Source organism: Zea mays, chromosome 1 (genome assembly GCF_902167145.1).
Source record: "Zea mays cultivar B73 chromosome 1, Zm-B73-REFERENCE-NAM-5.0, whole genome shotgun sequence".
NCBI lineage: Eukaryota > Viridiplantae > Streptophyta > Magnoliopsida > Poales > Poaceae > Zea > Zea mays.
The window spans coordinates 17,680,223-17,750,654 of NC_050096.1; the positions used below are offsets into that span (position 1 = coordinate 17,680,223).

The window sequence follows — 70,432 nt, forward strand, 5'->3', positions numbered from 1 at the left end:
TCTTCTCCCTACACGCCACAACAAAATGGTGTAGTGGAGAGGAAGAATAGAACTCTATTGGACATGGCAAGGACCATGCTTGATGAGTACAAGACTTCGGATCGGTTTTGGGCCGAGGCGGTCAACACCGCTTGCTACGCCATCAACCGGTTATATCTTCACCGAATCCTCAAGAAGACATCTTATGAACTCCTAACCGGTAAAAAGCCAAATGTTTCATATTTTAGAGTCTTTGGTAGCAAATGCTTTATTCTTGTTAAAAGAGGTAGAAAATCTAAATTTGCTCCTAAGGCTGTAGAAGGCTTTTTACTAGGATATGATTCAAACACAAGGACATATAGAGTCTTTAACAAGTCCTCTGGACTAGTTGAAGTTTCTTGTGACATTGTGTTTGATGAGACTAACAGCTCTCAAGTAGAGTAAGTTGATCTTGATGAATTAGATGATGAAGAGGCTCCGTGCGTCGCACTAAGAAACATGTCCATTGGGGATGTGTGTCCAAAGGAATCCGAAGAGCCCATTCAAGCACAAGATCAACCATCTTCCTCCATGCAAGCATCTCCACCAACTCAAGAAGAGGATGAGGCTCAAGATGTTGAAGGAGAAGATCAAGAAGATGAGCCACCTCAAGAAGACGGCAATGATCAAGGGGGAGATACAAATGATCAAGACAAGGAAGATGAGCAAAATCAAAGACCGCCACACCCAAGAGTCCACCAAGCAATTCAACGAGATCACCCTGTGAACACCATCCTCGGCGATATTCAAAAAGGGGGTAACTACTCGATCTCGGCTTGCTCATTTTTGTGAACATTACTCTTTTGTTTCCTCTATTGAGCCACACAAGCTAGAGGAAGCACTTCAATATTCGGATTGGGTGATGGCAATGCAAGAGGAGCTCAACAACTTCACGAGGAATGAGGTATGGCATTTAGTTCCACGTCCTAACCAAAATGTTGTAGGAACCAAGTGGGTCTTCCGCAACAAACAAGATGAGCATGGCGTGGTGACAAGGAACAAAGCCCGACTTGTGGCCAAGGGATATTCACAAGTCGAAGGTTTGGATTTCGGTGAAACCTATGCACCCATAGCTAGACTAGAATCAATTCGCATTTTACTTGCCTATGCTACTTACCATGGCTTCAAGCTTTATCAAATGGACGTGAAGAGTGCCTTCCTCAATGGACCAATCAAGGAAGAGGTCTATGTTGAGCAACCTCCCGGCTTTGAAGATAGTGAGTATCCTAACTATGTTTATAGACTCTCTAAGGCGCTTTATGGGCTCAAGCAAGCCCCAAGAGCATGGTATGAATGCCTAAGAGATTTTCTTATCACTAATGGCTTCAAAGTCGGAAAGGCCGATCCTACTCTATTTACTAAAACACTTGCAAATGATTTGTTTGTATGTCAAATTTATGTTGATGATATTATATTTGGGTCTACTATCGAATCTACATGTGAGGAATTTAGTAGGATCATGACACAAAAATTCGAGATGTCTATGATGGGGGAGTTGAAGTACTTCTTGGGATTTCAAGTGAAGCAACTCCAAGAGGGCACCTTCATTAGCCAAACGAAGTACATTCAAGATATACTCAACAAGTTTGGGATGAAGGATGCCAAGCCCATCAAGACACCCATGGGAACCAATGGGCATCTCGACCTCGACACGGGAGGTAAATCCGTAGATCAAAAGGTATACCGGTCGATGATAGGTTCTCTACTCTATTTATGTGCTTCACGACCGGATATTATGCTTTCCGTATGCATGTGTGCAAGATTCCAAGCCGATCCTAAGGAAACTCACCTTAGGGCCGTAGAACAAATCTTGAGATATTTAGTTTATACTCCTAAGTTTGGCCTTTGGTACCCCAGGGGATCCACATTTGATTTAATTGGTTATTCCGATGCCGATTGGGCAGGGTGTAAAATTAATAGAAAGAGCACATCAGGGACTTGCCAGTTCTTGGGAAGGTCTCTGGTGTCTTGGGCTTCAAAGAAGCAAAATTCTGTGGCTCTTTCTACTGCCGAAGCCGAGTATATTGCCGCAGGCCATTGTTGCGCGCAATTGTTTTGGATGAGGCAAACCCTTAGGGACTATGGTTACAAATTAACCAAAGTTCCTCTTCTATGTGATAATGAGAGTGCAATCCGCATGGCGGATAATCCCGTTGAGCATAGCCGCACTAAACACATAGTCATTCGGTATCACTTTTTAAGGGATCACCAACAAAAGGGGATATCGAGATTGCATATGTTAATACCAAAGAACAATTAGTCGATATCTTTACCAAGCCATTAGATGAGCAAACATTTACCAAACTTAGGCATGAGCTAAATATTCTTGATTCTAGAAATTTCTATTGATGTATTGCACACATAGCTCATTGTTATACCTTTGATCATATCTCTTTCATGTGCTATGACTAATGTGTTTTCAAGTGCATTTCATACTAAGTCATAGATTGAAAGGGAATTGGAGTCTTCGGCGAAGACAAAGGCTTCCACTCCACTCCATCGACTTACTCATTCTTCGCCGTCGCTCCGCATTGCTCTCCAACTTTGGTATAATCTTCACTCATATGTTATTTACCATAGGGGGAGAAAGTAGTTAAAAGGGCTATAATGACTCCGTTTTTGGCGATTCATGCCAAAGGGGAGAGAGTATTAGCCCAAAGCAAAAGGACCGCACCACCACCAATTTCAAAAAATTTTAGTCTTTCAATTGTTTTAAAAAAAGTGTTTTTCAAATTGGTATCTTACTTGTGATATAATTTCAAATTGGTATACACTCTTCAAAATCTATATCTAAAACCCTCATTAAGGGGGAGTTTTGTAGTCAAAGGAAAAGCATTTGAAACAGGGGAGAAAAATTCAAATCTTGAAAAATGCTTCTTTCGATCCTATTACCTTTGACTATTTACAAAAGGACTTTGAAAAGAATTTACAAAAGAGTTTGCAAAAACAAAACAAGTGGTGCAAGCGTGGTCCAAAATGTAAATTAGAAGAAAGCCATCCATGCATATCTAGTAGAATGATTACTGGTTTCTTTCCAAGCAACCTTTGCACTTACATTATGCAAACTAGTTCAATTCTGCACTTCTATATTTGCTTTGGTTTGTGTTGGCATCAATCACCAAAAAGGGGTAGATTGAAAGGGAAATAGGCTTACACCTTTTCCTAATTGATTTTGGTGGTTGAATTGCCCAACACAAATAATTGAACTAACTAGTTTGCTCTAGACTATGAGTTCTACAGGTGCCAAAGGTTCACAACAAACCAATAAAAAGACCAAGAAAGGATTCAAATATAGTGAGCTAAAGTCAGCCGAAGTGTGCCCTGGTCTGGTGCACCGGACTGTCCGGTGCACCAGGGACTCCAGCTCTGAACTGCTTACCTTCGGGAATTCTGGGAGCCACTCCGCTATAATTCACTGGACTGTCCGGTGCAGCACCGGACTGTCCGGTGTGCCAGCGGAGCAACGGCTACTACAGCGCCAACGGTCGCCTGCAACAGCAATTAATGCGCTACAGTGCGCGTAGAAGTCAGAGCACGCGCAGGAGGCGCATCGGACAGTCCACAGGACCTGTCCGGTGCACCACTGGACTGTCCGGAGGCCCAGAAGACAGAAGCTCCAACGGTCAGAATCCAACGGCTGGGTGACGTGGCAGGCGCACCGGACAGTGTCCGGTGGCGCACCGGACTGTCTGGTGCGCCATGCGACAGCAGCCCTCACCAAACGGCTAGTTTGGTGGTTGGGGCTATAAATACCCCCAACCACCCACCATTCATTGCATCCAAGTTTTCAGACTTTCTACACCTTACAAGAGCTATAGCATTCAATACAAGACACACCAAAGAGATCAAATCCTCTCCCAAGTCCAAAGATCATTCCCAATCAAATAGTGGCTAGTGAGAGAGTGACTTGTGTTCATTTGAGCTCTTGCGCTTGGATTGCTTCTTTTCTTTCTCATTCTTTCTTGTGATCAACTCAGTTGTAAGCAAGACAAGAGACACCAATTGTGTGGTGGTCCTTGTAGGGACTTAGTGTCCCGTTTGATTGAGAAGAGAAGCTCACTCAGTCTAAGTGACCGTTTGAGAGAGGGAAAGGGTTGAAAGAGACCCGGTCTTTGTGACCACCTCAACGGGGAGTATGTTTGCAAGAACCGAACCTCGGTAAAACAAATCATCGTGTCTCACTTCTTATTTGCTCACGATTTGTTTTTCGCCATCTCTCTCGGACTCGTTCATACTTCTAACGCTAACCCGGCTTGTAGTTGTGCTTAAGTTTATAAATTTTAGATTCGCCCTATTCACCCCCCCTCTAGGCGACTTTCAGTAACAAAGGCTTAATGTATGCAACTTTGTTATAAACTATCTAACTTGAGCAAATGACACAGATAACAAGCATGGTCATAATCAACAACACATCTGGCGAGAAAATTACTAAAGAGAGGTTGAACACCATGATTTACATGGGAAGTGAGACAGATTGTGGAGAAAAACGGCATGCATGAAATCTATTATCAAGATGATATATATATAGAATGTATCTCAAAAAGATCGAGAAGACTTAAATCCACATAAATTGCAATATTAAATTGGTGGTAAAGTAGGTTGTGATGAATCTAAGCCAGAAACATTGTTAGGTCGTTAGAGTCAACTTTATTATGTGATTTATTTTTTTTAGTTTAGAAAATACGTTTCTAAAGGATTTACATATTTCGCTAGACTTAACGAATCTCAATGCGAATATGAAGTTGATATGTGTCCTTATAGTTCGAGTTTATCATGAGTGATTATCAGCGATGTAGTATATTGGGGTTGAGTCGGATGGACCAAACGAGACATGAGTATGTGCAACGTGTCTCTCGACTTGTGGTGCGCAAGTGTGAAGTCTAAAGGCAGTGGTTAATGACGAAGGTGAAGGCCATGCAGCTTCGTGCCAATTGACCGAGAGCGGTGAAAGACAAGCGATGGGACTTGACCGTGTGGATTATGTAACTGACGTGGTTGGGGACTAGTGGCACACATGTTAAGAACGTACGGGACAAATATAGGGTATACTACCTATTGTGGTTTGGTGGTTGAGCCTCAAAACCCCCCAACGACAATTTCACAAGTTTGTCTTAAAACCCGAGGTGTGGTTCTGACAGGTTTCAGATATGGTACGTGAAGCCATCATAGATGTTGCGTCAAGATGAAGCAAATCTATAAAGGGAGTGGCTTTTAGATCTACGGTTTGGGACTTAGACCATTATGCTCCAGACTAAGTGGTTTAGCTCTAAAATATATAAGGGTATGTTGAGAATGTGTAATAATAGCCTCTAAATAAGAGGAGGGCTACCCCTAACCAACCATCTTTCTAACATATATTAAGTGGTTTAGTTTTCACGCTTTCTCTCTCTTGTAGGTCTCTTCCTCTATACTACTACTGAGATCCTCATATGTTTTAGCAGACAAAATACTCATATGTATAACTTGAGATCTAGGAAGTGTGGCTATTACCACAGTGTTTCATGTTGAAGTGAAATCCATTGTCATACTTCCTTGAGTTCTTGATGTTTTCATTTTGGATTTTACCTTCCTGAACTTATCTTTTAAATTGTTGGATCTTTTAAGTATGAGTTCTCAGGACTTTTGGATTGGATAGAAACATGCAAGGACCTCCAAGGATGGTTCTAACCAAGTGGTTTAGGCAGATTCAACTCGAGCACAAAAATCCAACATCTTGACCGATTTTAAGAAAACCCCCGAGTTAATAGAATATTTCCAATATGCAATTCAAACTATAATATTTTGAATCTTAAATTTTGGGGACACCTTTGAACACATCGATGTGATGATGTGAAGGTTTTTGGGTTGTTTTCCTTTTGGATATTTTGTTGGGGCTGCTAGTAGCAGGTAGCACGTGATAGTCGCCTAGAGGGGGGTGAATAGGGCGAAACTGAAATTTACAAATATAAACACAACTACAAGCCGGGTTAGCGTTAGAAATATAAAAGAGTCCGCGAGAGAGGGCGTAAAACAAATCGCAAGCGAATAATGAAGTGAGACACGAGGATTTGTTTTACCGAGGTTCGGTTCTCTCAAACCTACTCCCCGTTGAGGAGGCCACAAAGGCCGGGTCTCTTTCAACCCTTCCCTCTCTCAAACGATCCCGCGGATCGAGTGAGCTTTCTCTTCTCAAATCAAAGCCGGGAACAAAACTTCCCCGCAAGGGCCACCACACAATTGGTGCCTCTTGCCTTGATTACAATTGAGTGTTGATCACAAGAGCAAGTGAGAAAGAAAGAAAGCGATCCAAGCGCAAGAGCTCAAATGAACACGGCAAATCACTCTCACTAGTCACTTAGGGTTTGTGTGGAATTGGAGAGGATTTGATCTCTTTGGGTGTGTCTAGAATTGAATGCCTAGCTCTTGTAAGTGGTTGAGAAGTGGAAGACTTGGATGCAATGAATGGTGGGGTGGTTGGGGTATTTATAGCCCCAACCACCAAACTTGACCGTTGGCTGGAGGCGTCTGCTCGATGGCGCACCGGACAGTCCGGTGCACACCGGACAGTCCGGTGCCCCTGCCACGTCATCAATGCCGTTGGATTCTGACCGTTGGAGCTTCTGACTTCTGGGCCCTCCTGGGTGTCCGGTGCACACCGGACATGTACTGTTTGATGTCCGGTGCACCGGTATGGGCAAGCCTGACGTCTGCGCGCGCTGCGAGCGCATTAAATGCACCGCAGGGAGCCGTTGGCGCCGAAAAGAGCCGTTGCTCCGCTATTACACCGGACAGTCCGGTGCACACCGGACAGTCCGGTGAATTTTAGCGGAGCGGCTGCCGCGCGAACTCGAGGCTGGCGAGTTCAGTAGGCCGCGCTTCCTTGGAGCACCGGACATGTCCGGTGCACACCGGACAGTCCGGTGAATTATAGCGCGCCGGCTTCCGAGAATTCCCGAGAGCGAAGAGTTGGAGTTGTAGTCCTCTGGGCGCACCGGACACTGTCCGGTGCACACCGGACAGTCCGGTGCCTTCAGCCAGAGGTGCCTTCGGTTGCCTCGTTGCTCCTTTGTTGAATCCAAAACTTGGTCATTTTATTGGCTGAGTGTGAACCTTTTACACCTGTATAATCTATACACTTGGGCAAACTAGTTAGTCCAAAGATTTGTGTTGGTTAATTCAACCACCAAAATTATTTAGGAACTAGGTATAGGCCTAATTCCCTTTCAATCTCCCCCTTTTTGGTGATTGATGCCAACACAAACCAAAGCAAATTTAAAAGTGCATAATTGAACTAGTTTGCAAGATGTAAGTGCAAAGGTTGCTTGGAATTGAGCCAATATTAATACTTACAAGATATGTATGGATTGTTTCTTTCTTATATAACATTTTGGACCACGCTTGCACCACATGTTTTGTTTTTGCAAAATTCTTTTGTAAATAGACAAAGGTAAATGAATAAGAGTTGCAAAGCATTTTCAAGATTTGAAGTTTTCTCCCCCTGTTTCAAATGCTTTTCCTTTGACTAAACAAAACTCCCCCTCAAATAAATTCTCCTCTTAGTGTTCAAGAGGGTTTTAAGATATCAAGTTTTAAAATACTACTTGCTCCCCCTTTAGAACACAAAGAGATACCAAAATTTTTTAAATTTTCACTTAATTGAAAATCATATGTTAAAATTGAAAATTAGGGTGGTGGTGCGGGTGGTGGTGCGGTCCTTTTGCTTTGGGCTCATATTTTCTCCCCCTTTGGCATGAATCGCCAAAAACGGAATCATTTGAGCCCTCTTGATGACTATTTTCTCCCCTTTGGCAAATAAAACATAGGAGTGAGGATTATACCAAAGACGGAGAGTGGAAGCGGAGTGACGGCGAAGGATGAGTAGTAGAGTGGAGTGGAAGCCTTTGTATTCGCCGAAGACTCCAATTCCCTTTCAATATACCTATGACTTGGTTTGAAGTACACTTGAAAACACATTAGTCATAGCATATATAAAGAGAACATGATCAAAGGTACATTTATGAGCAATGTGTGCAAGTTTAGCAAAAGAAATTTCTAGAATCAAGAATATTAAGCTCATGCCTAAGTCTGGTAAAAGATTGTTCATCAAGTGGCTTGGTAAAGATATCGGCTAATTGATCTTTAGTGTTAATGTATGAAATCTCGATATCCCCCTTTTGTTGGTGATCCCTAAGAAAATGATACCGAATGGCTATGTGTTTAGTGCGGCTATGCTCGACGGGATTGTCGGCCATTTTGATTGCACTCTCATTATCACATAGCAAAGGGACTTTGGTTAATTTGTAACCGTAGTCCCGCAGGGTTTGCCTCATCCAAAGCAGTTGCGCGCAACAATGGCCTGCGGCAATATACTCGGCTTCGGCGGTAGAAAGAGCGACTGAATTTTGCTTCTTTGAAGCCCAAGACACCAAGGATCTTCCCAAGAACTGGCAAGTCCCCGATGTGCTCTTCCTATTAATCTTACACCCCGCCCAATCGGCATCAGAATGACCAATCAAATCAAATGTGGATCCCCGAGGGTACCAAAGCCCAAACTTAGGAGTATAAGCCAAATATCTCAAGATTCGTTTTACGGCCGTAAGGTGTGATTCCTTAGGGTCGGCTTGGAATCTTGCACACATGCAAACGGAAAGCATTATGTCCGGTCGAGATGCACATAAATAAAGCAATGAACCAATCATCGACCGGTATACCTTTTGATCCACGGACTTACCTCCCGTGTTGAGGTCGAGATGCCCATTTGTTCCCATGGGTGTCTTGATGGGCTTGGCATCCTTCATCCCAAACTTGCTTAGGATGTCTTGAGTGTACTTCGTTTGGCTGATGAAGGTGCCTTCTTGGAGTTGCTTCACTTGAAATCCTAAGAAATACTTCAACTCCCCCATCATAGACATCTCGAATTTCTGTGTCATGATCCTACTAAACTCTTCACATGTAGACTTGTTAGTAGATCCAAATATAATATCATCAACATAAATTTGGCATACAAACAAGTCATTTTCAAGAGTTTTAGTAAAGAGTGTAGGATCGGCTTTGCCGACTTTGAAGCCATTTGCAATGAGGAAATCTCTAAGGCATTCATACCATGCTCTTGGGGCTTGCTTGAGCCCATAAAGCGCCTTAGAGAGCCTATAAACATGATTAGGATACTCACTGTCTTCAAAGCCGGGAGGTTGCTCAACATAGACCTCTTCCTTGATTGGTCCGTTGAGGAAGGCACTTTTCACGTCCATTTGATAAAGCTTGAAGCCATGGTAAGTAGCATAGGCTAATAATATGCGAATTGACTCAAGCCTAGCTACGGGTGCATAGGTTTCACCAAAATCCAAACCTTCGACTTGTGAATACCCCTTGGCCACGAGTCGAGCTTTGTTCCTTGTCACCACACCATGCTCGTCTTGCTTGTTGCGGAAGACCCACTTGGTTCCTACAACATTTTGATTAGGACGTGGAACTAAATGCCATACCTCATTCCTCGTGAAATTGTTGAGCTCCTCTTGCATCGCCATCACCCAATCCGCATCTTGGAGTGCTTCCTCTACCCTGTGTGGCTCAATAGAGGAAACAAAGGAGTAATGTTCACAAAAATGTGCAACCCGAGATCGAGTAGTTACCCCCTTATGAATGTCGCCGAGGATGGTGTCGACGGGGTGATCTCGTTGGATTGCTTGGTGGACTCTTGGGTGTGGCGGCCTTGGTTCTTCATCCTCCTTGTCTTCATCAATTGCATCTCCCCCTTGATTGTTGCCGTCGTTTTGAGGTGGCTCATCTTCTTGATCTTCTTGTTCATCATCTTGAGCCTCGTCCTCAATTTGAGTTGGTGGAGATGCTTGCATGGAAGAGGATGGTTGATCTTGTGCATGTGGAGGCTCTTTGGATTCCTTAGGACACACATCCCCAATGGACATGTTCCTTAGCACTATGCATGGAGCCTGTTCTTCACCTGTCTCATCAAGATCAACTTGCTCTACTTGAGAGCCGTTAGTCTCATCAAACACAACGTCACAAGAAACTTCAACAAGTCCTGAGGATTTGTTAAAGACTCTATATGCCCTTGTGTTTGAGTCATATCCTAGTAAAAAGCCTTCTACAGTTTTAGGTGCAAATTTAGATTTTCTACCTCTCTTAACAAGAATAAAGCATTTGCTACCAAAAACTCTAAAATATGAAACATTGGGCTTTTTACCGGTTAGGAGTTCATAGGATGTCTTCTTGAGGATTCGGTGAAGATATAACCGGTTGATGGCGTAGCAGGCGGTGTTGACCGCCTCGGCCCAAAACCGGTCCGGAGTCTTGTATTCATCAAGCATGGTTCTTGCCATGTCCAATAGAGTTCGATTCTTCCTCTCCACTACACCATTTTGTTGTGGAGTGTAGGGAGAAGAGAACTCATGCTTGATGCCCTCCTCCTCAAGGAAGCCTTCAATTTGAGAGTTCTTGAACTCCGTCCCATTGTCGCTTCTAATTTTCTTGATCCTTAAGTCGAACTCATTTTGAGCCCGTCTCAAGAATCCCTTTAAGGTCTCTTGGGTTTGAGATTTGTCCTGCAAAAAGAACACCCAAGTGAAGCGAGAATAATCATCCACAATAACTAGACAGTACTTACTCCCGCCGATGCTTATGTAAGCGATCGGGCCGAATAGATCCATGTGGAGGAGCTCCAGTGGCCTGTCACTTGTCATAATGTTCTTGTGTGGATGATGAGTGCCAACTTGCTTCCCAGCTTGGCATGCGCTACAAATCCTGTCTTTCTCAAAATGAACATTGGTTAGTCCCAAAATGTGTTCTCCCTTTAGAAGCCTGTGAAGATTCTTCATTCCAACATGGGCTAGTCGGCGGTGCCAGAGCCAACCCAAGTTAGTCTTAGCAACTAAGCAAGTGTCGAGTTCAGCTCTATCAAAATCTACCAAGTATAGCTGACCCTCTAACACTCCCTTAAATGCTATTGAATCATCACTTCTTCTAAAGACAGTAACACCTACATCAGTAAATAGACAGTTGTAGCCCATTTGACACAATTGGGATACGGAAAGCAAATTGTAATCTAATGAATCAACAAGAAAAACATTTGAAATGGAATGGTCAGGAGATATAGCAATTTTACCCAAACCTTTGACCAAACCTTGATTTCCATCCCCGAATGTGATCGCTCGTTGGGGATCTTGGTTTTTCTCATATGAGGAGAACATCCTTTTCTCCCCGGTCATATGGTTTGTGCACCCGTTGTCGAGTATCCAACTTGAGCCCCCGGATGCATAAACCTACAAAACAGATTTAGTTCTTGACTTTAGGTACCCAAACAGTTTTGGGTCCTTTGGCATTAGATACAAGAACTTTGGGTACCCAAACACAAGTCTTGGAGCCCTTGTGTTTGCCCCCAATAATCTTGGCAACTACCTTGCCGGATTTGTTAGTTAAAACATAAGATGCATCAAAAGTTTTAAATGAAATGCTATGATCATTTGATGCATTAGTAGTTTTCTTCTTAGGCAACTTAGCACGGGTTGGTTGCCTAGAACTAGATGTCTCACCCTTATACATAAAAGCATAGTTAGGGCCAGAGTGAGACTTCCTAGAATGAATTTTCTTAATTTTGCTTTCAGGATAGCCGGCAGGGTATAAAATGTAACCCTCGTTATCCTGAGGCATGGGAGCCTTGCCCTTAACAAAGTTAGATAAGTTCTTTGGAGGGGCATTAAGTTTGACATTGTCTCCCCTTTGGAAGCCAATGCCATCCTTGATGTCAGGGCGTCTCCCATTATAGAGCATGCTTCTAGCCAATTTAAATTTTTCATTTTCTAAGTCATGCTCTCTAATCTTAGCATTTAGTTGAGCTATGTGATCATTTTGTTTTTTAATTAAGGCTAGGTGATCATGGATAGCATCAACATTAATATCTCTACATCTAGTACAAATGGAAATATGCTCAACATTAGATGTAGAGGGTTTGCAAGATTTTAGTTCAACAACCTTAGCATGCAACATATCATTTTTAGCTCTAAGGTCGGAAATAGTAGCTTTGCAAACATCAAAATCCTTAGCCTTAGCAATTAGTTTCTCATTCTCATTTCTAAGGCGAGCAATGGAAACATTTAACTCATCAATCCTAGCAAGTAAATCAACAGTATCATTTCTAGGATCAATGCAAACATGAGAATCAACCTTAGCAATTAATTTAGCATTTTCATTTCTAAGGTTGGCAATAGTGTCATGGCACATGCTTAGCTCACTAGATAATTTGTTACATTTTTCTACTTCTAGAGCATAAGCATTTTTAACCTTAACATGTTTCTTGTTTTCCTTGATTAGGAAGTCCTCTTGGGAATCCAAGAGATCATCCTTTTCATGGATAGCACTAATTAGTTCATTTAATTTTTCCTTTTGTTCCATGTTAAGGTTAGCAAAAAGAATATGCAAGTTATCCTCCTCATTTTTATCATCATCCTCATCACTAGATGTTTCATATTTAGTGGAGGACCTTGATTTTACCTTCTTTTTGTCGTCCTTGGCCATGAGACACTTGTGGCCGACGTTGGGGAAGAGAAGTCCCTTGGTGACGGCGATGTTGGCGGCGTCCTCGTCGTTGGAGGAGTCGCTTGAGCTTTCGTCGGAGTCCCACTCCTGACAAATATGGGCATCGCCGCCCTTCTTCTTGTAATACTTCTTCCTTTCTCTCCTCTTTCCCTTCTTGTCGTCGCCCCTGTCACTGTCACTAGACATAGGACATTTTGCAATAAAATGACCGGGCTTACCACATTTGTAGCAAACCTTCTTGGAACGGGATTTGTAGTCCTTCCCCTTCCGTTGCTTGAGGATTTGCCGAAAGCTTTTGATGATTAGGGTCATCTCCTCATTGTCGAGCTTGGAGGCGTCAATTGGTTGTCTACTTGGTGTAGACTCCTCTTTCTTCTCCTCCGTTGCCTTGAATGCCACCGGTTGCGCCTCGGATGTGGAAGGCTCGTCAAGCTCGTTAATCTTCTTGGAGCCCTTAATCATGCATTCAAAGCTTACAAAATTCCCGATAACTTCCTCGGGAGTCATTAGCGGATATCTAGGATTACCACGAATTAATTGAACTTGTGTGGGGTTAAGGAAAATAAGGGCTCTTAGAATAACCTTAACCACTTCGTGGTCATCCCATTTTGCGCTCCCGAGGTTGCGCACTTGGTTCACCAAGGTCTTGAGCCGGTTGTACATATCTTGTGGCTCCTCCCCTGGGCGAAGACGAAAACGACCGAGCTCCCCCTCGATCGTTTCGCGCTTGGTGATTTTGGTGAGTTCATCACCCTCGTGCGCCGTCTTGAGTAGGTCCCAAATCTCCTTTGCGTTCTTCAACCCTTGCACTTTGTTGTATTCCTCCTTGCTTAGAGAGGCAAGGAGAATGGTTGCGGCTTGGGAGTTGAAGTGCTCGATTTGGGCTACCTCGTCCGTGTCATAGTCCTCATCCCCTACGGATGGTACCTGCACACCATACTCAACAACATCCCATATACCCTTGTGGAGAGAGGTTAGATGAAATCGCATTAAATTGCTCCACATAGCATAATCTTCACCATTAAAAGTTGGTGGTTTGCCTAATGGGACGGAAAGTAAAGGTGTATGTTTAGGAATGCGAGGGTAGCGTAGGGGAATCTTACTATACTTCTTACGCTCTTGGCGTTTAGAAGTAACGGATGCCGCGTCGGAGCCGAAGGTAGATGTTGATGAAGTGTCGGTCTCGTAGTAGACCACCTTCCTCATCCTCTTGTGCTTGTCCCCACTCCGATGCGGCTTGTGAGAAGAGGATTTTTCTTTCTTTTCCTTGTGATGTGAAGAAGATTTCTCCTTCCCTTTGGAGGAGTCCTTCTTCTTTTCTTCACGGTGCGAAGAAAGTCTTTTCTCCTTCCCTTTGGAGGAGACCTTCCTCTTCTCCTTCCTCTTGGTGTGGGACTCTTCCGACGAAGTGCTCCCTTGGCTTGTAGTGGGCTTGTCGCCGGTCTCCATCTCCTTCTTGGCGTGATCTCCCGACATCACTTCGAGCGGTTAGGCTCTAATGAAGCACCGTGCTCCGATACCAATTGATAGTCGCCTAGAGGGGGGTGAATAGGGCGAAACTGAAATTTACAAATATAAACACAACTACAAGCCGGGTTAGCGTTAGAAATATAAAAGAGTCCGCGAGAGAGGGCGTAAAACAAATCGCAAGCGAATAATGAAGTGAGACACGAGGATTTGTTTTACCGAGGTTCGGTTCTCTCAAACCTACTCCCCGTTGAGGAGGCCACAAAGGCCGGGTCTCTTTCAACCCTTCCCTCTCTCAAACGATCCCGCGGATCGAGTGAGCTTTCTCTTCTCAAATCAAAGCCGGGAACAAAACTTCCCCGCAAGGGCCACCACACAATTGGTGCCTCTTGCCTTGATTACAATTGAGTGTTGATCACAAGAGCAAGTGAGAAAGAAAGAAAGCGATCCAAGCGCAAGAGCTCAAATGAACACGGCAAATCACTCTCACTAGTCACTTAGGGTTTGTGTGGAATTGGAGAGGATTTGATCTCTTTGGGTGTGTCTAGAATTGAATGCCTAGCTCTTGTAAGTGGTTGAGAAGTGGAAGACTTGGATGCAATGAATGGTGGGGTGGTTGGGGTATTTATAGCCCCAACCACCAAACTTGACCGTTGGCTGGAGGCGTCTGCTCGATGGCGCACCGGACAGTCCGGTGCACACCGGACAGTCCGGTGCCCCTGCCACATCATCAATGCCGTTGGATTCTGACCGTTGGAGCTTCTGACTTCTGGGCCCTCCTGGGTGTCCGGTGCACACCGGACATGTACTGTTTGATGTCCGGTGCACCGGTATGGGCAAGCCTGACGTCTGCGCGCGCTGCGAGCGCATTAAATGCACCGCAGGGAGCCGTTGGCGCCGAAAAGAGCCGTTGCTCCGCTATTACACCGGACAGTCCGGTGCACACCGGACAGTCCGGTGAATTTTAGCGGAGCGGCTGCCGCGCGAACCCGAGGCTGGCGAGTTCAGTAGGCCGCGCTTCCTTGGAGCACCGGACATGTCCGGTGCACACCGGACAGTCCGGTGAATTATAGCGCGCCGGCTTCCGAGAATTCCCGAGAGCGAAGAGTTGGAGTTGTAGTCCTCTGGGCGCACCGGACACTGTTCGGTGCACACCGGACAGTCCGGTGCCTTCAGCCAGAGGTGCCTTCGGTTGCCTCATTGCTCCTTTGTTGAATCCAAAACTTGGTCATTTTATTGGCTGAGTGTGAACCTTTTACACCTGTATAATCTATACACTTGGGCAAACTAGTTAGTCCAAAGATTTGTGTTGGTTAATTCAACCACCAAAATTATTTAGGAACTAGGTATAGGCCTAATTCCCTTTCAGCACGTCCTAGTGTGTGTGGAGTAGTAGTGTCACGACCCAGTAGTAGCAAGCTTCACCCAGCAGTATCGACCATGAGCGCACCAGTGCCATGCTCTCTTGGACAACTTACTATTTTTGAGTGCTTTCGGTATTCCTGGTGTCTATTTTTGCGCCATTTTTTGGGTTCTTATATACCCAAGGAACTTCTTTAAAGCATCCAACCACTAATTGGTTGTGGTGTCTTTGGTTTGGATTCTTTCTCCTTTGCTATTAGAGTAGAGACATCATTTTTTGGATTTTGGGAAGTTTAACTTGTGCACATGGTTTTTGGTTGATTCAAGTGCTTCGTTGTGTTTGTCGATATCACTGGGAACATCTAACCACTTATTGGCTCAAGTGCATCTCGGTCGTAGCAAAGACACCAAGGCACCAAAGGTACCTGTAGAAGGATTACTAGTGAATCAAGGAGTGAGTTCTGGCACCATAAGACATGTATATAAGTTCATGTCATCATGAGCCGAATAAAAAAGGATTTTTATAGAGGTTTGTATCCTAGTGTGTGTAATACCCTACGTTACCATGAGAATGAAGAAAGTTTGGGATTTAGAAGTTATTCCTAAAGGAGCCAAAACAATATATTGTAGGTGGGTCTATTAAACCAAGCGTGACTCCAAAGGGAATATAGAAAGATACAAGGCTAGACTTTGTGGCCAAAACAATAGATTACAATAAAACCTTCTCACCTGTCTCAATGAAAGATTCATTCAGTATCATTATGGCATTAGTGGCCCATTATGATCTGGAACTTTATTAGATGAATGTAGAGACAACATTCCTAAATGGAGAGTTAATAGGAAATATGTTCATGGCACAACTAAAGGGTTTTGTCGTGCACAGAAAAGAACATATAGGATGTCACTTGAGGATGCCCATTTATATATTAAAAGAAGGTTTCAAACAATGGTATCTCAAGTTTGATGAGACTATTAGAAAGTTTGGTTTCGAGGAAAACAAGGAGACAAATGCATTTATGCAAAGTTTAAGAATGAAATGTATATCTTCCTTGTTTTGTATGTTGATGACATACTTGAAACTAGTAGTGATAAGAATTTGTTAGCGGAAACAAAGAAGTTTCTATCCTTGAACTTTGATATGAAAGACATGGGATAAACCTCCTATGTTCTTGGAATAGAAGTTCATAGAGATAGACATAAGAGGGTATTAGAACTCTCACAGAAGACATACATATAAAACATACTAAAGAGGTATGGTGTGCACCAGTTTAAGGCCTTATCTACGAAAATAGTCAAGGGTGATAAGTTTGTGGATTATCAGTGACTCTAGAATCAATATGAAAAGAATAAGATGAAGTCAATATCATATGCTTCAGCTATCGGAAACGTTATGTATGCTCCAAATTGTACTCAGCCTACCTTAGCACTTATCACTTGGATGCTTGGAAAATATCAGAAAAATCCAGGCATAGAACAGTGGAAAGCACTTAAAAAGGCTCTAAGGTAATTACAAGGTACTAAAGGTCTCATGTTTGCATACAGAAGATCTAATTCTCTACAGATAGTTGGCTATGCAGATGCTGACTGAGGAGGTTGTAGAGATACCCGAAGTCCACTTCAAGGTGTGTATTTACACTGTCTAAGGGAGCTATTTCTTAGAAAAGTTGCAAACATACAGCGAAAGCATCGTCGATAATGCATGCTGAGTTTATACCTACGTATGAGGCAACTAGACAGGCGATATGGATGAAGAAATTTGTACCCAAATTAAGAGTGGTTGATAGCATAGAAAGACCACTGAGAATTTACTATGATAACGAGCCATCAATTTTTTTCTCCTATAACAATAAGTAAAGTGATACTGCCAAGTACATTGACATTAAGTGTTATATTATTAAGGAGAAGATTCAGGATCAAAACAATGAAGTTGAGCATACGAGAACCCAACAGATGCTAGCGGATCCGCTCACAAAGGGCCTTCCATCCAACGTGTTTAGAAAGCACGTAGTCGGCATGGGACTAAAGGAGTGCCTATAATCTTGAATCACAGGGGCTACAAAATGCAACCTAGTAAAGTTTTTTGTTCTGAAGCAGAGGAGCATATTATAGTCAATGAGTGCGGTGATACTTAATCGGTCATCATCACGCATTGGTCTCGATGTGTAAACTTGTTAAGGGATAGAGTCCAGGATGTTAAAGAACAAGAAACATGGAGAACAAAGGGGAGAATGTTAGGGTGTCCTCCACGAGAGGATAAGGGAAGGCTCCAAACCATTCTCTATTTAATCAAGTATTCTCGGAATTCTAAGTATACACACTTAGATCATCTAATACGGTAATACTACAATGGGGTCCTAAGAGTAGGGACCCTTGTATTGTGAGCCCAACAGTCAATCTCCTAGGTTATGATTTTTGAGCGCGTCTTGGCAGCAGTCGGGGACATGTTCTTTCCCGCACAATGACAATGCCATTGATGAGTTTTGGTGTTTCAAAGGTTTAGGTGAAGATTTAGGAAGAAAGCTAAGATTACCTTGTAGAAAGATTTTTTATTGCCTCCTATTTCAGTCCTTTGGTCAATAAATCCCCCCTAGATCCACGTCCACCCCCGTGGATCAATGCATCAGATGTCTCCTCTCAGACCTGAGTTCTGTTTCACCCCCAAGGACAAGACACGACATGGAAGACTCAATGCGTGCTGATTGGATCGTTTGCTAGCAATACCATGGGCACTTTCTGGCCCATGGACCGCTAGGCGTTCCGCGAGTCCCCTCTCCCCTGGGTTGTCTCCAGTTCTCCTCCCACAGACTTGCCACTTGCACAATTGCATCGCCTTGCAGGAACCAGGAAGAAGGGAACCACGCCACCACGGGGGTCGGGGTGCATCATCCCCACATCACTTGTATAAGACCATGTCATTACCCCCATTTTGTTTGGTTGTTTTATCAAAAAAAATCTTGCAGAGAGTGTTGGGAACCCTTTGGTTTGGTGCATACACACATGGCGTTGGCGAGGCATTACTACTTATAATATTAGTGGCATTAGTGGCCCATTATGGCATTAGTGGCCCATTATGATCTAGAACTTTATTAGATGAATGTGAAGACAACATTCATAAATGGAGAGTTAATAAGAAACATGTTCATGGCACAGCTATAGGGTTTTGTCGTGCACAGAAAAGAATATATATGATGTCACTTAAGGATGTCCATTTATAGATTAAAACAAGCTTTCAAACAGTGGTATCTCAAGTTTGATGAGACTATTAGAAAGTTTGGTGTCGAGGATAAAAGTAAGACAAATGCATTTAAGAAAAGTGTAAGAATAAAAAGTATATCTTCCTTGTTTTGTATGTTGATGACATACTCGAAGCTAGTTGTGATAAGAATATGCTAGCAGAAACAAATAAGTTTCTATCCTCGAACTTTGGTATGAAAGACATGGGAGAAACCTCCTATGTTCTTGGAATAGAAGTTCAAAGAGATAGACATAAGAGGGTATTAAGACTCTCACAAAATACATACATAGAAAACATATTAAAGAGGTACGGTGTGCAACAGTGTAAGGCCTCAGCTGCGACAATAGTCAAGGGTGATAAGTTTAGGGATTATCAGTGCCTCTAGAATCAATATGAAAAGAATAAGATGAAGTCAGTATCATATGCTTCAGCTATCGAAATCATTATGTATGCTCAAAATTATACTCGCCTTACCTTAGCATTTATCACTGGGATGCTTGGAAGATATCAGAAAAATATAAGCATAGAACACTGGAAAGCAGTTAAAAGGCTCTAAGGTAATTACAAGGTACTAAAGGTCTCATGCTTATATACAGAAGATCTAGTTCTCTACAGATAATTAGCTATGCATATGCTAACTAGGGATGCTGTAGAGATACACTAAAGTCCACTCCAGGGTATGTATTTACACTCTCTAAGGGAGCTATTTCTTGAAAAAGTTGCAAACAGACAGCGAGAGCATCGTCAACAATGCACGCAGAGTATATAGCTACGTATGAGGCAATTAGACAGGCGATATGGATAAAGAAATTTGTACCCAAATTAAGAGTGATTATAGCATAGAAAGACCACTGAGAATTTAATGTGATAATGAGCCATCGATATTTTTCTCCTATAACAATAAGTAATGTCAAGTCAAACCAATAAAATCGACCACGCTCCACCACAACCTCGCTAGGATGCACCTCCACCGTGCTAGGACACTCCTCCTAAGCAGGGGCATGGAGGCGACACTAGCGGCGGCGACCACGCTCCACCACCACATCGCCGGGACGCACCTCCACGGCTCCACCCGTCGTAACGCTCCTCCACCACTACAAGGCAGAAGAACTCAAGACGTCTCCAACCACGTCAACCTTGCCCTTAATGAAGAGCAAGATAGTATGTCTTGATCCATCTTTGTTCGTGTGTTTATAGTGATTACAAGTTTAGATCCATTCTCTATTTAATCAAGTATTCTCGGAGTTCTAAGTATACACACTTAGATCATGTAATACAGTAATACTATAACGGGTCCTAAGAGTAGGGAGCCTTGTATTGTGAGTCCAGAAGTAAATCTCCTAGGTTATGGTTTTCGAGCGCGTCTTGGCAGCAGTCGGGGACATGTCCTTTCCCGCACAATGACAATATCATTGATGAGTTTTGGTGTTTCAAAGGATTAGGTGAAGATTAAGGAAGAAAGCTAAGATTACCATGTAGAAAAGATTTTTATTGCCTCCAATTCAATCCTGTCCGATCTCCTATTTCAGTCCTTTGTTCAATAAATCCCCCCCTAGATCCACGTCCACCCCCGTGGATCAATGCATCAGATGTCTCCTCGCAGACCTGAGTTCTGTTTCACCCCCAAGGACAAGCCACGCCATATGGAAGACTCATGCTTGCAGTTTGGTCACGCTCACGCCATGGAAGACTCAATGCGTGCTGATTGGATCGTTTGCTAGCAATACCATGGGCAGTTTCCGGCCCACGGACCACTAGGCGTTCCGCGAGTCCCCTCTCCCCTGGGTTGTCTCCAGTTCTCCTCTCCTCCCACAGACTTGCCACTTGCACAATTGCATCGCCTACCGCTATTTGCAGGAACCAGGAAGAAGGGAACCACGAGGTGCATCATCCCCACATCACTTGTGTAATAAGACCATGTCATTACCCCCATTTTGTTCGCTTGTTTTTTCCAAAAAAAAAAAACATCTTGCAGAGAGTGTTGGGAGCCCTTTGGTTTGGTGCGTACACACATGGCGAGGCATTACTACTTATAGTATCCCGGACCACGCACATTTCCTCATTTGCTAGGTCTTGTCAGTTCTCAGATGAAACCCTGTGCAAGCTGATGATACCTCCTCGGATCTGAAGAACTGCCTGCGTCGGCTGTATTGGCTTCGGCAGGAAGAGGTGAATTCAGCAAGGCCCCCCGAGCCCTTCTGCATGTAAGTGATGGATCGCCTATTCGTCTCTGTTCTTGTGCTGTGTCGACATCAACAGGTAAAATGCTGCATGTTACGTTCAGCCAGTTCAACGAACTCTTCATCAGAAATAAAAAAAAAGGCATGCTGCTGCCTCTTCCAGGCTTTACTTCCACGGAATGGTCGATCGATCGGAGGCGTTTCTGGTTCTACAACTACGGAGGAGATCCGAAATCTGGTTTTTTGTTCGACTAGAGGCTTTACTTCCAAGGAATGGTTTTTTTTTGTTTCTCCACATACATGCATGGACAAGTAGCCAGCAGTAGTCTGAAGAAGCTAGAGATGCTTAATAGTAGTCATTGGTTGATGCATGGTTCTATTGGTCCCGCATGCTCTCTGTCAAGCCGGAGCTACGATGACCAAATTCTGTTCTTTTTGCGTAGGATTAGGATGTGCTGGGAGAACCCTCAACCTCTAGCTAGTGGAACAACAAAATCAGGCCATCGTCACGGGCAGGCCCGCGCAAAGATTATTAGGTAGTAGCATACGCTGCTGCCGACTGATAATGTAATGGCGCGGCGCTCAACTGGCAGCCAAACAAACGCAGGCTCTGACGGTCGCCGATCGAGCTGGCCCCATGAGGCCATGAGGGGAGGCGTTTGCCTTTTCGCCACCACTTGTGAATACTTGTATGTTTGCTTGAGAATCCTGCAACTCAAAGTTTTGGAAGCATAGTCGGGGGTCGGGGCAGATCGCTGTCATCGAGAGAGAGAGAGAGAGAGAGAGAGAGAGAGAGAGAGAGAGAGAGACAAGCAAGATGTGCAAATTGCAGCCTAAATTCTTTTCTTTTCAGCAACTTGCCAGCCTAAACTAATAACACCCACGCAAGGAGTCCAAAACCGGCTGTGCCGATGCCGATTAGGTGCCCACCGGATCGCGAGGCGGTTTTCGCAATCGCACCCGTCGGTCAGAACAGAAGACCCAGAAACTTGCAATGCCGATTAGGTGCCTAAACGAAATGGCAAAGAACAGTTTCCAGCGCATTTGGATCGGAACGCTTTTCTTTTCTTTTCTTTTTCATGTTTACGGATAAGGAAATTTGCAAATGCAATCGCCGCGACCTACAAACACTGTTCACCTTGTGACTGGATCCAGAAACTGATGATCCCCTTGCATGGAAATTGGAATTGTTAGATGCTCCAACCCAAACATGGCAGGGGAAGGTTAGGAGGCCGGTGACTCATAATCAAGATACCATATATACATAGAACCAGGTTCACAGGCTTATTTAATTTGGCACATCAATCACGACCGTACAATACAGAGTTTCGCCGACGTGAACAAATTCATAGGAACCATTGACCCACAGTAGGAAATACCAGACGAGTACGTAGCACAAATATCCAGAGTGGAGTACAATCTGACGATCAGGCAGACACATGCAGCACTATCACATATGATTCCACCAGGCAGAAAATAGTAGTAGTACGTAGTAAGCAAACGTCAGAAAACAGAACCGTCGACGGCGGGGAACTCGTCGAAGCTCCACAGGCGGACGCCGTCCATGCCGTTGCCCACGTCCTGCTGCACGGCCTCATCTGCGGCGAAAAGGCCGTCCAGTGAGTCGTCGTCGTACCCACCCGAGTAGGGCATCTGCAGCAGCACAAACGGGTCGAACGCCAGCTCGTCAGCGAGCTCCAGCGCGGAGCCGCTGCCGCCCTCGGACGAGTCTTCGTCGCATCTCGGCCTCTTCGCGGGGCTCCCGGTCTCCGACGTGGCGGTGCTGCCGGCGAAGGACGTATCCACGGCCTGCGGCGGCGGCGAGGCTGGGAAGGTGGGGAAGGCCATGTCGAAGAAGAGACCGCCGCCCACGTCGAACGACTCCGTAGCTTCTGGCTTCACGGCGGCGATCCCTTCCTTCCTCTGCGTCTCTCTCTCTCCTCGAGGCAGCAGAGCGGGCTGTGCTGGGTGCTGCGTTTCCGGCGCGGTTCGTGGGTTGCCGTCGTCGCCGCGGCGTGGGCGCGCGCGACCGCGAGCGCGACCGCTGGCTGCGGGGAAGTTGACCTTGGCCTTGCTGCCGCGGAGGCGGCGCGCCTCCACGTCGTAGGCCCGGGCGGCGTCCTCGGCGGTGCTGAAGGTGCCGAGCCAGACGCGGGTGCCCTTGTGCGGGTCGCGGATCTCCGCCGCCCACTTGCCCCAGGGCCGCTGCCGGATGCCGCGGAACTGGCGCCCGCGCTGCTTCTTCTGGCTCGCCGCGCGCCCGTCGTGCAGGGCTATACACAAGACGGGCTCTTTCCCTTGAGATTACACTAGCAGTCTAGCATGCAGTTCTTGCCAACGTCGTCATGGCCACACCCAAACCCAAACCCATGGACGCGCGTACGTGAATAACATTCTGCCCGTGCAGATTATTGCACTTGCACCCTCGAACGAACGGATTACCTGGGGACAAGGCGGATTTGGACGAGAATACGAAGTGGCCGTCCTCGTCGTCTTCATGCACGTCAAAGTCGTCGTCGAAGTCCTCGAAGGCGGCCTCGAAGTCATCGTCGGCGTATTCGTGCTGGTGCCTCTTGTCCCTGCCGCTGCCGGCTTTCTTGGAGCTCGCCGACCAGAGGTGGCCTTCTGTCACCGGCTTCGACGCCACGCGCCGCGTCGGCGGGATCAGCTCCGCGAGGATGGCGCCTCCGCACATTGTGCCCTGTGTATTTTTCGACAAGTTTTTCTTGATACCAATAAGGTTGCCGGCGGAGAGAGGAGATTTATAAACTAGCTAGGACAGTAGGACCGTTGGCGGATGACTTGGCATGGTGACTAGCAAGATATGCCACATGGCCACACGCCTAGCGCAGCTTACTGGATGACACGATGAATTGTGATGTGCCACGTGGTGAGCCACGTTGCATTGGGTTCCCTTTCTTAGGCTTTCTCGCCATCTTCTATAAACAGTGTTGTGACGTTCTCTACGGTGTAAAATGATGTTTTACATGTTATATGTACAATCTGCTAGAGAAAGTCTTAGTTTTGCATTTTATGAAAACAGACAAAGGAAAAAATATATAAATTGAATTTTAGATGTTGCCTTGACGGAGTTTGTAAGGTCCGTTTAGCACGACTCCAACTTTTTACTATAGGAACCGAAACTGATAAAACAAAAAGGAAAAAGCTAACGGACACGCGTGTGTTTCTCTTGTTGTTTTCACTCGATTTGTACGCCGTTGGATCTCCAGGATGCTCTTTTTCATCTATTGGATATTTTTCTCTGTTTACTGTCGCTTGACAGAGGGTCCCTATTGCGTCTTTTCGCTTTCCGCTGTTCACTTTCATCTTTACTCTCTGGAATGCGACTGACCGCCCGTTCATCTTCCCAACGCCCTGCCGGGTCCATCGCCTCTACCACGGCAAGCCAGCAGCTCTACCACTGGCTAAGCCAGCAGCTCTACCGGCAAGCCAGCAGCTCTACCACCGCTCACTACTCGCTCTACTGGACCGCGCTTCCCTCTCTCCATCACGCCGGCGCGCACGGCTAGCTCTAGCTCCCAGAGCCGCCCTTTCATGGTCCCCGCCGTGGTCGGGACGAGATGCCTCCGCCGCTACCTCCCCGCGAGGTTCATGCTCGCCTCCACTTCATCGCTTCAAGGAATCGAGTGTCAGTTATCGATCCTGAGTTGCGTCTGTCTGTTTGTTTCCCTGAGCAAAGGCTTCTCGCGCGCCCTCGGTTGGTGGAGAGCCCCAAGCCTCCTCCTCCTGCCTTTAGTGCTCGACAAGTTCGTCGCGTCTCAGCTCTTCAACCACGGCGACGACACAGCGAAAGAGGCTTGTTACCCCAACCCGGCGCAGGCATTTCAGGCTGAGAACAAGCAACCGGAAGAAGCACTGGACTACGCATCCACGTTTGTGCACCGTTGGATCTGCCATATGCTTTTTTTTCATCTGTTGGATATTTTTTTGTCTACTGTCGCTGACAGAGGGTCCCTATTGCACTGTTTGATTTTTTACTCAGGCGTCTTTTCACTTTCCGCGCGCTATTCACTTTCCCCAACCATTGCCCTCTGGAATGCGACGGAGCGTCTGTTCACTTTCCCCAACGCCCTGCCCTCTGGAATGCGTGAGAACTGAGAACGAGGGCCGACGAAGCTTCCCACGACGTGCTGCTGTTTGCCGGCAAGGTCTCCGCCCTCCCCATTTCTTCTACTCCTCTGTTGCTAGCAGCCGTCGGGCTATCCAGGGGAGGGGGCGGCGATTTTTTTTCTCTGCTGCTCGTGTTGTTCGTGTTGCTGGCGATCGGCGGGCTGTCCGGTAGGAGATGAGAGAAGGCGATTTCTGTGACGCATAGTGGCGGAGTCGGCTCCCCGGTGGCGATTTCCTGATCTCGCGCTGGTCCATGATGAGTTGCTGTGGAGGGGGAGGTGGCTCTGACGGGATCCATGTTTGCTGTCAGCGGAGGAGCTGTGGTGAAGTGGGTGGCTCTACTGCTCCAGCCCACGGCGATGGGGCTCCAGCGTGTGTTGACATGGTTGATCCGGTGAGGGAGTATCAGTTTTTTTGTTTTTGCTCCTCGTTTTTGTTCTTGTGCATAAGTTTTTTTTGACATGTGTGCTTGCTTTTTTCCTTTGAGGCCATTGGCGTGGAAGCGTTGTAGACTTATGTTTAGTTGTGTGGCCTTGCTTCCAGTTAGGTTAGTTGGACCAAATGAAGTTGTGTAGAAAACTAGTTGGATTGTGCAGCTAATTTTGTCCCCTGCTCCTTAATGTTCAGATTCAAGTGAAATGTCCCCTACTCCTATTGTTTAGATTCCAGCGAAGTGTAATTATTTATTGTGTCTGAACTGCATTTGGCAACTCGAGGTTTTTTAGCCAGGATAGGTGGAAATATTTTTAAATTTGTTGATTGTTTTAGAAGAAGCTATTTTCTGGAGGTGGTTTTCAGGTTGTACTAGTTTGAGGACATGCAACACTTTAATTATAGATGATAAAGTGTCTCTTAATTTAATCTTGTTTTGAACATTTGGGAGAACTGCAATGGACATGCAAATTTGCAGAGTCGATTGCAAGATGTAAAAGGATGGAAGGATTCCAAACTTCCGTGCTTAATGCTGATTTCCATATACCATTATCATTAAGATTTCACATATTTAGTGACCATAACAATCATTTGTCCAGACATTTGAATTGTAGTTCTTGGAGTTCATGTATGACCACATTTTTTTTTGTTTTTGCAGGCCATTATTTCCTCTCCTATGATTAAGTTGATCGAAACTTTTGCTGGTTTTTGTAAGGCTCAGGTTGTTTGTTCTTGATCATTTTTTTCTGTATTAGTTCGCCATTGTGTATTTTTATCTTCACTTTTTTTTGTTTCATTTGGTTGTTGTCTCAATTTTTTCTATATTTGTTATTCATTTTTTATTTTTCTATATAGAGAGCTGCCTATAGAGAGAAGGTGCTAATTGAAGCAGAGAAACAGTTTCAGGACGATTTCAATTTTTTGAAGGAAAAGTTATTAGTTGATTTTGGCCAATTAGTGGATGTCCAACGTATTGACAGTATTTGCCAAGTTATGTGCGACAAGTTCAAGGGTTGTTGTTCGGTTTGCAAGACAAGGTGCATTGAAGTTGTAGTCGATTCTGTGAAAATTATGGTTGAAGCAATGTCTATCAAGCATCAGGAGATTTTGAATTCCATAGACCCTCTAGTGAAAACGATGGCTATTAAGTCAAATGAGAAATACACCCATACTGATATCAATGTGCAACCAGCTATTGTTAAGTCAGATGAGAAAGTCGTTGTTGCGGACATTGTTGAGTCATCTGATAGGAAAGGTCTTGGTGTGGGTACTAGCAATCCACTAGTAACAGTGCCCATACATCTGAACACACCAGTCGTTTACAGGTCGGATGCAAATACTGCAACTTCTGTGAAGCCCCCAGCGGGTTAGTGTTTTAATCTCCATTTGTCTTTTTTTGGTTCCATGCACTTTATTGTTTAATGCACCTAGATTATCTCTATTATATGCTGATTTTTTTAATGTTTGTGTTCATAGCATTTTCAATTCCATGTAGATGTTTTTTGTGCTTTTAATATGTTTGCGGTTTCATGTTTAGTATCTTTTATTGGTGGGTTTTTATTGCACTATTTTTTGGTCGTCATATAAAATCTACCCTAATATGATGTATGTATATTTTTTCTTAATTTTTTTGTAGAGCGTGTTCATCCACTCAACAAGTGATTCCATTTCTCCAAAACTGACAAGTTGGGTCGCTTTCCACGTACAAACTTCTTCTCACCTGTGGGTCTTTTTGACCTCCACATTTCAGATGATGAAAGTGACCACAAAAAAATACTGCACCTGATAATGCTATATGTCCACATGGGTCAGATGTCATTCCAATCGGGTTAGGTCATTCTGCTTTGCCTACATGCAACCATGGTGTTCACCCTACTCCTCCCAATGTTGTATTACAACCTTTAGTTAAGTCACATGCAAATTTCTCTAGAAGCCTTATTGAGCTGTGTCCTGAAAGTGATACAACAGCAGTAGCCAACATTGATGTACCAGAGAAGGTTGTTTCTGTGCTAGTTTCTCATGCTCAAAAGGTCTGCTATATGCCTTTTTCACTGTTCTTTTTGGTTAGCTGAGTTTCTGTTTTTTTACTTATATGTATTTCCTTTTTTTCCTCTATGTCAGTCTCATGCTGATGGGACAGTTCCTCCAGTGAATGACACATTCTTTGAGCCAACATTAGCATGTAATCTTTCAACACTGAACTCAACAGAAAGGCCTAGGAAGTCTGAAGGGATAAGTGGCAAAAATCAAGATGTTATTGTTATTGACGATCATGTGAGAGCGGTTCAGGAGGTGATATTTTATTTTTCTAGCTACACTGTCCTATGTGGTCTGTTTTTATGTTTGCTATTTTAACCATTCTTTTTAATTTTTAATTTTATATCCTAAAACTCATGTTATGTTCTCCCATTTTTTATCCAGGTTCACAATGTTGTTGGTGAAATGGTTGGTGCTAGTTTACATGGCAGTAGAAGATCTAAATCAACAACTATAGTTGACCAAATGTACAATGATAGGAATATATTCAATGATCGAGAAGCTAGGGGAAATTTATTGGGAAATCAACTAGAAGTGGCAAATGTAGTCAGAAGTGATGTTCAGTATATTGGTGAAAATCGGTTACAAGCCCAACATCCTAATGTCTCATTACCATGTTCTGTTGTGCAATTGCGGTATTATTATATCCTTTGTGGCATGGGGCGTAGCCAATGGAAAGAGTAAGTGCATCTTGTATTCTTATCCCAATGCTTGATTATTTAGTATATTTTCTCTTCATATACTTCAAGTTTTATAATAAACCCATTTTTTGTGTAGTTTTGTTGCAGTTCGGTTTTCAAAAACCACCACTGTAAATTGGGAATCTTTTGGACTGTCAATAGAACCCAATGGACATTGCGACAACTTTTTTATTGCTGGGTTCTGCCGAAAACATTTTGAAGATGTTCATCCAAGGTTGTCAAAGAAACATTTCTTTTATCCCAAAGTTGGGGTAATTTTTTTCAACTCATTTTTTCCCAGATGCAATATATGATGGTTTTTTTTATTTGCATGATTTTTTTGTATCAGTGTTTTTATTGAATGTAATTCTGTTTTATTTTTAAAAATTCAATTTATTACAGCATTCAATGATGGAATACAACAGTCAATTTGAGGTTGAAGATCTGAGAAAATCGTTTCTGGGGGCCAATTCTGCTCTGAAGCTACATCGCTCTAATAAGGTTGTTGCTCTCTCTTTTTGTTATATTTTTAAAAAATCTTCATGCATTTTTCTATTTTTATCATTAATTTCTCTCAATCTGTTTTCAGTTGTACTTTCCGGTGTGCCACTCGAAGCATTGGTTTTTGTTCATTGTGGATTTGAAGAATAAGCGTTATGTTTTCCTTGATTCATATTTTGATGAAGATGATCCTTTCCAGTGCTTTGTTAGAGATAAGCTTGTAAGTCATATTGTTCTCCATTTTTATTTTTTACTAAGTCTATAAGTTGTTTTAAATTCTATTTTTTGTGTTTTCTATTTTCTCAAACTTTTTTTGTGTTGTATAGATTCGTGTGTTCAAAGTCCTCTGGTTATTATATTCTGAATCAAACATGGATCTATCATCATTCAAATTTTTGTATCCTGCGGTACCAAAGCAAGAAAATACGTACATTCATTTTTATCCTTTTTATTAGAACCTAGTTTTCATTTTTCTATTTTAGTTTTTTGTTTTTTATAATTTATATGGTTCAAATCAGAGTTAATATATTATTTCTTGTAGTAATTTTAATTTTTCTTTTTTAGGCATGATTGTGGTATTTTCACTTTAAAGTATATGGAATATTGGGATATATCTGTTGACATGATGTTAAAGTTCCGTGCTGAGAATATCCCTCAAATCCGAATTTCACTAGCCAACAAGCTCTATTTTAGTGAGAAGAATACCGAAGACAAGTCTCTTGTTCGCAACATGTTTCTTCAGGTTTTGTGATTTAAATTAAGTGTTTGTTTGGGTTCTGGGGTTGCAATGTTTCATTTAATTTCTTGTTCTATGTCAGTTTTCATTTATGTACATTCATCTATTTTGTTGTAGTTTGTTCTTTTTTTTGTTTTTGAAAACAGAAGAGTTTATTTTGGTAGGGGTCATTGTTAGGTTTTTTTGGTGATGGTGGGGTGGATTTGCTGGATTGTTTATTTTTATGTTGGATTTCTGTTGAGGTTGTTTATGTTCAGTTGTTAAAATTTTCTTTCTATTTTTGAACACAAACTAATATATGTGGCGTGAATTGCTTATGTTAGTTAAGCTAAATTTTGGAGCTCATGATTTTTTTGCTTCAACCTATAACTTGTATGTTTTTCTGATGTCAGAGTGGTAGGATTGGTAGCATTCAGTCTAGGATTGGTGTTCTGAACCCCCCATGCATTAGTCAAAATTTTACATGCCCAATTTTTTTTCAAGATATATATAATCGCTCACATGATCTATAAAATTGGTGTTGCAATTGATATATGATCTTTTTGAATGAAAGTTTGCAAATGAACTAACTGCTTTTAGTTTGGTGAACTATGTTGTCCATTATTCTAATATGAAGCAAAAAGACCCTTTGTGCTAATATAATGACTACTAATGTAAATGCGTAAGAAAATAAAAAATATAGATAAAATGGTTACTTTAGGTATTTTCTCTATTGTCACATCTCAATATGCATGTCATAACCATCATTTTTGGACCTCAACTATATACTAATTCTTTATAAAGAAGAATAAGCATGCATGTTTATATGACAAAACAATTTTTTAGTAGTTGGTGGCTTTCTCTTTTTTTCATAGTTTGTTGCCATAGGACACGGTAATTTATAATATTTATCTCTAAAAATGATTCTTGTGAATATGCATTCAATATAAAACATATCATTGTTTAAGCCATTTTTTTGCTAACGCCATTACCTATTACATTCTGATAAACTATCTTTTTGCCTTATTGTATATCTTCACAATTCTTTTTTCTAAAATTGTAACTAATTACGGCCGAACTTAAAAAATTGCTATTACCAAATCAAACTATCCCAATCAGCTGACCGTATTGTTTTTTGTAAGATGTAATTATTTTTGTTTCATTCTTTTTTGCTTTGTGTGTGTGTTTCATGGTGTGGGGGTGCTTTTAGCGGTGTGCAGTTTTTTGTGCTCCGTCTTTTTTTCCTCTAATTTGCTTTTTTTTTAAACCAGAATATTGATCCACGGATTGTTCAGTAGCAAAACCCAAATATTCCAATTTAGCTGATCGCGTTGTCGTTGGATGTTCGGAGGAGCAATGGCAGAGACCGAGCATCTTTATTTTTTTCTCATTCTCAAAAAGTGTACCACCAATTTGCAATGACTCCTGAATCAAACAATGTCAAGTTTTAGTCCATATCATTTTTCCAAATAAAATCACTTGTTCTAAGTGACGTTCATTTCTACGTTGATACTTATATGGCATATGTAATATAAATGTATGCATGCACTTTTTCTATCCGTTCAAAAAGTTTTTGTTTTACTTTTTATTGTCCCAGCAGGATCTTTTTGTCAACAGTTTTTTTACCCAAACGAGTTACATGCCTTAACTGAATATATAAAACAAATTCAGCCTTTTGGTGTTCGTACTAATTCTAAATTTTAGAGTCTATCCCTTCACTTCTTCCCCATTGAAACGTTCTTCTTTTTTCTCCATTTTCCTGCAACTTCATAGCATGAGTGGGTGGTGGTTCTGTGGGAGCGGAGCGGTAACACTACAAGTTGCTGATCTTTTCATCTTCTTCTTCTCTTTTCCTTGTGGGCCTGTGATCACAGAAAACAACACATATTTGTGGATCAATCTAATTTTGTTCAATTTATATTTTTAGGGGGGATGGGAAGAAAAAGATTTAAAGTTAATGTAATTGTTTAAAAACACTAAGCGGGATGTGTTTTCAGTTAGACGTACTTGCTGCTGCATTGTTTGTTTTCTTGTTTTTTTTTCCGCTCTGCCTTCTTCATCTTGCTGCGGATTTCCTTTACTATTGGTTTTAGCCTTGTAGGTTTTTTGGCCTTCCTTTCTGTTTCACTGCTTCAGGGTTCTTCAGAATTTCAACTATTGGTCTGCTCTGATTTTCAGCATTGTTCCCTCCCACTGTTCCTGTCCAAGGTCCCCCTATTATAACTTCTTCTGATGATAACATTTGGCAAACCTTTTCTTGTAGTTTGTCTAATTCTTCAGATATATACTGCATAGTCTTCTCTGTTTTTGCTGCTGCTGATGTGAGCAATGCTGCTTTCCGGCTCAATAGGTTATGCCTTAGTACTGGGTGAGTTGCCATTGATGCATGCATCAGTGGTGCATCTTTTTGGTTTTGTTTTTTCTTCCACCTGTCCATTATGTATTCCTCTGGGATTTTCGTGAGCCCTTCTTCAATGATTACTTTAAGTATGTGGGAGCATAAAATGCCATCCTTGTCAAACTTGCCGCATACACAAGTGAACTCTTCCATTCCATATGTTAGGTTAGCCATAACAAGGTACCTCCTTGTTTTATGTGGTTTGTGTTCCTGGTTTGTTCTTGTATACACCTCAAAAGTATGCGGGGCAGCTGTTCTGTTGTAACTTAGTTTTGGGGTTGTTTGCAACTGGGACTGGAATTTTTTGAATATGTTCCTATTGTATGCTTCTTGTGCTTGCCTCTCTATTGTATATCCAAACATTAGTTCCTTTGGACGTTTCCGATTGCTTTCATTATCCTCATACTCCTCTGACACATTCACTTGTTCCACAATCCTTTGGTACTCACCCAAGAAGCTAATCACACTATAAGTTGAAGCCACATTGTCTTTAAACCTTGAGTTTGTGCCCTCGCTTCTTCCTGTACTTTGCAAGAATGGGAAGAAGTCATTTTTGAAGTATACCGGTATGAACCTAGCTCTTGTTTCCCACATTTTGTTGAAATACTTATTGTTTTCTAGGTGGTAGTCCTCAACCATTTTCTTCCAGTCCCTCTCAAATTCATGCACAGTTAGTGAATAGTTAACTATGTCCTCAAAGTCCTCTGCCATTCCTAAATTTCTTGCAAAGCAATTTCCGTTTTTCTGGTAGCATTTACTTTTTATGTGGAAGAAGCAATTCCTATGCACTGAAATGTGTTGAATATCCACTTGAATGTTTCTATTGTTTCATCAGAAATGAATGCACATGCGAACAAGCATGTATGTGCATGCCCTGTAACTCCCACAAATGGCGCAAATGGTAGGTTGTACTTGTTAGTCATGTATGTGGTGTCGAAACTGATGCAATCTCCATACATCTCGTAGTATTTCAAAGATGTCCCATCAGCCCAAAACATGTGCTTCACTTTTTTATCTTCTCCAATGACAATACTATAGAAGAAATTGGGATCTTCCTTATGTTTTTCCTGGAAAAACTGCAGTGCTTGTGTCATATCATTTCCTGTTACTTCCTTGTTTAATTTAGTTCTGTAGTTACTTACATCTTTTTTTTTGTACGGCAATGCGGTCGTACCTCCTCTCAGATAAGACAATATAGCAATCATCTTTCGAGTAGGTATGTTGTTGTGGTTCAATGTTCGTATAACTCCTTTTTCCATTTCAGTCATGTATTTATGTCCGCTAAACATGTTGTTGCTGTCGGCTGGTCTGAGATCATGATTGTGTTCCAAGTCTAACCTATCGATCACCCACTTCTGTTGATGTTCTTTTATAACCATGACTACTCTGCAGTCTGTTTTAACCTAGACATTTGTATTCCTTTTTGGCCCTTTCTCGCACCCCTGATGTTCTATGCAATTATCTTGTTCCTGCTGATCAGCTTTTTTGTTTTTCCATGCTTGTTACATTTCAGCTCCACCTTTGTAACCTCATTGTTTCTTTTTTTGTTGGAAGTTCTGAAAGTGTGGGTGATTGCTGGTTTAAAACCAGCCAAAAACCCATAGAAGAATAAGAAGTGCTCTGCATCTCCCCTGGTCTTAAATTCCATCCCAACTTGAGGTGTATATTTGCTGTCTATTGGTGCATTGTTTCCTTCTAATGCAGCTATCTGCTCACTCATAATGAAGGCATCGATCTGATCCTCTGTTAACTCTTCTTCACTTCCATCTGTTTTTTTAAATTCTGCGGCATCAAAGTTTTCACGAGCACTTGATGTTTCAACTGCCCTTCCATCTACATTTGGTGCACAATCAGGTAGTTGTTCTACATTCATTCCTTCAAAGAGATCTCTGTGGTATACTGCTTCACCATATTTAGATGCACCGGCTTCAATGCATCCCCCAAATGTCTCCTACATAAATACACGTTATTTTTGTTAGTTGTTAGTTTATTTTTTTTATTTTGTTTTGTTCTCAAATGTGTATTTGTCTGCATGATCAGATCATTTGGAGTTTTCAAGATGGATGATTTCGTACCTCAGCGTATGCACTTGAACATCCATCCACTTCAAAATTCTTGTATGTATTCTCCTCTGAGTTATGCTGCATATGTTTATTGCTTTTTTCCCAAGCTCCACACCTTTCCTTGGACATGTTTGCATCTGCAAGCAGGGTGTCGCTCTCAAGAATCATTTGTGTGTATGACTCCCATGGCTTTTCTAGTGTGGTGTTGTTCATGGTTTCATTTTGTGTGTCCATGCCACTATGCATTTCATTGCATTCATCACTTGCTGATTCTCCTTGTGAGTTACGTATCTGTTCCATCATCAGGTCCATGTATCCCCCCTGCATAATCATCAAGGCTCAATCAAATATTCATATTATATTTTCTGTGATAGGTGCATATTATTTTTTGTGTGTGTAGGGTGGCTGGGGTTTTCGTGCATTTTTTATTACCTGGTTTGACACATATGGGAACGACATTTGTGTGCACATCTGACTGCCTGGTGATTGTGTTGTTCCACTCTGAGTCAAAGAGGTTCCAGCCATCTATATTTTTGTTTATGCATTCATAAAAATCACAAAAGTCAGTTTTTAAACATGTGAATAGATTATCTTTTTCAACTGTAATTTCTAGAATTGAGATATAGCTACCTGACTACTTCCAATTATTCGCAATATATACTGTTGAAAATTGTTGATTTCATCTTGCGAGAATATGTTATTTTCTCTGACAGTCTTGGTAGTGTCATCTTCATGAACCTGCAAAAGGGAAACAAAATTATGATCAGTTGTTTTTTTGCATTGGCACATAAATTTAGGTGCCCATGGCTTTGTTCTATATGATGTTTTTTGCAGCAAAGGCAGTAGACCACTTTTTTGGGGTGATGCAAGAGGAGCTTTTTTTAAGAGGCCATGCATGTTATGACTTTTTTTTGAATTTGTTTTTGCAGACCTTGTTTATGGACATATAGCTAGACGAAATGCAGGTATGTTACCGCTGCTTTTTTATCTCTTATCATTGTGCTATGCAATTCATTTTTTTGTTGTGGCAGCTGTTGTGCTCTAGTCATCAAATAAGAAGGCATAGGTTGAGAAGATCATGGAGACCAAGCAAGTTTGGAGGCGGAGGCGTAGGGGCAAGTTCATGTAATAGGTTTGTTTTTTGTGTGGCAGATCATCATTGGATGGCTAATGGATAGTGTCAGGTTTCTCTCCAATTGCAGAGGTAATACAATCAAAGGTTCAGGGTTAGCCAAAAGTTGATGTATATATCTATCTTTTTTTGAAGTTCCTGTGCAATTTAAGATGTATGTGTTTTGGCGATTTTGCTTTTTTGGCATCGTGGGGGATTTTTAATTGGAGTCTAATTGGAGGAGGGGATGATAAATCTAATATGAGTTATTTTTACTTTTCTGTCTGATTCATGTGTTTGCAGGTTATTTTTACGTGGGTATCACTGATTGAATGAGAGAAACAACAGTAAAATGAGGGCGTGGGGCTCAGATGTGAGTACCTTTTCAATTTCTTTGTCTCCACTGTCTCCTCCCATCTTTTTTCGTACTTTTTGTGCCCTTCTTTTCCTTGTATCTTTTGGATGTGTTTGCTCCTAGGGTTGGTTTTGGGGTTGCTGGCGGCTCGGGAGTAGGGGGAGTTGATCGTGCTTTTTTTCCTGTGTAAAGGCTTTAGGGTTTTTTTGTGGCCTTTTGTTTTTGGACCACTTTTTGTGCCACTTTTTTCTGCTGGGGAGTATTGGGTTTTTGTTTTTTGTGGGCTACGTACTTTTTAGGCCCACTTTTTATCCTTTTTATTTTTTGTTTTTAGTACTATGTTTTGGGGCCCTTTTTTGTATCTCTTGTTGAGCCTTTTTTTATATCTTCTTTGTTGGGCTTTTGTTTTTTATTCCAAAGGTTCAATTTTTTGCAGGGGGGCTGCTCACCGGTTATTGCTACTCTCTCACACACATCTGTTCTTGCCACTCTCTCTCTCTCTCTCTCTCTCTCTCACACACACACCGGTTGCTTGTCTTTCTGTCTGTGCTGACTTGGGGTTTGTTGCCCCTGTTCTCTGTCGTGATTCGTGAAGCTGGCGGCGAGGATTGTTGTATCGAACCTGCACAAGAACACAAAGAAGTCATTCTCGGAGACGTAAGTAACGACTGGCTTTGGTCTAATTTCATTCATTCATTTGGATTGGGTGGTGAGTTGGGGTGTGGCTGTTGTGGATGCAGGTTTAAGGACATGTACATGCACTTCAACAAGAGATCGAGGCTGATGCCCCTTTGGTCGCTGAAGATGTTTATGAAATCATCATGAAGGTGAGATTCTGGTTTTCCCCTGACACATTTCTGACAGGGGCACCTGTGTAGACAGTGCTGATCTGTTTCTAGCAGTTGAATCCATTGTTCCATTCATTTTTTACAAGGTTGTTTATCTCATACAGTAAATTTGTTGTGCCCTGCACAACACACCTTGTTGTAAATTGGCCCTCACATGACTCCAAATGATGTTACATTTCAGAATGCTGCTCGCTTGGACAGTGAGATAATTTATGATAGGGATTTCGACTACGACTATTTTGGCTTCAAAACTCTAGAGAGGTCTTGCCTGTTGAAGCTTGATGGTAAGGTCGTTGAAAGGCCACAACAGATGTTAATGAGGGTTTCACTAGGGATACACAAGGAAGACATCGAGTCTGCCATCAGGACGTACCATCTGATGTCCCAGCGCTGGTTTTCTCATGCTTCACCGATGCTTTTTTCAATGTTGGCACGTCGAGGCCCCAAGTATTGTGTCTTGTTTCCCTCCAGATGTTGTCATTGTGGGTTCTGAAATTGTTTATTTACTGTTGCTTTTTCTATGATGCAGTTAAGCAGCTGTTTTCTTATATGCATGAAAGATGACAACATTGAGAGAATCTATGAAACCCTCAAAGAGTGTGCTGTAATAAGCAAATCTGCTGGAGGAATTGGTGTCTCAGTTCATAATATCCGTGCTACTGAGAGTTATATTCGAGGAACAAATGGAACATCAAATGGAATTGTTCTTATGTTATGTGTCTTTAATGATACTGCTCGCTATGTTGATCAGGGTGGTGGCAAAAGAAAGGTTATGTTTCTTCATTATCGTCGCTTTTAGTTCCTTCATCTTCAGAAATTCTAACCAGCTTCTAAAACTTTAGGTGCATTTTGCTGTATACTTGGAGCCTTGGCATGCTGATATTTTTGAGTTCCTTGATCTGAGAAAGAACCCCGGGAAGGTAAAAATCTCGACCATCAGTCTTTAATTAATTTCATATATTTTTGAGTCGTATTTTTTGTTAACACTGTGATTTGCTAACATGTTTATTGACTATTCGCTGTCATACTTAGCACATACATTTTATCTTGTATGTTGTCATTACACATTTTTTCCATTATGTTTGTTATATACATGTAAATGATCAGCCACATGATGCTGGAAAACATGTTAATAATAGACATATGGGTTGTAACTCCAGGAGGTGTTTTGCTTTATTTTGCCTTATATTGCCTTATATTGTAATTATTTTGCTGTATTTTTTGTTTTGTTTTGCTGCTGCTGTTTTGGTGTTGCTTACTTTCATGTTTTTTGTTTGATGTTTGTTTTGATGTATTATATTGTAATAATTAGTATTGTATGCTACTATGATTTTTTGTTCCATGTATGATTTTGTTTTAGTTTGTTTTTCTAGGTTCTTAAGAAATCAAGTGACGAGGAAAGGGAGCAAGCTGAAGAGATGATGAAGTACTAGGTATTTTTGTTTTGTTTTGCTGCTGCTGCTGTTACGGTGTTGCTTACTTGTAATGTTTTGCTACTGCTGTTACGGTGTTAGATGTTTCCATGTTTGCTTACTTGTAATGTTTTGCTACTGCTGTTATGGTGTTAGATGTTTCCATGTTGTTGATGTTTTTTGTTTTGTTTTTCTAGGTTCTTAAGGAATCAAGTGACGAGGAAAGGGAGCAAGTTGAAGAGATGATGAAGTACTAGGTATTTTTGTTTTGTTTTGCTGCTGCTGTTACGGTGTTGCTTACTTGTAATGTTTTGCTACTGCTGTTACGGTGTTAGATGTTTCCATGTTGTTGATGTTTTTTGTTTTGTTTTCTTTGCTGTATTATTTGTTTTGTTTTGCTGCTGTTATTTTGGTGTTGCTTACTTTCATGTTTTTTGTTTGATGTTTGTTTTGATGTATTATATTGTAATGATTAGTATTGTATGCTACTATGTTTTTTTTGTTCCATGTATGATTTTGTTTTAGTTTGTTTTTCTAGGTTCTTAAGGAATCAAGTGACGAGGAAAGGGAGCAAGCTGAAGAGATGATGAAGTACTAGGTATCACTCCCTCTGCCCCTTTGATTTTGGTTCGCATCATTGTAATGTCTATCATGATGTATGATTTGTTTGTGAGTTGTTGATTTATCCTTTTTTCTAGATTTGTGTCTGAGTAGCAAAATTCCAGAAGTGTTTGGCCTCATGCAGGCAACTACTGTTATGTGAGTACATAAAATTTATGTGTGTTTTTTGTGGAAGAGGTCATTTTTGCTGTTCTACATCCATCTTTCTCAACAAGAAAAACAAGACAACATGTTAAATATTAACACAACAACTTGTATTATTATTTTTGTATATTAGGTTTATTTTTTCTCTATTTTAGGGCATTTTTATTATGACCATTAGATCTTAATCTAGTGGATATGAGATGTGTGTGTTTTGTGTTTCCAAAACACACAGTTTTCCTTAAAAGAAATCTGTGTGCCTTTTCAACTACAAACACACGCGTGTTTTTTAGGCATAAATTGCCCATGTGCTGTATAGACAGCCCCAAGCTCCTGAATCAATAGAGGAAAGATAAATATGCCTGTTTTCTGAGCCGAACAAAGCTCCACCAAATGAGGCCTTTCTAAAAGCAGGAGAAGCTTATAGTTTTTTATGCTTATTTCTGTATGTTGAGTGACTATCTAAAGTAAACTATAGAAAGATATTAGGAGATGAAAAAAGTAGTTTCTCCTTATTTCACTTCCTGTATAAAATGTATCTTAGACAATCACTTTCAGTCTCAAAACCACTTCTATCATGGAATCACTTCTCACACAAAATTAGTCGTAGAATCACTTCTCTCATAAAATTATAACAGTAGTGAGGGCACTAACAAATAGGCCATAAAGATATGTCTTCTAATTTTCCATGAAGTCCAAAAAGAAAGTGATTCTAGTTTTATTCTAAGTAAAAAAATCTTAACGGAAAAAATAGTATTTCTACATACAAAATTCACTTAAATTTAAGATGGTTTGACTTGGCATAAAAAATAAAAATGACTTTCTTGAGAGAGAGAGAGAGAGAGCGCATATAAGTTCGTGAACGAAAGTGATTATCTATAATAATAACTATTAAGGGGGCAGTGTAGACTGCCCCCGCTCCTACCCGCTCCCGCACGCCCGCGCCAGCGAATCCCGCACGCCCCGCACGACCCGCTGTCCGCCGCGCGCCCACGCGCCCCTAGACGCCGCTGCAACAAATGATCTCTATTCCCGTCCAATCTATCACCAGAACACCCCAACAAACACAGATCGTATCTTCAACAGGCGAGGCAGGAAATGAACGATTACGTGGTGTGGAGGGGGCGAACAGCACGAGACCATCGTAGAGGTACTGGCCGTAGCGGTGCAGCGAGAGCTTGGGGTCGTCGGCGAGGCGGAATTCGAGATCGAACCCGCGCGCCTGGAGCGAGTCGAAGAAGGCCGAGTGCGACGACCGCACGGCCAGGTCGTCCAGCAGGACCAGCAGCCGGCGCCCGCCGGGCTCCTCTTCGAGGCCCTCCACAGCCTCGAGCGCGAGAAGGGACACGAAGGCAATGGCGAGGAGGTGGATGTGGCGCCGCGTCGCCATTGTTGAGCAGATCTCGGGGCTGGGGGGAGTGGCGCAGCAGCCAGCAGCGATGGAGACGATAACTCGGAGAGGAGCGGAAGTGTGGCAAGGAGAGGAAGGGAGCCGTCTAGGCCGTCCGATTGGAGATCGAATGGCTCGGAGCCCCGGATCGAGTTCGAGCTTTGCTGCGGTTCCGAAGCAAAGGGTCTGTCTCTGACAGTCAGTCCCACGTGAGACAGGTAGCTGTTTTCATTTTCTTTATTTGTGTAATTTGATTATATAATAATTAAAATACCTAATAAAAACACGATGCATTGAATAATCTCTATCTCTACTAACTATTAAGGGGGTAGTGTAGACTGCCCCCGCTCCTACCCGCTCCCGCACGCCCGCGCCAGCGAATCCCGTACGACCCGCCGTCCGCCACGCGCCCACGCGCCCCCAGACGCCGCCGCTTCCCCCAATCCCGCAAAGGCCGCCCGCGCCAGCGAAAACCCCGTCCTCCGCACGCCCGCAATGGCCACATCCGCTGCACGACCACGCGCCTCAGACACCTCCGCGAAATCACCGCTCCCGCACGCCCGCGCCACGATTTTGTTGTGAATCCCCACGACCGCCGCGGATTTCGCACCCACACCGCCAGCCAAGGCGCGGAACGGCAGCCTCCCTACGCCCGTGGAACAACCAGCCGCAAACGCCCGCGAAATGCCCGCGGATAAACCCCCCGCGCACAGTGCCCTCGCTAACCCCACCCCAACCGCAAACGCCACAAACACCCGTACGCACGTGCGCGATTCGCCCCCAATCTCAATACCCCTCCCGGCCCCGAACAAGGCGCAGACATCCGCCCCCATCAAGCCCCGCACCACTTCATTGTCCCGACATTGTCCCGCTGGAGAGGAAGGACGACGGAGAAGTAGCTTGCCCCGCCGACGGATAGGAACTGCTATTGCTCAACCGCGCGGGCCTCGACCAAGGTATGATCGACTCATCATTCGCCTATGGTTTATACTCAGTTAGCTAGGAGCCATTTTTAAATTGTATACCATGTACTGTTTTGATTGATTCTTATCATTTAAGGCTCATGTGGCACCAATTGCGGGAGTAAAAATGGGCACCTAATGCGCCCAATTGCGGCTTGTGTTTGACTACAAACTAATGGAGACCCAGTTAATAGACCTTAAATTTTTAGAATTCTTGGTTAGCTCACTAAGGATTGATGGACTATAGGTTTCCCTTTGATTCTTTCATTTTTTCAGTCCCAACGAGAGTGCTTTTCTGGTAAAAAATGAAATGGGCAACAATATTGATTTATTGGATTCCTAGAGGCTTTATGAACATCTGCTAAATGTTTCTGCAACTCAATATATTTTATCATTATATGTTGACTCCGTAGCAATGCACGGGCATACACCTAGTATCTATAATAACCACACATGGTGCACCTCCTCTTCTTTCTCTCCTGCGCATGTCTCCTCTTCTTCATCCCGAGCGTGTGTACCGTGGTCGTCGCGCATGAAGCAACATCGTCCTAGAAATTTCCTGACAAGGGATGGACCCACATGTAGACAATATTATATTATTATTGGGACCATTCTATCTTTTCTTTATCTTTAAAGATTGTATCAAACACCATATAAAAAATAGGATATTATGTCTAGAGGTGGGAATGAGCTCTAAATTTAGCAGTCATAGAGAATCGTCCTATTGGCCCGGCTCTCCTGCAACTGGAGGAGCTAGCATCTTATGCTGTTTGTCAGTTTGTGCCACTTGTTCTGCAACTATCTGGGCAAGTGTCCCTTCAGCTGCCGGTTCAGCCCTCCTCGTCGCTCCGTCGGACCGGAACGCCGACCGTCCAAAAAGCAACACTTGTGGCGGCCACGTTCCGCCCGCTTGCGATTGGCCATCAGTGATAAAGATGATTTGGAAAGAACGACGGCGAGCTAACCTGCTTTTTACATTAATTGTACTGCCACTCTGTATTCTTGTAACAAATTGCTTACTCGAGCAATGATGTCACCGTCACGTAACGACAAACAACTGTCGCCAGTCGTCACGCCCTGGAGCAACTTATTGTAGCTCGATAAGGCAGAAACAGATCAACACAAACAGCTAATAGAACGGGAACATGAGCTAAACAGAAGAAACCTCATCTGCCTAACACCTTTATTAAGCGTGTCTCCGTCATGTCGCTTCGACTAGTTTATCTGTCTCCAACGGCAACTTCAGTGCTCCTATGTTTGGGTATGGCTCGTGGCCACCACGTCCCACTTACTAAAGCCATGCATACCATTTGTTGATCACCCCCCCCCCCCCACCCCACACACACAAAAAAAAATCGTCATTTTTCAAATATTAACTAATCACGACTCACGAGCCACAGTCTAGTTTCCAGGATCGATAGACTTGGCGACATAAAAAACTGGATGAATATTGTTAGGATTCGTGCATGATTTCCACCTATGAAAAAAAGTACACACTACGCTTTTTTTTTGTTTACTCGCATCCTCTTTGTCAAAAAGCCGGGTCAATTTTATTTTATCTCTACTAACTATTAAGGGCCAAATGTAGACTGCCCCCGCCCCTGTCTCCCTACACGCTCGGCCGCGCACCCCAGCCACGTCGCGATTCCGCCGGCGTCGCGCTGCATCCGCGGATTCCGCGCGCGCTCGGCCGCTCCAACCACGCCGCGATTTCCGGCGTGCGCGACGTGCCTCCGCCTCCCCTCCGCGCATGCGATGCCTCTCCTCTCCCCACGCCCCTCTCACATCCCACCCGCCCGTCCGCCTCGGCGTCCCCCGCATCCTCCGCCGCACGCACCGCAATACTCCTCAACGCCTCTCCTCCTCCAGATCCCGATGCCTAGGCTCCATGGCTGCCCTCGTCCCTACCTCCAGTCTCTCCGCCCTCTAGCTCAAGATCGCAAGCGCACATAAAGCCATGGAGCCTGCAGCCGAGGACACCACATCTGCCATGCCAAACTCGTGGGAGACGGCCGACATCGATGCTCACATGAGCCGACTCATCCTCTCCGCGTGTTGTGTGTCCTCCCCGCTGGACCTCGCCTTCTCCATGAAGAAGACAGTCACCTCCGTTACCCGACGATAGATCGCGGGCCGACCCGACCCCTCCATCACCAATCGGCGCTGGCGGCATCTATTCCCCACTGGATATGCGGGCGAGAACATCATCCCGGTGGACGGTGGTCAACCGGCGGTGTCCTCGAGAAGCAGAGCCTCCAGCACAGCTCCAACCTCTTCCTTCGACTTCGACCAAATCCATGAACTACAGATTCATCCGTCGACGGCAGCCCAATCAGGAACCAACGGACCAATCCATTGTTTTGCCTTTTGAGGTATGTTTTGATTTTGCAGTAAACTGCACACAACATTCTATTCTAATCTAAGGCCTGTCAATTCCGTAGCATATTAGCATTTTTTTATTTGTTCACGGAGACATGAACGAGCTCCCTCAATATGATGTTGGATTGTTTATTTGTTTTCTATTCTAAACTTGTACGTGCTAGGCTGGTTAGGCTCCTCCTCTACTTATTTTATTTTTTGTGTATTAATAAATTAATCGACTATTGTCCAAATCCATGAACTACAGATTCATCCGCCGACGGATTAATATATCAATCAATATATTATATCAAGTCTTTTATCTTTTTTTCTTAATGACTCACAGATCTCCTGCTTTTGTTCTAAAAAACCACTTCCTTTCTTTTCTACTTAATAAAGTTTTTGACTTTTCATTGTCTATGAGATGCAACTTTATCCATTGGTACAACTTAATGGAGGCATTCGAATGATAACTCTAATGATATTTTTATATAGTGAATCTATGTAACTCTAACCTTACAGGCATACAAATGGTCAACCTTTAGAATTTGATTGATGGCACTAGATTGTGGAACTCAGGTAGTAATACTTCAATACGGGTTCTGCTTATTGTTTCCTTTGTTATTATTCAGGTCCAAGACAATAATTTGCTGTCTTCAGAAACTTGTGTCCATTTCCTCCTCAAATTGTTAAACCCTCCGGTGAATGTTGTTGATGCCAAAGCACCATCAATAGGTTCCAAACTTCTTGGAATCGGTAAATTTCAGATGCTTAACGGTTCCAATAAGGATGTGGACTCTTGTTCAGAGGACATACTTTCAAAAGTTGAAGAAATCCTCTTAAGCTGCAAAGAGATCAAACCAGCAGACAGGGATTATAAGAGAACAACAAGGCCGGAACTATGTTCAAAGTGGCTTGCTTTGTTGACAATGGAAAAGGCGTGCTTGTCTGTTGTTGCATTAGAGGGTAAATTCTCCAATCAAAATTTTGGATCATGATTCTTTAGGTCTGATTTTATTAGTCAAAGCAATAAAATTAAATAATAAGATAAGTAATATCTTACAGCATTACATGGATGATTTTCTCAGGTTATTATCTCACTTGTTATTGATTGTTGTCATATTTAGAACTTTGAGTATTTTTCTTACTTTTAATTTAATAAACCTAATTTAGTAGCAAGGTTTGCCATCACATCATCAGTCTGAAGTGCTATAACATTTTTACAGATACATCTGACATGGTGTTAGAACTCGGAGGAAATTTCAAAGAAACATTAAGGCAATTGGGTGGCCTTGATGATATTTTTAATGTCATGGTGAATTGCCATTCAGAACTGGAGGTAAGACCTTATTTGTGTGTATGTATGTTCTCTAACAGTTTATACAAAACTATTAAATTGGCATTATTTGTTATTTTGTTCTGCTATGGTAAAGGATGGTTAACTTTTGAGCCTTGTACAATTCATGCTCCAGTATACTTGGAGCTGCAATCTGATGAATATTATTTTGAGCAACATGAAAAACATGTTGCAAGACAAGGATATGTTGCAGTAATTGCTTTGGTTGAAATGTTTTAGATTTCAAATGTACTGTTGGGTTTGTGTTGGGTTTCAACTCTAGCCTACCCCAACTTGCTCGGGACTAAAAGACTTTGTTGTTGTTGTTCATGTACTCTTACTGTGATTACCAATACATTTTGAACTTTGGAGAAATGATGAAGTAATCCTTTGAAGGCCTTGAAATTTGAATTTCCCATCCCATATACTCCCAAGCTGATGATTATTAACAGTCCCATCAAATAGTGTCATCAATGGGGTGTTTGGTTCGAGGAATCACCTTATCCTTGATGGGGTGGTCCATCATCAGGTGATCCTATATGAATTTGGTGGGATGATCTCATTCTCCATACATATACTATTTGTGTGCATATGAGGAATGTGATGATGATAGATCACCCTATTCCAATACTTAAACCAAACATTAATTTGAGGTGTGAGATGATGATGGACCACCTCTTTACAAAACCGAATAAAACATAGATGTCTTTTTGAGTTTTTGTTCTGTTCAGTATTTTCTTTTTTTATCTTTCTAGACATCTTGCTTGCACACTACCTCTTAATTAAGACCCACCCAAATATTTTTCTTTACCTGAAAAGAAAGAAACGCAGCATTCTGGAATATGTCTAGGCCTAGGGCTACTTTTTAGGCTAAAACAGCTATCATGCGAGAACGATTAACTAGAAGCTAGCAGGTGGTGTCTGGTCATGCTGTTGTAATTAGGGTAGTTGGGTTTGCTTCCAAACTGCAATAAGATTCCTTCCTAAGCATAGTTGTTTAGATTTTGACAGAATAAGTTTCCAAATTACAGGTTTGTTCAAATACTCGTAGCCATGGTGTTCTTTAGAATGACAATGCTGGTAGTCTGAACATGAACCTGAACTGGATCATTTGGAATGCAGGAATTTCATGGTATAGAAATTTCACAGGAATTAGTTCAAAAACACAAGAAAATTTTTCTTTGTTCCAAAGGGGCCTAAACTGTCGGCAGTGTTCAGCTTCATGTTCTAAACTGGAGCAAGTTTCAGGTTCAGGTTACTGTTTACGAACTGGAAGAAGATAAGCATCAGGGTGGCGTCTCCTCAATCCTCAGTCCGTGGTGGTGGAGAGAGATAAAAAAAATCAGTGCAAATTCTTGCAGCGATCTCATTTCATGGACACCATTTGGCCAGACACAAACAGAAGAATTCATCATTTCGTCTGTTGCCTTGTTGCTGCAGCAGTAGCACGCGTTGTGGACTAACAAAGTGCTGTAGAGGAAGAGGAGAGAGCGTGGAACTCATGGCTAGGCTCAACTCAAATAAGGCCCAACGCAAATAAAAGCTTTGCTGGCCTTCTCCAAACACGTCAACATGGAGTACATTTCCCTGTTTCCTGCTACGACCCAGAAACTGGCTCAGATCATGGACTTGTGGTGCCGGTTCTTCGCTTAGTCGTCAGGCTCAGGCATTCTCTGGCGGTAAACCAAACAAACCAGAAGAATGCAACCCAACCTGAAACGCATACGAAGCACAGTTGAAAGAGACAGTAGTATCGATAATGACAGTAACTGGTAGAGGCGGATTTGAGACTTGGAAAGGCATTTCGAGGACTGAAGATGGCAACTCGCAAGCAGCAGCGGCGGCGGCAGAAGTTCTAACTACAGGCATAAAAGTTAATTACTGAAGATTGCATTGCAAAAAAAAATGGCGAGTAACGGTATACCAGTGGCGATCGTGATGGCAACGACTGTCGCGATCGTGGTGGCCGAGATAACGGTATACCAGTCTGCAGCAGAACACTGCTGAATTTGATATATAGTGTGAGGTTTTTAACAGTGAAATCTTTTCACTGCGCGATTATTTCTATGTGTTCAGCAACTGATTATAGACACCGATGACATCTACTGATCGCTGACACCGATGACACCTACTGATCGCTGCTGGCTGAGATGGCAGAGCTGGAGAGCGACGAGGAAGAGGCAGACACCGATGACACCTACTGATCGCTCCTGCATGCAGCTCAGCAGCTGCTCAGTCATGGTGTCCAGTCCTTGTGCTGCAGACATGGCGCCGCCGAGCGTCCGAGCTTAACCCGTGCGTGTGATGACGGATGTTGTATTGCACTCTTTACTCTGTTTGTATAATAAAAGTCTGTACAGTGCTGTACAATTGCAGATTGCCTTGTACAGATAAACTAGCGTGCAGTGATATACTCCGTCCCAAATTCTATGTTCCAAAACGGTTTAAATAATTATATTTTTTAGAGAGATCAAAGTAGTTTTAAGTATGATTAAATTTATATAATAAAATAATACTAATTATGATACCAAATAAGTATCATGGATACTTAAGTATGATAAATTTATAAATAATATTACATTATAATCAGCTACTACAGAAAACTAAAGATAAAACGAAGCACCGATCATGACAGAAGCCAAAATATATTATAGAGAGGTCATATCGCGGATGGTGTCGAGGACCAGAACGCGACGCTGGGACTTCTTTCGTGCTTGAGCGGCAAGAGCGAGGCCCACGAAACGGACAGTATGGACGCCCTCGTTCCACTCTTATGCTATTTTATATCTTAGAATGTGAATACTTATGTTTTTCTATAATAATCATGGGTCATTTTCACTATCCTGGGAAATTCGGATCTGTGTTCGCCTCATTTCCTGGACCCATCTTTCCAGCTCTATATCTGTTTCAGACTACGTTAGATTATTATGTGTTTCCGTTGCAACGCACGGGCATCCACCTAGTTATATCTAGATGAGTCATACCAATACCACCATCTACCAGAGTTGCCGCCACATACTCCTTCCGTTTCGTTTTAGTTGTCGCTGGATAGTGTAAAATTGAACTATCCAACGACAACTAAAAAGAAACGGATGGAGTATTTTTTATTTGGCGGCTAGAAACTTGCATAGCGTCGTCGCCGCGGTTTGGAACGTCGTCCATGCAATGCATGTGGCTTTAGCGGTTTAGCTTAATGTTGTTAGTTATTTGTCTCCGTGTGATTAGTGAACAGTAGATAAAACTAGCCTGTATTTTTTCTAGAGTAACATGCCTCCCCGTACTCATACTGCGTACGATCAATAATACTTCACCTAAACCGCCGCCGCCGCCATCATCTATTTTTGTTCCTGGTATTGGTATATTGCCCTGGTGCGCTGCTCTGCTTCTGGATAGGCAATTGGTAACTGGTGCTGCAATGCAACGAGGTGGGAAAAGTGAAATGGCTGCTCAATGAAATTTGTAGGAATGCATATTTTTGCAAATATGCAAATCTCGTAAGATGGACCTGCGCGTCGTACCGTACCAACATCACCGTTCGTTCACGTGCGTACGATGTACCCGAGCCGAGGAATCCGTTGTAGTACGTTCGGACACACGAGGAAGAAGAGGTCCCACGTTCGGACAGAAAAGAAATTATAGGAAATATCGGCTGTAAAAAACGGTTTGCTTATTAGGGTTCCACTACATCCTTTTTTTTTACAGGGGCAACTCGGCAGCAAGGATTGGAAGAAGGAAAACCGGCCGGCCTAGAAGCAAACACTGTCGTCGAAGCTCCAGAGTCCCACGCTGTCGTCGCAAAACACGGCGTCGCCGCCCAACAACTGGCAGTCCATCGTCACGGCAGGCTCGTAGCACAAGCCGCCGTCGAAGAAGCTGAACGGGTCGCCGAACATGAAAGCGTCCATCAGCAGCGTATCGGCGGAATCGTCGGACGGCGCCAGCGCAGGCGCCACCTTCTTCTCCCTTCCCTGGGCTTCTTCCTGGGGCTCTGTCCGGGCGCGCTTCGAGGCGCCGCCGAGTTCGACGCACAAGCCGACCGCGGACATGCCCTGGCACGACCTGTCGGGCAGGGCGCCGCCTCCTCCGTTCTCGTCCTCGTCCTCGTCCTCGTCCACGCGCGGCGCCGCCTTGGCAACGGCGGAGCGGCGCTTGGAGTTGGACGGGAAGTTGAGCCTGGCGGTGGCGCCGCGGAGGTCGCGCGCGGCGTGGTCGTAGGCGCGCGCCGCGGCCTCGGCGGTGGCGAAGGTGCCGAGCCAGACGCGGACGCCCCGGACGGGGTCGCGCACCTCGGCCGCCCACTTGCCCCACGGCCGGCGCCGCACGCCGTAGTACGGGCTGCTGGGCCGCCTGCGCCGGGTCCCGGCGAACCCGAACGCCTTCTTCGTAATCGCGCCCACCGGCTCTTCCTCGGAGTCCTCGTCGAAGTCACGGAACGCGGCCTCGAAGTCGTCGTCGTCGTTGGCCGCAGTCCGACCCTTGCCGCCGCTACCGTGGCCTGGCGTGACGCCGCGCCGCGCCGGCGCGCTGGGTATGAGCTCGGCGAGGATCGCACCGCCGCACATGTTGCTAAATGCTAGCTCGCTACTCGCTCGTCGGAAGGTCAGCTGTCTAGTAGCGTGTACGTGCTTAATTTACTTGGATTGGAGTTGGCGGTGAGTAGTGTCGTGCTGGGCTGTGATCGTGGGCAGTGCCGAGGTGGCGACTATATAGGAGTCCATTGAGGCGCTTGGAGTAGGCGAGAGGCCAAGGCGGCCGGGGAGATTGGAGAAGGATAGACTAGAAAAAGTCCGCGATTGCGACGGTGAGGCACAAGTCAGCAGCAGATGGAGAGGTCACTCACTTGACGAGTAGTCTAGTCACAAGGGCGCTCCCGTGGCTCCCAAACTGATGGGCTTTGCACTACCACCAGCCGACAGGCAAGTATGTAAGGGCACCCGTTCATTCCGATCAAGAACAAACACGGCAACGCCGGGAAGTCCGCTTGTCGACCTTGCCGGCGCCGCGCGGCCTTCATTGACATTTGACACGGTACAGCTCATCGCTCTTGTAATAACGAACAAAATAGTACGTGTACGTGTTTGCAAATGCACGTTCGTCGCCATCGCCGTGCACCGCTCACTGCAGATCGGTCGAGAAGCTTCAGCGAGATTCTTCAGGCAGAGGGAAAAAAAAAAGAATCCGAGTGTTCCAACACCCGAGTGAGGTGGCGGATAGATGTGCAGTGAAGTTGGGATGATCTGGACAGTGTGACCCAGCGGATGGCCGAAATCTAGAAGAAACGGAAATTTTGCACGAGTTTATCAAACGGATGTAGCGTGCATAATTTTACGGAATTTAGTAGTAGGGCACTGGTAATTTCAAAAAAAAAAAAAAAACTGATGTTGATGATATATAGCTGTTGGTGTATCGTCTAAGCCCAAGTGGATGTTAAGTTAGTTCGTGCCATTGGATGGACCATGCTACTTAAATGTTGCTACTTGGTACAAACATATTTATCATCAACTGGATGCGATGCGATACCGTCTTTCGCCTTTACCGGTACCAAGTATCAATCCTGGGCTGATTTGCTGATGCTTTGCACAGTTGCACCAAGTGTGGAAACATGCTACATGCCAAAATTTAGTTCTTATCCTGTTTGATTTCAGAGATTAAAAATATTTAAAATGAATTAAATAACTTATAAGAAGACCAAAATGTTCATTGTCATTCTCACTGTTAGTACAACTAAAATAAATGAGAGACACAAGATGATATTAGTATCTCTTTTAGTTACCCTTGAGGGACTATGGACTAAAGCAGTTTCTTCTTCTGTTAGTACTGCTCATTATCATTCTCACTGTTAGTACTGTTCACGCTGGATTGTAATCACTCTGACATCACTCTCGCATTTTCTCCTTCTAGCAAGTCAAATGTATCAATGTAATATAAATATTATGGATAATCATTCATGTCTATGAAATGAGAATATAAATAATTTACTGATATATCATCATTATTTATATTCTTTTGTATTTTATGTACTTTCGTTCATATTTGTTTACTGAGATGATGAAGGTATATCATTCATGACCTTCGTCTGAAGATTATTATATCCGAAAGAAGATAATGCGTCGAAAGACGAAGGTCTTTAATCGTTAACAATTGTGTTGCTTTGTTTTTGATGTATAACATTCGAGAACAAGGACCAACATATATGATATGGATGATTTATATGATTGGGTATGTGATATGGACAACCTATGTGATGTTATATTGATAGTTAGGGATGAAAGTGGATAACTGAATTGTTAGATAAATTCAATATTTTAAAATAGATATGTATGAAATTTGATATTGATTTTTTTTCTTATTTTATCAAGCACGTTATTACAAATAAGAATAAAATTTTGTATAAATTGTTTTATGCATTATTTGCTCCCTACAACAAAAAAGTAAAAAATATGAATCTATATTTGTATCTATATCTGAATTTTATATCTATCATTTGAGAAGATATATGATTAATATGAGGTTTACCTTTTATCAATATTTACGAGCTTAATGCTAAAAACAATAATATAAATTTGTACATTGAATTTTATATCCTATTTATTCGCAACCAAAGAAAAAAGCCAAAAAAATATCCGAACAAGTAGCCGTTTTCATCCCTATTGATAGTAATATATTTAATGCGGCCACATATTTCATCTATATATCATTGATTTCATCGGCCTATGAAAATTATCCACCAAAGAAAAAAGCCAAAAAAATATCCGAACAAGTAGCCGTTTTCATCCCTATTGATAGTAATATATTTAATGCGGCCACATATTTCATCTATATATCATTGATTTCATCCGGCCTATGAAAATTATCCAGATTACTACTGTGACGTGCATCGGTGCATGTCTTGTATTGAGATGTATAAGCTGACTTCATCAATTTCAGAATCCTGCTTCATTAGGCACACATCATGCATGACAAAAACAGGATAAGTTTATTTTTTTTCGTACATCATAATTAAAAACTGGAGCATGGATAAGTATTTTCCGTGTGTGGAATACACTGCTAGACAGACATGTATTGCACAGACACAGCCAACCAGGCGTGCCCTGGAGCCCTTATGATAGAGGCGAAGAAGATGGCAATGTCTTAGAATTGTTCATATTTATAATAGGGGATCGTAGAGTTGCTGTGCGTGTAGACAGTGGGATGGAACCCGGATGTCGACACCTTTTTTTTAGCTTGGTGATGGGCAGGATTGATAATTTGCAATTTGAGCAGCTCGTTGGGAGCAAGGAAAGCCAAGTTCAGTGCCCCTTCCTCTAGGGCTGCCTACAAAACAATATCAATTGTTAATAGTAAAATAAACCGTCCCTATCGTTTGGGGCTCATACTTGCAGTTGCAGCTGGCAAAGTTTATATTATCATTCTCTCTCTCTCTCTTCTTTTCTTCTCTTCATGAATCCTATGCGTCACTTCTGTACCACAGTGGTGTGGTGCACCATATGCCGGTAGCCGTGTGGTCTAGACGGGGCTGGGCTGGACCTCAGCGGTATCGGTGTGGTTAAGGGTGTAATGGAATCAGATTTGGACAAATGTAACTCTTTCATATTTATTTTCATATTTTCTTTTTAGATTGGATATAAATATTATCAGTTGTGTCGAATAAGATTTGATCATGTATTAACATCTTAAATATTCAACTTTCAGAATACGGATATGGATAAATACTAGATACGAATCGGATATTGAGTATCCGAATTTGGATATGGATCGGATCATAGCCTTTTTAGACGGATCGAATTCAAATACGAACACATAATATATATCATTTACACTCTAGGTGTGGTCTCCGATCCTGCATGGCCGAACAGGAAAACCATAAGACGAAAATTAGCCTATCTTTTTGTCGTTTCGGCTAGTAACCGATAGAAGTTAGCCTAATTTTTATTGGTTACTAAGCAACTCCAAGAGATCACTAAAAAAATGTTTCCCAAAACTTGTTATTGGGGCCGTTAGGGAAAAAAAATGTTGCTAAAAAAATATAAACCCACATCAGTCTGCTAATAAGTGGTCCCTAATTTTTTTTGAAACATATCTCACAGGCCATGACTTGACTATTTGGACCACATCGTTTGCATCATCAGCTCATCGCTACTGTAGATCGGTACTCTAGATCACGTCATAGCTATTGCAAGCCGCTGCTGTAGATCGCTGGCATGCAAATGCAAGCCATGGACGTGCGCTGGTGTACTGCAAGTCTGCAACTGGTTGGCATCTATGTTTCATGTGCAACTGGCGTCTCTGCTAGCTGATCTGCTCCATCTTGCATGTGCTATGCGCGCCAACGAGAAACAGGTGATATACACGAGGTCAAAAGTGGGCGCGGGAAATAGGTGCTATGCGCTCATGCGAGAGGATTGGGAAAGACTTTACCTCACTCAAATTTACGGGAGCAGTCACCCTCGATGCGTGACGCGAAAAAATGGAAGAACTTTGCACGAGCTGTTGGATGTGGGTGGAACCGGCTTTTCTCCTAAAACGATTTATTCGGGGTTTTTAGCAGCATTCTCTTAGATGCTCTAAGACTGTCTATAGTAGAGTGTGTAAAATAGGGGACACGACTGAACTTTAGATAATATCATTTAATATTATTTATAGAGATAAGTTTAAAATAGAAGATAAGATAGTGAATAGGATACATGATCAACAGCCTAATAGGATCAACAAAAAATTGCGAAATAAATATGTCAGTTGCACTCATGCACCCACATACCATGCTCGCATCTCCTTCTCCTTGCCCCCGCGTCGCACACAACACCACACAGCCGCCGCACCTCATCATCGCCACCGTGTTGTGCTGTCATCGGGGCACCTCCTCACCGATCTCCCTCGTCTCAACCCCCACCATCGTTTTCCATCCGTTTTCCATCCCGGTCGCTTATAAGAATCAACTAGAATCACTTTATTTGTTAATGAATTAAGAAGCTGAAGCTAGAAATCAAGAGATTGAACTCTACGAAACACCTAAAATCATGCTGACACCCGAGTTAGAGAATAAAAAACAAAAAATAACGTCTGAAATGAACCAAAAAGGAAATAAGTCGCCGTCTTATTTCCTGAATTCTTTCACTGCATCGTCATCGTCGCTACAGGGTAGGCTCATCTACCTCCCCTGCTGGTCTCGTTTGATCCAACCAATTCTTATCCTGTACAAACTCTGATTAAAAACTAGTATGAGTATTCCCCCTGTCCGACTGACCCGTACAAAATATCGCTATAGAAAACATGATGCTTAATTTGTTTTAGCTCCGACTAAATTTAGACAGAAAAGTAATATTTGAACATCTAAATAAATTTATAATAAAAATATATTCAACGATCTATTCAATAATAATTTATTTATATACCATAAGTATTCAAATATATTTGATCATAAAGTTAACAACTATTTAAATATAATAAAATAATGATGTTTTTTATTTGATCATAAAGCTAAAAATGATTGAATTGTCGATGGATAATAAGATGGGTGGAAGGGGTTTTTTGTGATATCATTATCTGGCTAACAGCTAACTATAGTCAGATCTCGCATAGTAAGGGTTGGTTTAGTCGACACTTAGAATAGAGGGGATTTCTTCTTATGGGTCCCTCCATTTCACTATCCATCAAAGAGCATCTCCAAGAGACTAGCTAAATAACTCGTTAAGCCAAATTTTGGCTACTCAATAACAAAATAATTTTTCAATAGACTAGTTATCTGACTCGCCAAGCTATCTGACTCTCTAAATTGGCTCTCTCATTAGCTAAATTTAACTAGCCACCAGACTATCCAAACTAGATAGAAAGTCTGTTGGAGTTAGATGCTATCTATAAAGTATAATCTTTATAAAAAAGTTAATAGATAGTCAAATAGAGAGCCAAAAATAAAAAAGTCTCTAGGAGATGCTCTAAGAATTTGTTCGATTTAAATTGGATTAAGGATTAGTTTGGTGGACAGTTAAAATAGCGAGAGGATGTATGCCCCGTAGATCTCTCCATTTCACTATCTATCAAAAACCAGTCTAAAAGCTTGTTCGGTTTAAAGTGGATTAAAGGTTTGTTCAGTTTAAGATGGATTAAGGGCATCTAGCAAAATCCTGATTTGTTTTGCTCATTTTTTAGTAGCATGTATGCCAAACCGGATTTGTCAACACTGAATTATTCCAGATTTTTAAAAAGTGGTATATCGTCAACCCAAACATGGACACGCATGTGCCTCCGTCGAGCAGGCGAGGGTCCGTCTTCAACATGGTCTAGAAGATGCATCTTCTAGTCGGGTTAGGCTGTCGATCAATTATGAAATTAGTGTGTTCATGACTTTTAGAATGGAGGGATGTTCCTTTGTTTTACTTCCTGAGAAGGATGATTTCATTCAGCTCACCATCGATACAGATATACATGAGCAGAAACTCCAAAAAAAAAACAGGTCGTAATTTACAAAACTCAAGACACAACAACAGTCGCCGAAGCTTAAAACGAGAGGTTGTCCTCGACGAGGCAGCCGTCGTCGAAGCTCCACAGCGGCATGTCCTGGTCCGCCGCGGCGGCGGCGTTGCTCTGCACGGCGTCGGCGCTGAACAGGCTGTCCAGCGACTCGTACGCGCCGGCGTCGAAGAAGGCGAACTGGTCGCCGAAGAGGAGCGAGTCGAACAGCGCGTCCGACTCGGAGTCGGAGGCCCGGGGCGACGCCTCGTCCGCGGCGCTCTCCGGCCGCGCCTCGAAGTCGAAGGCCGGGCGCGGCGCGGGGGGCTCGTCGTAGGCCGCCGACACGCCCTGCCACGAGAAGTCCGGGAGCGCGTCGGATCCGGAGCACTCGGCGGCCTCGTGCTTCAGGGCCGCCGCGGCCGGGCGCTGCTCTTGTTCCTCGAGGTCGATGACGGCGTCGGCGTCGGCGGTGCGGGCGCGCTTGCGGCTGGCGGGGGCCCCGGCGGCGGAGGAGGAGGAGGAGGGGAAGTTGAGCTTGGCCCTGGGCCCGCGGATGCCGCGCGCGGCGTGGTCGTAGGCGCGCGCGGCGGCCTCGGCGGAGGGGAAGGTGCCGAGCCAGACGCGGACGCCCTTGACGGGGTCGCGGATCTCGGCGGCCCACTTGCCCCACGGGCGGCGCCGGACGCCCCTGTACTGCTGCTGGTCGGGCGCCCGGCGCCGGCTCCGCTGCTCCTGGCGCGCCCTGGGCTGCGTCGCCGCGGACGAGGCGCGGACGACGAAGGCGGGCTTGCTCTCCACCACCCCCTCGTCCTCCTCCTCCTCCTCGGAGTCCTCGTCGAACTCCCGGAACGCGGCCTCGAAGTCGTTCGCCTTCCGCCGCTTGCACTTGCCGGCGGGCCACGCCGCGCCGCCGCGGCGCGCCGGCGTGGTCGGGATGAGCTCGGCGAGGATCGCACCACCACACATCTTTGCTCTCTGCCTCTCTGTAACCTGTACTCGAACTCCTTCTTTTCGCGTGTGTTTGGCTGTTTGCTTGGGAATGGAGGTCTCGGGACGACGGGGCGCTCTTAAATAGGGGAAGCCAGGAGGAGAAAGCGCTGGGGTTGGGCGAGGAAAGTGTGTGTGTGTGTGTGCCTGTGTGGTGGTGGTGGACTGATGGCGTGGGGGCTCCAAAATTCGCGGGGCGGGCGGGGGAGGCTAGAGCTGCGTGATCGTGAACGTGTCATGTCAGCGTGTGAGGGGATAAGGCTACCATGTCGCCGCGGGCACGGGCCACCTTGTCGCTATTCGGCGGTTGGAACTCCGCAAGAGGTGGTGCAATGCATGTGCCCCGCCCCACCTTCCATTCAGTTGCGTCTGCGGCCAGCCGCTGTCGCTCTGTTGAGGGCGGAGGACAGACAGGCAGACAGCGACGGCCGTGTAGACCCGGGCGTCCGGGCTGGGGACGCGCCGCGGACGTGGCTGGTACGCCGCGGTTTCTGAGCTTTTCGGGGATCCGGGACAGCGGTCTACTCTGCGGCCATCGCTGTTGCCGCCGAACGGACAGACCGCCAGAGCGCGTGGCCGCCACGCGCCGGAACCCTTGGAGCGCGCCGTGACTCACGAGGCGGCCACAGCCGATGCCGCAGAGATGGTTGCCAGCGTCGGACTGTCGGGGTGCGCTAAACCGAAAACCTCCTCCCGCCCCCCAGTTTGTGGGAAGGGCTGTATTGGCAAGTGGCCCAAGTGGGGATTTCTTCTAAGCAAGTGTGGGTGCTCTTGTGATAAGACCGAAGGGTTAGCGCTAATGATGATTTGCCAAAGTTTAGCAAGTGGAGGAGGTAGGCTTCGGCCATTTTTCCAAGCGTACTCATGCGATACTAAACTAACAGAACAAAAAAAACACACAAATTGCGGCGATTGGAATTGGATGCATGCATCGAGGCGAAACCACGGTGACTGAGCAGGAGGCTCGCCCAAGTTTCTAACATCTAGTGGTATTGGTTGGCTGGAGACAGAGCTCAGGTCGTCGCAAGGCCGAGAGCTCACGCTACTCCAATCTTATCAACACAACGCTGGAGCTAGAAAATCAACGGAAGATCTCCACCCAACAATATCTCTGCGTGGCGACACAGCGAGAAAAATGGGAGATGTTCTCGATAACATGACTGGCCCACGAATTTAAATGTTCTTTATTACGCCCACCTGACGTCTTCACATACAGAGAACTCTCTGGTCTCTGCATGTATTGTTGGGCTTGGGCCCTTCCATGGGCTTTGCAGCCTTCCTTTTCACTGTTGCAAGCCAACCGCACTTCGTTTACGGGCCACCACAATAGAAGCCAGAGTTTGTTTGCAACTGGACCAACACGGGAGGCTCGTCTTGAGGTGTACATTTGGATGGGTTCTTTTGGGCTGCTCTGAAGTACAAAACAAAAACACCGCCTAAACATGACACGGTCCAAAATTATGCATCTGGTCGTGTTTGGGCTAAAGTCGCGGCCCACGGGCCGGCACGAGTACGACCCGTTTACAGAGGCACGGAATAGCCCATTTACAGGCACGAAAATACTCATATTCATTTGGTCATCATCCGCTTCTAATCATGGAAATCATCTGCACCACTTTAGCTAGCCATGCTTAATCATGGAGATGAGGTGTCAAGCACGCATTGGTTTCATATCCTTCGATTTTTTTTTAATTATGAAGCTTGAAATGTGGCCTTTGTTATGAATTTCGGTCTTTGATATGAATTTTGGGCTCTGTGAATTTCGGACTTTTTACAATTTTGGACCGTCCGAAAATAAGTCTAACATGTTTAACCAATAATGTGTTGGGTCACGGGCAGGGCCGGACCGAAAGGCTTGGACCGATCCATCCAAATGTACACCTATAGTCTCGTCGCTTTCTAAAATGTAACACTATTGGAGAGCTAGGAACGTGGGAAGAGGAGGTATGTATAACGTATACCCCGTGCCAGATATCTTATTTTTACGGAGTGTGTGGGACCTGAGAAATAAACCGTGCGATTGGTTGTTGCATAATATTAGCCTGGTTTGTATGTAAGAAGTCCGGCTTCAATTGTCCAGGCTAGATTCGTACAATTCAGACTAGAAACATCTAGGGTTTGGTTGGTTGTACTGAAACATGTAATAGAGAAGGGTACAATAAATAAATCTATAGATTTTATATAGCACGAGTAATCTGATTTTGTTTACAAAAATCTCACGAACTTAAATATGAAACCGATTTGTTGATTAAATCTATTAATTAAAAATATAATTAAAATGACTTAAAAAGGTTTCATATTCCGTGCCCATGCATTCCGCTAGCTTCATGCATCCTGCATGTCTGGATACGCGTAGGAGTGATAACATGCTCTCAATTTTATACTATAAGATTTAAAGATCAGATTGGATTAGAATCAGACTATGTTTCTATTCATTTTTTAACTAAAATTTATTTATAACACTACCATTTTGTGAATAAGAATTTGGATCACGATTCATTACCATCCCTAATTCATACGTGCCTCGCGAGCATCTCCACGAAGCTTGGCCGTTCGATGATTTTCGCATCGACTGAGACTGTATGTATCCAATAGACAACCAATCATAACATGCTTTAAGTCTCCGCGTGTGCAGCTGCACATGCCCGACACATGAACCAAACAGTCGGAAAGCAAAGCTAATGCTGGTGCGATCGTTTGTGACCAAGTAATTTACGGACTGAAGCATATGTTTATTAAAATTGAAGCTTTGGTATATAACATTATGGCGAAGGTTTCAATCTTAATAAGATATATTGGATCTCTCCCTAGTTTGAAATTTAGAAATGAATGTTGATGGTGCTTTTTGAAGCTGGAAACGAAGTCTAGAGGTTAGGATTTTGTTATTCGAAATCCTAACCGCATTGATAGTAATACAACCGATTGTCGTCTCTAAGTGGCCATATCATCTTCAGCTAACTACAAATCTTGTCATACAGGGGCGGATCTGCGTTCAAGCGAATAGGCCTATATTGTCTCAAAAAAATAGGTCACGCCTGCTCCTCACTCCCTCCAGTCGCGTCCATGGTGTAGGCGTCTAGCCACCGCTCGGCCTCTCGGCAACTCCGCGACTGCAACTGTGAGTACCGGCTTCCGGCACGACGAGCCAACGACGCTCCATCACGGTCGTGGGCGCTGTAATCCACCTCTCCGTCTCGGGGCGTGGCACGACGGCACTAGCAGCATGCCGCATGCGCTCGCCGCTCAGCCTCCCAGCTCCCACAGTCCCGCTCCCACCCTCTCGTCCAGTCAACAGCTCGCCCTCGCCGGCTTCTGCTTTTACTGCTCCAACCGGCAACCTGTGAGGAGGAAAGAAGCCTGAGCGGCTTCGTGGCTTGGCGCTGCTGGCTACTAATTTTCTAAAGCCGTGAAGCAGTGACAGTGAGTGAAGGTGAAGAGACGTGTGCTAGACTGCTAGTGTTACTGACTTAGGGGGTGTTTGGTTACCCCAAACTAAAATTTAGCCCCTGTCATATCGAATGTTTGAACCTCCGTTCCGGATATTAAATGTAGTCGGATTATAAAACTAATTTGTCAGCCGAAGATTAAAAGACGAGACGAATCTAGTCCAGTTGGTTGGGTCTATATTTCATACTCCTATTTAAAAGTCAAATGTTTGATGTGACCCGGGCTAAACTTTAGCAGGGGCAACCAAACACCCCCTTACTGCCTTTGGTGTTGGTGTAGTGTAGTCCCCTGTTACATGCTCTTGTTTGCTTTGATTTGAAGTTTTGAACCATGTGCAGTCTACAGTGTGCTAGGTGTTGGTAGTTTGATTTGATTATTTATTTGGTAGCAGTCCCAAAGTAGGTTATTTGATAAAATTAAAATTTATGTTTATAGAAATAAGATGGACAAATTTTTCATCAAGAACCACAAGAAATATGCTTCTAATTCTAAAACAATTAGGACGGATTTAGATACGTTAATTGAGCTTTCAAAGATTTATGGTGCTGATTTTAGTGATTATGAACGTACATGCCTTATGGATCAACTTCTCTTATTCATTGATGAGGTTACAAATGATGATGGATTTAGATATTGTAATGATCTTGGACATCTTGCTACAAAGATGGTTAAAACAGATAGACACATATGTTTCAGTTTAGTGTATTGTCTTGTTGAGCTTGCATTAATCTTGCCAGTGGCAACTGCAACTGTTGAGAGGTGAAAGGGAAATAGGGTCAAACCTTTTTCCTAAATGATTTTGGTGGTTGAATTGCCCTACAAAAATTATTGGACTAACTAGTTTGCTCTAGATTATGAGTTCTACAGGTGCCAAAGGTTCAACACAAACCAATAAAAAGTCTAAGAAAGGGTTCAAATAAAAAGAGCAAAAGACAACCGAAGGCTGCCCTGGTCTGGCGCACCGGACTGTCCGGTGCACCAGGGAGATCCTCTCTGAACTGCTCAGCTTCGGGAATTTGGGGAGCCACTCCGCTATAATTCACCGGACTGTCCGGTGTAGCACCGGACTGTCCGGTGTGCCAGCGGAGCAACGGCTAACTGCGCCAACGGTCGTCTGCAAAAGTCTACAGTGAACAGTGAACAGTGCAACTACGCGCGTAGAAGTCAGAGCATGCGCTAGAAGGTGTACCGGACAGTGAACAGTGACTGTCCGGTGCACCACCGGACTGTCCGGTGGCCCCACCTGTCAGAGCTCCAACGGTCGAACCCTAACGGTTGGGTGACGTGAATGGCGCACCGGACTGTCCGGTGCGCCATACGACAGCAGCCCCTCCCAACGACCACTTTGGTGGTTGGGGCTATAAATACCCCCAACCACCACACTTCAAGGTATCCAAGTTTTTAGCCAACACATTTAATACAAGAGCTATAGCATTCAATACAAGACACAATTAGAGTGAATCAAAATCTCTCCAAGTCCCAATTCTAGTCAAAGCAATAGTGACTAGAAGAGAGACTTTTGCCGTGTTCATTTGAGCTCTTGCGCTTGGATCGCTTTTCTTCTTCCCCATTCTTATTCCCGCAACATTTGTAATCAAAGCAAGAGACGCCAATTGTGTGGTGGTCCTTGTGAGGGGTCTAAGTGACCCGTTGATTGAGAAGAGAAGCTCACTCGGTCTAGGTGACCGTTTAAGAGAGGGAAAAAGTTGAAAGAGACCCGGTCTTTGTGACCACCTCAACGGGGAGTAGGTTTGCAAGAACCGAACCTCGGTAAAACAAATCACCGTGTCACACTTTTTATTTGCTTGTGATTTGTTTTCGCCCTCTCTTTCGGACTCGGTTTTATTTTTGACGCTAACCCCGACTTGTAGTTGTGCTTAAAGTTTATAAATTTCAGATTCTGCCTATTCACCCCCCTCTAGGCGACTTTCAATTGGTATCAAAGCCCGGTGCTTTATTAGAGCCTAACCGCTCGAAGTGATGTCGGGAGATCACGCCAAGAAGGAGATGGTGATCGGCGAGAAGCCCGCTACAAGCCACGGGAAGGCTCCATCAAGGGAGTCCGGCATCAAGCACAAGGAGGAATCCCCTCCACGTGTCAAGTCACATCGAGTGGCGACAAGAAGGAGAAGATGAAGAAGGTGGTCTACTATGAGACCGACTCTTCGTCACCATCCACCTCCGGCTCAGACGCACCGTTCGTAACTTCTAAGCGCCATGAGCACAAGAAGTTTAGTAAGATCCCCTTACGCTATCCTCGCATTTCCAAATGCACCCCTTTACTTTCCGTCCCACTAGGCAAACCACTGGTTTTTGACGGTGAAGATTATTGTATGTGGAGTGATAAAATAAGGCACCATCTAACCTCACTCCACGCTAGTATTTGGGACATTGTTGAGTTTGGTGCGCAGGAACCATCCATGGGGGATGAAGGCTATGACTCGGACGAGGTAGCCCAAATCCGACACTTCAACTCCCAAGCCACTACTATACTCCTCGCCTCTCTAAATCTAGAGGAGTATAATAAGGTGCAAGGGTTGAAAAGTGCCAAAGAGATTTGGGACGTGCTCAAGACCGCGCACGAAGGAGACGAGGTGACCAAGATCACCAAGAGGGAAACGATCGAGGGGGAGCTCGGTCGCTTCATGCTCAACCAAGGAGAGGAGCCACAAGCTATGTACAACCGGCTCAAGACCTTGGTGAACCAAGTGCGCAACCTCAGGAGCACCAAATGGGATGACCATGAAATTGTCAAGGTTATTCTTAGATCACTCGTATTTCTTAATCCTACTCAAGTTCAATTAATTCGTGGTGATCCTAGATATAAGCTAATGTCTCCTGAGGAAGTGATAGGAAAATTTGTGAGCTTTGAATTGATGATCAAAGGCTCCAAGAAAATCATCGAGCAAGGCACCTCCTCCGTACCTGAGGTACAACCCATCGTATTAAAGGCGGTGGAGGAGAAGAAAGAAGAGTCTACATCAAGTAGACTCCCCATCGACGCCTCCAAGCTCGACAACGAGGAGATGGCGCTAATCATCAAGAGCTTCCGCCAAATCCTCAAGCAAAGGAGGGGGAAAGACTACAAGCCCCGCTCCAAGAAAGTTTGCTACAAGTGTGGTAAGCCCGGTCACTTTATAGCAAAATGTCCTATTTCTAGTGACAGTGACAGGGGCGATGACAAGAGGGGGAAGAAGAAGGAGAAGAAGAGATACTACAAGAAGAGGGGCGATGCCCATGTTTGCCGGGAGTGGGACTCCGACGAGAGCTCCACCGACTCCTCCGACGACGAAGACGCCGCCAACATCGCCATCAACAAAGGCCTCCTCTTCCCCAACGTCGGCCACAAGTGTCTCATGGCAAAGGACGGCAAGAAGAATAAGGTAAAATCTAGATCCTCCACTAAGTATGCAACTTCTAGTGATGAGGATAATTCTAGTGATGATGAGGATAACTTGCTCACCCTTTTTGCCAACCTAAACATGCAACAAAAAGAAAAATTGAATGAATTGATTAGTGCTATTCATGAGAAGGATGAACTCTTGGATAGCCAAGAGGACTTCCTTATTAAGGAAAACAAGAAGCATGTTAAGGTTAAAAATGCTTATGCTCTAGAGGTAGAAAAATGTGAAAAATTAACTAGTTAGCTAAGCACTTGCCATGACACCATTTCTAACCTTAGAATTGAGAATGCTAATTTGATTGCTAAGGTTGAGAAATCAAATGTATGTGATGATTCAATTGCCAATCTTAGAAATGATAATGCTAGTTTGATTGCTAAGATTGATAAATTGAATGCCTCTCTTGCTAGCCTTAAGAGCGAGAATGAAAAATTATTTGCTAAGGCTAAAGAATTAGATGTTTGTAATGTTTCTATTTCCAATCTTAGAAATGAGAATGTTATTTTACATGCTAAGATTGATGAATTAAATGCTTGCAAACCCTCTACTGTCAGTCATGTTTCTATTTGCACTAGATGTAGAGATGTTAATATTGATGCTATCCATGATCACATTGCTAGATTAAACAACAAAATGATCATATAGCAAAATTAGATGCTAAAATTGCCGAGCATGAATTAGAAAATGAGAAATTTAAATTTGCTAGAAGCATGCTATATAGTGGGAGACGCCCTGGCATCAAGGATGGCATTGGCTTCCAACACGGAGGCAATGTTAAAATTAATGCCCCTAAAAGATTGTCTAATTTTGTTAAGGGCAAGGCTCCCATGCCTTAGGATAATGAGGGCTATATTTTATATCCTGCTGGTTATCCTGAGGATAAGATTAGGAGAATTCATGCTAAGAAAACTCATTCTGTTTCTCACCATGCTTTTATTTATAAGAATGAGGCTTCTAGCTCTAAGTGTTCTACTCATGTTAACATGCCTAAAAAGAAATCTCCTATTGCATCAAATGATCATAACATTTCATTTAAGACTTTTGATGCTTCATATGTGCTCACTAACAAATCAGGCAAAGTAGTTGCCAAATATGTTGGGGGCAAACACAAGGGGTCAAAGACTTGTGTTTGGGTACCCAAGGTGCTTGTTTCTAATGTAAAAGGACCCAAGACCGTTTGGGTACCTAAGAACAAGGCCTAAATTTGTTTTGTAGGTTTATGCATCCGGGGCTCAAGTTGGATCATTGATAGCGGGTGCACAAACCACATGACTGGGGAGAAAAGTGTCGGCGTTTCGACCCTGGGGGTCCCTGGACCGACGAGTAAATTGTCGCTGCGTGTCCCAGCCCAGATGGGTCGGCGCGAGACGAAACACAAGGGGGAAAAGCAATAAGGGGAACCGTGGCTCGTGTTTTCCTGCACCCAGGGCGGATGCGCTTGCAGTAGGGGTTACAAGCGTTCGCGAGGGAGAGAGAGAGAGTGAGCCTGCTCATCAGCCCGTCCTCCCGCGCGACCACCTTCTCGTACGAGGGCCCTGGACCTTCCTTTTATAGACGTAAGGAGAGGGTCCAGGTGTACAATGGGGGGTGTAGCAGTGTGCTAACGTGTCCGACAAAGAGAAGCCAGAGTCCTATGAACATGCCGACGTGGCTGTTGGAGAGGTGTTGGTGCCCTGTTCATGTGATGTCGTGGCCATCGGAGGAGCGCTTAAACCCTGTAGAAGCACAGCTGTCGGGGCTGTCGGGACCTTGCTGACGTCTCCTTGCTTCCGTAGGGGGCTGAGGACCGCCGTCGTCATGGAGCACGCGGGGTGTCATCATTACTTGTTTTACCGGGGCGAGCCAGATGGGACGCCGGTCTTGTTCCCCGTAGCCTGAGCTAGCTAGGGGTAGGGTAATGATGTATCCCCCTGCGACGTGGTCGGCCCGAGCCCAAGGTCGGGCGAGGCGGAGGCTCCTCCAAGGTCGATGCTGAGTCCAAGCCCTGGGGTCGGGCGAGGCGGAGACCGTCGTCCGAGGTCGAGGCTAAGTCTGAGCCCTGGGGTCGGGCGAGACGGAGACCGTCGTCCGAGGTCAAGGTTGAGTCTGAGCCCTGGGGTCGGGCGAGGCGGAGACCGTCGTCCGAGGTTGAGGTTGAGTCCGAGCCCTGGGGTCGGGCGAGGCGGAGACCGTCGTCTGGGGTCGAGGTTGAGTCTGAGCCCTGGGGTCGGGCGAGGCGGAGACCGTCGTCCGAGGTTGAGGTGGAGTCCGAGCCCTGGGGTCGGGTGAGGCGGAGCTTCCTATGGCACCCGAGGCTGGACTTGGCTGTTGTCAGCCTCACCCTGGTGGGTGGCACAACAGTCGGAGCAGTGCAGGCGACACTGTTTTCCTGTCAAGTCAGTCAGTGGAGGGGCGAAGTGATTGCGGTCACTTCGGCCTTGTCGACTGAGGAGCGCGCGTTAGGATAAGGTGTCAAGCGATCCTTGCATTGAATGCTCCTTCGATCCGGTCGGTCATCGTGGCGATTTGGCCAAGGTTGCTTCACTGCGAAGCCTGCCCAAGCTGGGCCTCGGGCGAGTCGAAGGTGCGTCCGTTACTTGAGGATGCCCGCGGGCGAGGCGTGAATCTGCCTTGGTCTACTGTTCCCGCCCGAGGCTGGGCTCGGGCGAGGCGAGATCGTGTCCCTTGAGTGGACGGAGCCTTTGACCTGTATCGCGCCCATCATGCCTTTGCAGCTTTGTGCTGATGGTGTTTACCAGCCGAGTTTTAGGAGTCTTGGGGGTACCCCTAATTATGGTCCCCGACAGTAGCCCCCGAGCCTCGAAGGGAGTGTTGGTACTCGCTTGGAGGCTTTGTCGCACTTTTTTTGCAAGGGGACCGACCTTTCTCGGTTGCATTTTGTTCCGATGGGTGCGCGAGAGCGCACCCGCCGGGTGTAGCCCCTGAGGCCTCAGAGGAGTGGTTTGACTCCTTCGAGGTCTTGATGCTTTTCGTGATGCCTCGGCCGGCATGCGAACTGGTCATTGCCCGGGTGCATAGTCAGGTTCTGAGTTCTCGGGCTGGTATGTTGACGCTGTCAACGGTTTGGCCGGAGTCGGGTTCGCGAGAGCAGCCCCCGAGCCTCTGCACAGGGCGAGAGGACGGTCAGGGACTGACTCGGCTTTTTTCATACGCCCCTTCGTCGCCTTTCCGCAAGGAGGAGGGGGGGGGGGAAGCGCCATGTTGCCCTCGGAGGGCGCCGAACATGATGTCTCCAGTGAGTTGCTAACGGGTGATCCGAGTGGACGCCCATGCCCCGTTCGATAAGGGTCAGCTAGTGGCCCAGAGGTGCGCTCCAAAAGTACCTGCAGGTGATTTGCCAGACCCGGTCCCGTTCGATAGCGTCCGAGGGCTCGATGCCTCCCTCTGATGGGATTTTGTCGGCGTTTCGACCCCGGGGGGTCCCTGGACTGACGAGTAAATTGTCGCTGCGTGTCCCAACCCAGATGGGTCGACACGAGATGGAACACAAGGGGAAAAGAGAATAAGGGGAACCGCAACTCGTGTTGTCCTGCGCCCAGGGCGGATGCGCTTGCAGTAGGGGGTTACAAGCGTTCGCGAGGGAGAGATAGAGAGAGAGAGAGAGTGAGAGCCTGCTCGTCAGCCCGTCCTTCCGCGCGGCCACCTTTTCGTACGAGGGCCCTGGACCTTCCTTTTATAGACGTAAGGAGAGGGTCCAGGTGTACAATGGGGGGTGTAGCAGTGTGCTAACGTGTCCGGCAGAGAGGAGCCAGAGTCCTATGTACATGCCGACGGGGCTGTTGGAGAGGTGTTGGTGCCCTGTTCATGTGATGTCGTGGCCGTCGGAGGAGCGCTTAAACCCTGTAGAAGCACAGCTGTCGGGGCTGTCGGGACCTTGCTGACGTCTCCTTGCTTCCGTAGGGGGCTAAGGACCGCCGTCGTCATGGAGCACGCGAGGTGTCATCATTACTTGTTTTACCAGGGCGAGCCAGATGGGACGCCGATCTTGTTCCCCGTAGACTGAGCTAGCTAGGGGTAGGGTAATGATGTATCCCCCTGCGACGTGGTCGGCCCGAGCCCAAGGTCGGGCGAGGCGGAGGCTCCTCCGAGAGGCTGAGTCCGAGCCCTAGGGTCGGGCGAGGCGGAGACCGTCGTCCGAGGTCGAGGTTGAGTCCGAGCCCTGGGGTCGGGCGAGGCGGAGACCGTCGTCCGAGGTTGAGGTTGAGTCCGAGCCCTGGGGTCGGGCAAGGCGGAGACCGTTGTCTGAGGTCGAGGTTGAGTCCGAGCCCTAGGGTCGGGCGAGGTGGAGACCGTTGTCCGAGGTCGAGGTTGAGTCCGAGCCCTGGGGTCGGGCGAGGCAGAGACCGTTGTCCGAGGTCGAGGTTGAGTCCGAGCCCTGGGGTTGGGCGAGGCGGAGACCGTCTTCCGGGGTCGAGGTTGAGTCCGAGCCCTGGGGTCGGGCGAGGCGGAGCTTCCTATGGCGCCCGAGGCTGGACTTAGCTGCTGTCAGCCTCACCGTGGCGGGTGGCACAACAGTCGGAGTAGTGCAGGCGGCGCTGTTTTCCTGTCAGGTCAGTCAGTGGAGGGGCGAAGTGACTGCGGTCACTTCGGCCTTGTCGACTGAGGAGCGCGCGTCAGGATAAGGTGTCAGGCGATCCTTGCATTGAATGCTCCTGTGATGCAGTCGGTCGGTGTGGTGATCTGGCCAAGGTTGCTTCACTGTGAAGCCTGCCCAACCTGGGTCTCGGGCGAGTCGAAGGTGCGCCCGTTACTTGAGGATGCCCTCGGGCGAGGCGTGAATCTGCCTTGGTCTACTGTTCCTGCCCGAGGCTGGGCTCGGGCGAGGCGAGATCGCGTTCCTTGAGCGGACGGAGCTTTTACCTGTATCGCGCCCATCAGGCCTTTGCGGCTTTGTGCTGATGGTGTTTACCAGCCGAGTTTTAGGAGTCTTGGGGGTACCCCTAATTGTGGTCCCCGATAGTAGCCCCCGAGCCTCAAAGGGAGTGTTGGCACTCGCTTGGAGGCTTTGTCGCATTTTTTTTTGCAAGGGGACCAGCCTTTCTCAGTTGCATTTTGTTCTGGTGGGTGTAGCCCCCGAGGCCTCGGAGGAGTGGTTTGACTCCTTCGAGGTCTTGATGCCTATCGTGATGCCTCGGCCGGTCTGGTTGTTCCCTCATGCGAACTGGTCGTTGCCCAGGTGCATAGTCAGGTTCCGAGTTCTCGGGCTGGTTTGTTGACGCTGTCAACGGTTTGGCCGGAGCCGGGTTTGCGAGAGCAGCTCCCGAGCCTCTGCACAGGGCGAGAGGACGGTCAGGGACTGACTCAGCTTTTTTCATACGCCCCTTCGTCGCCTTCCCGCAAGGAGGAGGGGGGGGGAAAGCCATGTTGCCCTTGGAGGGCGCCGAACATGGTGTCTCCAGTGAGTTGCTAACGGGTGATCCGAGTGGACGCCCGTGCCCCGTTCGATAAGGGTCGGCTAGTGGCCCAGAGGCACGCTCCAAAAGTACATGTAGGTGATTTGCCGGACCCGGTCCCGTTCGATAGGGTCCGAGGGCTCGATGCCTCCCTCTGATGGGATTCCGTTACAGAATCACTCCTGCTGGTCTCGGAAATGTCCTAGGGTACCTCGGGAGCGTAGCCCGAGCCTTGGTTATTTATCGAACGTACCCAGAGTCATCCCTCACTCTGCATGTTGTAGGGCGACTGTCGAACCCTTCGGGGGGCCAGCCTACGAACCCCTGATCAGTAGTGGGCGCGGAGCCCGACTAGCCTGAGGCGGCTGTTGAACCCTTCTGAGGGGCCAGCCTTCGAACCTTTGACCAGTAGTGGGCGCGGAGCCCGAATGCTCTGAGGCGGCTGTCGAACCCTTCCGATGGGTCAGCCTTCGAACCTCTGATCAGTAGGAGGGCTTGGGGCCCGCTTCCTTCGCGGAGAAGGATCCCTTTCGGAGTATCCCCTTTCCCGGTCCCTGTAGCAAGAGAGAGAAAGGGGGAGAGAAAAAGGATACGAAATTGAACAACGTGGCACACCTTTTTTTGACGCGGTCATTATGGCGGAGGTGAAGCGTCGCCCGCTTCGCCTTCCAAAGGTATCGCCTGCCCTGCCGCGGAGTTAATGCGACGGGACGAGTGGTTCGCGGGGCAGCCGTTGTGCATGCGCGAGTCGTTCGAGGAACGGAACACGGGCGCGTCGTCTTCACGTCGTGGGAGAGAGCTCTCCTGCTGCTCTAGGAGGGGACGTGAGCCTGCAGACGATTTGACCGCCGCTTCCGCCCGCCTGCTGCCGCCATTACTGTCGGCCCACTTCTGGCCATATCGACCGTCGCGCCTTCTCCCGCGGCTGACTGACCCGTGACCGGCGTGTTCGGCTGGCACTGCTGGTCCACGCGCAGGGTTGCCTCGAATTGCGACACCGGTTCCACAGTCGAGAAGGCGCGGCGCTGGCGCAAGTGGCGCTGCAGTTTCTCGCACGTAGTAATCGGCGCGCCGGTTACATGACGTGTGGGCCTGGGACTCCATGCTGGACGCGTCGAAGTCGAATGGGTGCATCTCCATGGCGCGGTTGCATGCTACCTACATGGCGGTCCGCCCTTTCACCCGCTGGTTTAGGCGAAGATGGAGGAATGCTTGTAACCGCTGGGCGGTTACACGCTCCGCGCGTGGCGGTTTGGCTTCTTCTGTCCTAGGCCATCTTGCATGTCGTGTGGGACCCAGCCCCCATGTCGTAGGGGGAGGATCTTTGAGCGCGTTGGTGAAGACTTAGCCCGCGATGCCTGAAGACGCGAGTGGGGTGAGTTGCCTTTAAAAAGGGAAAGGCTCCCTGTGTGGTAGTCACGCCTCCGCATTCTCTCCATGCATCGCGCCCTTCCACCTTCCGAGCCCCCGGATGGGGTGCCCCAGCGTCACCTTGCTCTTGCTGCCGTTGGAGGAGCGCGATCTCGTGGAGATCGGTACCTTTTAGCCATCGTTCGGCTTCAAGGATTTTCGTCGTGCAGCCCGGCTGCATTCCCCCACCAATGGGCAGTTTGGTGGGGAGAAGCGAGCCGGGCCGCGACCTCCGCCCCGCCCTTAGCTTGATGGATTTTCGTCATCCGGGCTGAGGCGGAGGAGCGCACCGAGTGGGGGGTTGCCTCCACGTGGGCTGGCGTCCTGCTTCTTCCTTCCGGATCTGGGGGTGGAAACCATCCTCCAGCTCTACGGAGGAGGCATCCTCCAGCCATGCTGGGGAAGGCAAACTGCTGCTGCCCAGCCAGGGTGCAGCATTCCGTCCTCTGTCCGGGCGACGGCGGCCAGCCGCACCAGGGGTTCTCACAACATGTCGTACGCCGCGAGGGCGGTACTCGTGTTCTGGGACGGTCCCGTTCTCGTTTTCGTGGCGAGGACGGGAGTGAGGACCTGCCAGTGCGCTTTGGGGCGGCCGGCGCTCGCTGGTGCGGTGTTGGTGGGCAAGTGGACGTCCTTTTGCTCCGGTCATCGTCCGAGGCCGGACCTGGTTCCGTCGAGGGTGGAATCAACATCGAGGGTGCTGTTGCTCCCCCTGCCGATGCCAGAGCCTGCAGGAACAGTTTGTTTGTAGCATGCGCATGTTTTTTGCGGCCGCCGAGGCCCAAACATGTCATTGTCGTGTTATAAAGCTGCGTTTCTTTTCCTCTTGTTTCGAGTATCAGGACTTGCTTGTCGGTAACAGAATCGTTTATCCGAGCGAGAGTTACTTATCGCGGAAGGTGATGAGTGAGGTATCCGTATCCCGGAGGCGTAGGAGTCCCTCGGCTCGGTTGACCTTCGCCGCTTACGTGTACTCTTGCTCGTCCGCGGGATTCTGTTATCGATATAGTCAAGAAGGCACGAAAAATCGTTTCAGCAGAGAAGTTTTCGAGCGTTAAGAC

General features: G+C 45.3%; 4 protein-coding genes and 3 long non-coding RNA genes across 8 annotated transcripts; 4 read left to right on the top strand and 3 right to left on the bottom strand.

Moving 5' to 3' along the window:
• Nucleotides 1-20,495: 20,495 nt before the first annotated feature.
• LOC103631803 (uncharacterized) lies at nucleotides 20,496-21,469 on the top strand. Its single transcript, XR_555491.4, has 2 exons — nucleotides 20,496-20,872; nucleotides 20,957-21,469. It is a non-coding gene; the product is annotated as an uncharacterized lncRNA (long non-coding RNA).
• Nucleotides 21,470-22,053: 584 nt separating this feature from the next.
• LOC100192457 (uncharacterized) lies at nucleotides 22,054-23,553 on the bottom strand. Its single transcript, NM_001349820.1, has 2 exons — nucleotides 23,236-23,553; nucleotides 22,054-23,066 (listed from the first exon to the last, which is right to left on the bottom strand). The coding sequence occupies exons 1-2, from the start codon at nucleotides 23,486-23,488 to the stop codon at nucleotides 22,297-22,299; spliced, it is 1,023 nt and encodes a 340-aa protein (NP_001336749.1). The 5' UTR covers nucleotides 23,489-23,553; the 3' UTR covers nucleotides 22,054-22,296.
• A 10,174-nt stretch (nucleotides 23,554-33,727) lies between these two features.
• On the top strand, nucleotides 33,728-35,238 carry LOC103631805 (uncharacterized). The gene is made up of 4 exons (XR_555493.3): nucleotides 33,728-33,804; nucleotides 34,680-34,715; nucleotides 34,782-34,954; nucleotides 35,165-35,238. It is a non-coding gene; the product is annotated as an uncharacterized lncRNA (long non-coding RNA).
• Nucleotides 35,239-35,737: 499 nt separating this feature from the next.
• On the top strand, nucleotides 35,738-36,505 carry LOC111590580 (uncharacterized). The gene is made up of 3 exons (XR_002749715.1): nucleotides 35,738-35,873; nucleotides 35,957-36,043; nucleotides 36,246-36,505. It is a non-coding gene; the product is annotated as an uncharacterized lncRNA (long non-coding RNA).
• Nucleotides 36,506-42,400: 5,895 nt separating this feature from the next.
• LOC103631807 (wings apart-like protein 1) lies at nucleotides 42,401-46,739 on the top strand. Of its 2 annotated transcripts, XM_008653442.2 has the most exons (4): nucleotides 42,401-42,962; nucleotides 43,581-43,914; nucleotides 44,175-44,287; nucleotides 45,316-46,739. In XM_008653442.2, exons 1-4 carry the CDS (start codon nucleotides 42,780-42,782, stop codon nucleotides 45,349-45,351), a joined length of 666 nt encoding a protein of 221 aa, XP_008651664.1. In that variant the 5' UTR covers nucleotides 42,401-42,779; the 3' UTR covers nucleotides 45,352-46,739. The 2 variants fall into 2 exon arrangements, with proteins under 2 accessions (XP_008651664.1, XP_008651655.1); XM_008653433.3 differs by lacking the exon at nucleotides 45,316-46,739 and having other exon boundaries at nucleotides 44,175-44,590.
• A 1,198-nt stretch (nucleotides 46,740-47,937) lies between these two features.
• LOC100502296 (uncharacterized) lies at nucleotides 47,938-48,949 on the bottom strand. Its single transcript, NM_001196774.1, has one exon. It carries the CDS (start codon nucleotides 48,844-48,846, stop codon nucleotides 48,031-48,033), a length of 816 nt encoding a protein of 271 aa, NP_001183703.1. The 5' UTR covers nucleotides 48,847-48,949; the 3' UTR covers nucleotides 47,938-48,030.
• Nucleotides 48,950-54,648: 5,699 nt separating this feature from the next.
• Nucleotides 54,649-55,777, bottom strand: LOC100281138 (ethylene-responsive element binding protein 2). The gene has a single exon (NM_001154057.2). The coding sequence runs from the start codon at nucleotides 55,697-55,699 to the stop codon at nucleotides 54,779-54,781; it is 921 nt and encodes a 306-aa protein (NP_001147529.2). The 5' UTR covers nucleotides 55,700-55,777; the 3' UTR covers nucleotides 54,649-54,778.
• Between the last annotated feature and the right edge of the window lie 14,655 nt (nucleotides 55,778-70,432).

What these genes read in the sequence shown, in the direction of transcription:
- LOC100502296 (NM_001196774.1), bottom strand. Translation starts at nt 48,846, where the DNA reads ATGTGCGGCGGTGCGATCCTCGCCGAGCTCATACCCAGCGCGCCGGCG.
- LOC100192457 (NM_001349820.1), bottom strand. Translation starts at nt 23,488, where the DNA reads ATGTGCGGAGGCGCCATCCTCGCGGAGCTGATCCCGCCGACGCGGCGC. An exon ending in CAAATCCGCCTTGTCCCCAG is followed by an intron (nt 23,067 to 23,235) that starts GTAATCCGTTCG and finishes TCTTGTGTATAG; the next exon opens with CCCTGCACGACGGGCGCGCG.
- LOC100281138 (NM_001154057.2), bottom strand. Translation starts at nt 55,699, where the DNA reads ATGTGTGGTGGTGCGATCCTCGCCGAGCTCATCCCGACCACGCCGGCG.
- LOC103631807 (XM_008653433.3), top strand. Translation starts at nt 42,780, where the DNA reads ATGCGGGCGAGAACATCATCCCGGTGGACGGTGGTCAACCGGCGGTGT. An exon ending in CCATTGTTTTGCCTTTTGAG is followed by an intron (nt 42,963 to 43,580) that starts GTATGTTTTGAT and finishes GTTATTATTCAG; the next exon opens with GTCCAAGACAATAATTTGCT. An exon ending in GTCTGTTGTTGCATTAGAGG is followed by an intron (nt 43,915 to 44,174) that starts GTAAATTCTCCA and finishes ACATTTTTACAG; the next exon opens with ATACATCTGACATGGTGTTA.